At 31.7% G+C, this 62307-nt stretch overlaps 3 protein-coding genes across 3 annotated transcripts; 2 read left to right on the top strand and 1 right to left on the bottom strand.

The window, feature by feature from the left end:
• Positions 1-442: 442 nt before the first annotated feature.
• Positions 443-50695, top strand: LOC115886584. Its single transcript, XM_030905817.1, has 5 exons — positions 443-1003; positions 34894-35035; positions 46326-46462; positions 46900-47092; positions 49603-50695. Exons 1-5 carry the CDS (start codon positions 886-888, stop codon positions 49985-49987), a joined length of 975 nt encoding a protein of 324 aa, XP_030761677.1. The 5' UTR covers positions 443-885; the 3' UTR covers positions 49988-50695.
• A 5132-nt stretch (positions 50696-55827) lies between these two features.
• LOC115886555 (mRNA-decapping enzyme 1B) lies at positions 55828-59532 on the bottom strand. The gene is made up of 3 exons (XM_030905777.1): positions 58898-59532; positions 58456-58836; positions 55828-58278 (listed from the first exon to the last, which is right to left on the bottom strand). The coding sequence occupies exons 1-3, from the start codon at positions 59321-59323 to the stop codon at positions 57793-57795; spliced, it is 1293 nt and encodes a 430-aa protein (XP_030761637.1). The 5' UTR covers positions 59324-59532; the 3' UTR covers positions 55828-57792.
• A 447-nt stretch (positions 59533-59979) lies between these two features.
• Positions 59980-60945, top strand: LOC115886723 (B-cell CLL/lymphoma 7 protein family member B). Its single transcript, XM_030905997.1, has 3 exons — positions 59980-60201; positions 60253-60446; positions 60502-60945. The coding sequence occupies exons 1-3, from the start codon at positions 60113-60115 to the stop codon at positions 60624-60626; spliced, it is 408 nt and encodes a 135-aa protein (XP_030761857.1). The 5' UTR covers positions 59980-60112; the 3' UTR covers positions 60627-60945.
• The last annotated feature ends 1362 nt before the right edge of the window (positions 60946-62307 follow it).

The following is a 62307-nucleotide window of genomic DNA, read 5'->3' on the forward strand; positions in this document are numbered from 1 at the left end:
TTAAAAAATATGTAGGTGGCGCCCCCTACAAGTAGGAGTCATATTGACATCAAAATCAAATTTCCCATGTCAAAAAACTCCTAGACACCAATTTTCATCCATATATTGGCGTTACTTCAGAAATTATTTGGAAATCATCGAAATAAAAATGAAACTTCTACACCCTGTATCTCCAAAAGTAAGCATTTATACGAACTTTTTTACTTATTTTTATCTGCACAAAGTGGAACAGTAGAGATATCCCATAAAATCTACATCTACATTCAAATCCCTAACTATTTCCAGACACTTAAGCTTAAGTATCGATACCTGGCTTACAATAACGATATCGATATTTCTAAGCAGTATCGATATTTTGACCTATCGATATCCTCGGACGTCCCTACCAGGCTCAGTCAGATGCGCTTCTCAGCTAATAGCTATCGTGCAAGTTAAGCGCCAGTTGCCAGTTAGTTCAATTCAAACTTTCGTCTAGTTGAGACGTTCATTTCTCCTGGTTAAAGCGACTTAACTTTACGTAAAATTTTACTACGGTTTTAACAATTTTATTTTGTAAAAATACAACAAGTCATAGTGTTCAAATTAGTGTCTAGTGATACTTTAGCGCAGTTTTAGTGAAGTTTCCTCATAAACTTTGTTAAAAATACTTTTGATCGTGATTAGGAAGATTTTTTTATTAATAGTATACTGTTTTTCGAGTTATAGTGCAGAATTTCGACTATAGTGATACTTTAGAACATTTTAAGTGATTTTTCTTGCAAATATATGGATAGAAACAAGGATTTTTATTGAAAAGAATCAAATTTTGTCGTATTTTGTGCATTTTTCGAGATAATTTTATGAACTTAGTGCAAAATTTGCTCCAATTGAACAACGTGCACCAAAATGATGTTGATTGTTGCTGTTTTGGTGGCGGCGCTATGCTTGGTTTACGCCCAAGAAGATCAGTCATCATCAAGGATCAACAATCCAAGAAGTAAAGTACCCATGGCACAAAATTCTGGTGAGTACCATTATTATTGAATATTTTTAAAAAACTTAACTATACAGGTTGTCCCAATGGTGCAAATGTTGTTTTTTTACTTAATAAATTTTACCATAATATTTATTTTTCAAAAATACTACAATGTTGTTACAATCGGAGGCTATGTAACAATTACAGCTCTCCCTATAATTATAAAAACAGCCCCTCGCATGATAGAGGTATACAGGGTGAGTCAAAATTAGGTGTTTCGGTATTTTAGATTTTTTCCGAATCTAAAATTGTGCTGTCGAAAAAATACGGATATTCATCTTTGAAGTGCGTGCTATTTATTTTTATTTGAGACACGCTGTATAAAACAGAGGCGTTCGTAGCGGGAGACCATCCATGTCTCACTGGATGCTATTAAAAATAGGTATGTTGACAGAAGGCAAATTGACAAAAAAAAGTGAATTCCTGATTCCTCTGCTTATTTTTAGGGATTTCTCCTGTGGAATTTCGCAAATGAATTTGTTAATTTCATTATACGGGGTGTTAATAAATAAAATCTAGACGAATTTAAGTGGCCTGAAGTCTAGTGCAGAACTAGATTCTTCTGATGTTAGACTATCTTCATTCCCGAGAATCTTTGTTAGAAAATTGCTGTTTTATATCTTTTTTGAAACAGCTGTATGTTGATCAAGATAACTTCTGCCTTCTCCAATTTATCTTGTAGTTCTTTTCAAATTTCTACTGACATTTTGATCTGCAGTAAGTACTTTACACTTTCATATTGGATGATACTAATTTCATTCTCGACTTGACTATTTCGGAACAACAGTGTATTGTTTTAATTGGAGTAAAAAATACTATTTTTTTTTTGACCGATCAGTGCAGCGTAAAGCTAGTCCGACTTTACAGGGAGGCACAAAAAGTACATTTTTTACTCCGAATAGAATACCCAATTTTTTTTTCAAAAGTTACAAATTATTGTTTAATCAATTTCAAATGTAAGTAATTATATATCGGGCAACAATATTATGTAGATACACTCGATAAATTTGACACTTAATATCAGTTTAATAATACATACTTATTTATACTTTTGTGCTTAGGAAAAGTACTTCTCTTCTTTGCAGTGGCGCATCTAAAGATTGAGTCTGGGTAGTGTGAATATTCAAAAAAGTACTAAATTTGAATTAAATTTTTGCTGGAAGATATTGTAACTGTGGAAAAAATATATTTGGATTGGTTTGGATATTCTGTTTTAATTTGTATTATTAACTTTTTTGTAACAAGTTTTATCTTATTAATTAATTTCTTTCTGGGAGGGGTAGTTACACCCATTACTCCTCCCGTATATACGCTCCTGTATAGGGCTTCTTTCTCTCTACAATTTCCTGTTTCACAATGTACCGTTTGTGTCCGGGAAGGGTTCATAGTTTCATAATTGTCGATTTTCGAAAGAAATCAGTACATGTATATTATTTCGTATATTTTTCATTATATTGATTTTATGGAAAGCCTGTTCATTAAAATGTTGTATCCTATGTTATAGGCCTTGTTTCTCTCTACAATTTCCTGTTTCACAATGTACCTTTTGTGTCCGGGAAGGGTTCATAGTTTCATAGTTGTCGATTTATCGAAAGAAATCAGTATATGTATATTATTTCGTATATATTTTTCATTATATTGATTTTATGGAAAGCAGTACTGTTCATTAAAATGTTGTATCCTATGTTATAGGCCTTGTTTCTCTCTACAATTTCCGGTCTCACAATGTACCGTTTGTGTCCAGGAAGGGTTCATAGTTTCATAGATGTCGATTTTCGAAAGAAATCAGAATATGTATATTATTTCGTATATATTTTTCATTATATTGATTTTATGGAAAGCACTGTTCATTAAAATACTGTATCCTATGTTATAGGGCTTGTTTCTCTCTACAATTTCCTGTCTCATAATGTACCGTTTGTGTCCGGGAAGGGTTCATAGTTTCATAGATGTCGATTTTTAAAAGAAATCAGAACATGTATATTATTTCGTATGTTTTTCATTTTATTGATTTTATGTTATAGGGCTTATTTCTCTCTACAGTTTCCTGTCTCACAATTATATATACCGTTTGTGTCCAGGAAGGGTTCATAGTTTCATAGTTGTCGATTTTCGAAAGAAATAATTAAAATAAATAATTTTTTTTCTGGGAGGGGTAATTACCCCCATTACCCCTCCCGTATATGCGCCCCTGCTTTTATGCCTAGGAAATCCGATTTAAAGAATGTTTTCTATTAAAACAAAAAAAATCTGATTTAAGTGCATTTGTAGTTTTTATAAATCATAGATACGATCAAAAACAAACATGCTGAATAAAACACTATTAATAAAAGATGTTTCAAAATTGCGCAACTATACGTCTTATATATTTTATGTACATATACGTAATATACACGCAGATTAGATTAGACACTTCGATGTGGCTATCGGCCTGATCCACTGCGCGCTTTTCAGATCTTTGTGGTCCTCTTCTGATCCCTAGGCAGTGTTGCCAGACATTTTCCAGCGAATTTCTTCAACGGAACCCTAAAAACTTTCATATTCCTTCAACTTCACAAAAAATTCTAGATCTTGTGAAAAATCACAAATTTCCTATATTTTACCTATTTTAGAATTAAGAGAACATTTTTAAAAACTTATTTCTGGTAATTTTTGGACAACAAGGTATTTAAATACACTTTTTATTAAAAAATAGAAGGATCAAAAATGCTGTAAAACGAAAAATATACGAAATAATATACATGTACTGATTTCTTTCGAAAATCGACAACTATGAAACTATGAACCCTTCCCGGACACAAACGGTACATTGCGAGACAGGAAATTGTAGAGAGAAACAAGCCCTATAACATAGGATACAACATTTTAATGAACAGTGCTTTCCATAAAATCAATAAAATGAAAAATATAGGAAATAATATACATGTACTGATTTCTTTCGAAAATCGACAACTATGAAACTAAGAACCCTTCCTGGACACAAACGGTACATTGTGAGACAGGAAATTGTAGAGAGAAACAAGCCCTATAACATAGGAGACAACATTTTAATGAACAGTGCTTTCCATAAAATCAATAAAATGAAAAATATACGAAATAATACACATGTTCTGATTTCTTTCGAAAATCGACATTCTTTGAAACTATGAACCCTTCCTGGACACAAACGGTACATTGTGAGACAGGAAATTGTAGAGAGAAACAAGCCCTATAATATAGGATACAACATTTTAATGAACAGTGCTTTCCATAAGATCAATAAAATGAAAAATATACGAAATAATATACATGTAATGATTTCTTTCGAAAATCGACAACTATGAAACTATGAACCCTTCCCGGACACAAACGGTACATTCTGAGACAGGAAATTGTAGAGAGAAACAAGCCCTATAACATAGGATACAACATTTTAATGAACAGTGCTTTCCATAAAATCGATACTCGACAGCAGTATTATAAAATAAAGTATGTTTCAAAAAATTCACTGCTTTCAATGACTGCTTGTACCGAGAATAATTAAACGTGCAAGACGCCATGATCAGATGACTGATTAGATATGTTTTCCGTTTACCTATTTATGTCTTTTCAACATCAAGAACTTTTGGTTTAGTTATGGTATGGGTGTAATAAGACGTGTTAAAAGATAAAAATGTATCTATTAAATTTTTGTTAAATGTTAAAATCTTTCGAATTGCTGACTTTTTGCCTGCAACATTGCTTTAAACTGAGGCATCCTTAATTAAACACCGTTAAAGTGAAAAAAACAGATGTAGGAAAGACAATAAATACTCCTACTACATATTTTAAGAATTTTTATTGTGCAAAACTGCCAGAAACTGGCTTACTGATTGATTGTTACTGATACCAGATTGTTCTATACTATGATAGACATTCTAGAGATTTGTTTGTAAGAATTACAAAGGCACTTAAAATTTTTAAACACCAATATAAGATAAATGAGTTATACGGCCATATAAGAGATTTTAAAATCTATCATTCTCCTTATGCGTTTAGCAAAGTTGGTCGAGGTCAACAAACAACATTTTACAAGAAAGAAATTAATTAGCTGCAAACAGCGAGCAGCGATTTCAATGTGCGTTCTTCTGATAATACATAATAGTAATAATAATAATCACAGTGAGCTCGTGATAATTTTTTATTGAACCACTATTACTACGGCCTATGGCTTTTGAAAAACCACAAAATACAAAAGCAGTGCAAGGCTTATCTGTAGAATATTATCGTCAACTAGTCCAGACATGTCAAAGGCAGATTTGCAGCTCTTGTTTGCCTTTTATCTTCTAGCTTAAGAGACCCTACACCAGAGATATACAAGGGTGGTCCGAACTGTATTCCGGATACTTTGGCAGGATATTCTGCAGATAAAAATAAGTAAAAAAGTTCGTATAAATGTATGTCTTAAAATGCTTAGTTTCGGAGATACAGGGTGTAGAAGTTTCATTTTTATTTCAATTTTTTCCAAATATGTAATTTCTAAAGTAACGTCAATATTTGGATGAAAGTTGGTGTCTGGGAGTTTTTTGACACGAGAAATTTGATTTTGATGTCAATATGACTCATATTTGTAGAGGGCGCCACCTACATGTGTTTTAACTGTTTTGAAGAGTAATAACTTTTCGTCCGTACCTGTATAAAACTACTGAGTAAAAAAATATACATTTTCGTGATTTTTTTACGTAAAAAATCATCAAAATCATATTTCTCATGTCAAAAAAACTTCCAGACACTAATTTTCATCCAAATATTTACGTTACTTCAGAAATTATTTGAAAAAAATCGAAATAAAAACATACATTCATACGAACTTTTCTACTTATTTTTATCTGCAGATTATGCTGCCGAAGTTTCCGGAATAAAGTTCGGACCACCCTGTAGAGTAAAAATGTTCTTATGAACTTCATCATTGTCTAGCTTAGATATACAGGGGAGATCAATAAATAAGAAACCGGTTTAAACCTCCTATAGATTAGATAATTTTCAGATCTACCACAATAGATCTTCGAGAGAAACAAGCCCTATAACATAGGATACAACATTTTAATGAACAGTGCTTTCCATAAAATCAATAAAATGAAAATTATACGAAATAAAATACATGTTCTGATTTCTTTCGAAAATCGACATCTATGAAACTATGAACCCTTCCTGGACACAAACGGTACATTGTGAGACAGGAAATTGTAGAGAGAAACAAGCCCTATAACATAGGATACAACATTTTAATGAACAGTGCTTTTCATAAAATCAATAAAATGAAAAATATACGAAATAATATACATGTTCTGATTTCTTTCGAAAATCGACATCTATGAAATTATGAACCGTTCCTGGACACAAACGGTACATTGTGAGACAGGAAATTGTAGAGAGAAACAAGCCCTATAACATAGGATACAACATTTTAATGAACAGTGCTTTCCATAAAATCAATAAAATGAAAAATATACGAAATAATATACATGTTCTGATTTCTTTCGAAAATCGACATCTATGAAATTATGAACCGTTCCTGGACACAAACGATACATTGTGAGACAGGAAATTCTAGAGAGAAACAAGCCCTATAACATAGGATACAACATTTTAATGAACAGTGCTTTCCATAAAATCAATAAAATGAAAAATATACGAAATAATATACATGTTCTGATTTCTTTCGAAAATCGACATCTATGAAATTATGAACCGTTCCTGGACACAAAAGGTACATTGTGAGACAGGAAATTGTAGAGAGAAACAAGCCCTATAACATAGGATACAACATTTTAATGAACAGAGCTTTCCATAAAATCAATAAAATGAAAAATATACGAAATAATATACATGTTCTGATTTCTTTCGAAAATCGACATCTGTGAAACTATGAACACTTCCTGGACACAAACGGTACATTGTGAGATAGGAAATTGTAGAGAGAAACAAGCCCTATAACATAGGATACAACATTTTAATGAACAGAGCTTTCCATAAAATCAATAAAATGAAAAATATACGAAATAATATACATGTTCTGATTTCTTTCGAAAATCGACATCTGTGAAACTATGATCCCTTCCTGGACACAAACGGTACATTGTGAGACAGGAAATTGTAGATAGAATGACTTAGGATAAAAACTACGTTCAATATAGTTAGTTGAGAACAAGCGATCGAGAATATCGGGTCGTTCTTGTATAATCCAGAGCACTATGACGGAATAAAGGAGTTTATTTGGACATCAGAAGTGGGATCGACCTACTAAAATTACCAGAAAAGTTTTCAAAAGTGCCAATGTGCCATGCTGTGTTCGTTTATAAGTGCTGGAAAATTAGATAGAACCATAAAATAATACGTTTGGCAGTGTCAGTGAATAAAAAGGACGATAGTACCTACAGAAAAATGGGGAAATTGCTGTTATGTTAAAATCCTTTGGAAAAATAACACACTTGCTTCAAAAAATGGGGAAAATGGGGAAACACCAGAACATCTCATCGCTGAGTACTACAACCATTCGTGAGATAAACTTTGGTACGACTGATATCGGAGATGGAGAACAAACCTCCGTAAAACCGTCTCAGATACTGGCTTTTGTCAAAGTCCTGAGACTGCATGATAGTTATAACTCAAGAAAGGCGGACACAAATAATTATTTATAGGACAGCCTGTATAACGATAAAAAGGTTAACTAAAATTAAAAAGAAGCAACTTATGCATGATGCAACATCAGAATATGAAAAGACAGGGGCTCTTAAGTGGATACGAACCGAGATTTAAATAAACGCTGTTATCTTGGGGTGTGACTAATGCTTTGCTAATGCTCAGTACACGATACAACTTTGATCTTTTCCACATTATTTATGTTGAACGGGCTGATAAAATGGATTTAGATTCGAAGTACGTGCGATATTTTGTATATTTGCAGATATTAAATTAATTTTTGAATTGGAGTGTAAATAAATCATCTAACTACTAATTATTTGTTATTTTAATAATATGTTTATAACCATGTTACATTTACTTTTTGATTTTTTAGAAGTATTTAAAACTGTTCAGCCATTGTTAACTGTTACGTCATTATTATTATTTGTCAAATATGAGTTATCGGGTGTGTCTGAGATTAGTTCATATTGTTTAGAAACTTGCGTTCCTATAATATTACCGAAAGAACGAGTTCCGTTTTTTTCGGCATCTTATTCATTTTTTCTTGAACTCTTTCGATCATCTTCAAACTTTTCATTTGACAAATAAATAAAGCTGTTGTTACCAACAGATATTCAGACTGAGGCGACAAACGCCATATCCATTTAAATCCCGAATAACTTACGAAAAGGAATACAAACATTTTCAAAAATGGAAGCAATTAATAAACGAGCGAGAAGAAATAAAGTTTTTAACCTATCCTCGCTGTTAAGTTTGTTGCTATGGAAAAAAATAAAAAATACGTTGATATATTAAATCTTTGCAGACTGTTGTTAATCGCTCCATATAATATCTCCGTCCATACAGAATCATCTCTCTTCTACAGGACGATTAAAATTAAAATGCCATCGTTTCATGACGACGTCCACACAGCATCGCTGAATTCCACGAATCACGGTAGACGCTCGAAGAATGGACTGAAAAAAACTCGCGATGCAACCGGTGGCCCCGGGGGGCAAGGGGGGTCCTCAATTAAAGCCCCCTTTACATTATCCGAGCATCTCCGCTGCGGTCGTTTGTTTTAAGAGAATGTTTTTGTTCTGCCGTCTTTCTTCTTCTTCCTTTTGGGCTCTCTGGCGAACAAGAAAGAGGCTACCAGGTGGTCCGGCTCGGGCCTGGTTCCATGCGGGCCACGGGGCTCCTCTTTTCGATTGTTTATTGGGGGCCCGAATCGTATTTTTCATCGGGACATGGTCAGAGTGATGATATATTTTCGATGTTGAATTTATGGATTTGGTTTGGTTAGGTTGAATGAATTGTTCGAATTATATTAATCAAAAACTGTTAAAATTATTGTGCATTGAAGTTTGACGGTGAATATCTTTTAAACGGTTAATTTAATCGACTAATCATAAAAAAACATTTTTGTAGAGCAATGAATTTCCTACAAAACCATGAGTTGCATCATAATAAGTTTTTTCTACCAATGTCAAAAAAATTATTTCGCACACTGCATGTAAATTATATGGGATTTTGGAATTTTGATTTTTGGAAAATGAAGAACTAAATCATAACAAATTATTTATTTCGAAATATTCAAGAATAAACAATTAACAAATATCAAACTTAACACTAATTCATATTCTAGTTATTTTTCATCATAATAAGTTTTTTCTACCAATGTCAAAAAAATTATTTCGCACACTGCATGTAAATTATATGGGATTTTGGAATTTTGATTTTTGGAAAATGAAGAACTAAATCATAACAAATTATTTATTTCGAAATATTCAAGAATAAACAATTAACAAATATCAAACTTAACACTAATTCATATTCTAGTTATTTTTTACAATATTAGAGAACAACGGCATACGGTCGAATCGGCCTACAAACACGTAAACGTTTACGTACGCATGCGCATTTCTTATATTTTCTATTTTTTATACACGTAAAAGATTCTTTACGTCTACGTATACGTGCCAGGAGCGGCCGACTCGACCGTATGCCGTTGTTCTCTAATAACATTAAAAGATCGCGCACACTATACCTACACGGACCAGTACGGACCAGCACAGCACAAACCTGCATCCTGCATGACGTCGCACACTTTACCGCCACAGACCAGCAACATAAGCGGGAGTTTCGAAAAAAGTACAGTTGTCAAGGCTCAACTACTAGAGCGTGCAACATAGAAGTATTGAAAATGAGTAGTTCAGAGGAAGAAATTATTATTTTAGCCATGTTGTGTGAAGAGGAGGAAGAGAAGGAACCTAAGAAAAAAAGGAAATTTCGGGTTCACCCGATAAATCAAAAGAGAAAGCAATATGGCGAATTTCATCATTTGTTTCCTGAATTAAAAAGATTCGAAGAAAAGTTTTTCCAATATTTTCGAATGTCACAAATCAAATTTAATTATTTTTTTTTGCTATCGACTCCCATATTGCATCTTTTCTTTCTTGGTCTCTATATATAAAATGCTTGGCTCGTATCGCACAGCTCTGAATACTTTTGTACCAGTAAAATAAGCTTTTTTTCATTCATATTTAAAACGATTTAAAGGTTCGAACAAAAATAAACGAAATCTAACCTACATCATGCAACTTGAGCCAGCTAGCGTACTCGAAATACTGACAAACCCTTCAATATTTGCATGTTTGTGGAGGTGTGCTGGTTCGCCGGTGCGCACATTAGGTCGGACCAGCACGACCAGGCATAAATATTGCCGGTATATTTGTCCCTGACCGACACGACCTGTTTTGACGGTCGTGGCTTGTGGCGGTACGTGCTGGTACTGGTCTAGTGTGCTCTACTCTATTAAATAACACGGTCACCTTCACCGGTAGATTTTACTGGTCTGGTCCGTGCCGGTCCGTGTAGGTATAGTGTGCGCGATCTTTAATAGTACAACCAGAACACGAACCAATACTTAATCCCCAACTAGATCATTTTGATTTTGCTTCAGATATGGGGGTTTTGGGACTTGAGACACTATCCAATTTTGATGTCGAGGTACTTGATCCCGGTATTTGACACACTAAAATTTTATTTGATACTAGCGTGTACCAGCGACTGACATTAGGATAATTGTCAAATAATAAGCGACAACATTGCAAAAAACGGCGCAATGTGACCAACATAGCTATAATAAAATTCAGTTTAAACTGATTTTTGCAGCTTTAATTTAAATAAAATATCTGTTACAATCATTTGCTCTGTAAAGTCAAATGAAGAGCTGCTCGGTATCTTAAATTATACAACAAATTTAAACATTTTTGCCAAAATTTCATTTAGCCAGGTTTATAGACTTTAGTGTCAATGTCGATATGATTGATGACGTGCAATAGTAGTAGTAGTAATATAACATTACAATAGATCCAGCAGAGGAGGTTGTTAATTTACCCGGAAGTAACTTACCCCAAAATAGATGACAGTCGGTCAATTCGTTAAGAAACCCGTCACTGGTCGCTCTCATGTCAGCCTCATTACGACTTTAACAAGATTGAGAATCGATCGATTCCGTGGATCTGGCCGTAAAAAAGGTCGCAAATGCGATACTTGAGGGACGAATTTGTCTCACGATTGTGCCAAATTACGCTTCGATTTCGGGCTGACCTGGGACTGTAAAACCGGCAAATTTACTTCTATCCCGAGGTTTCTCGGTGATTTATTTAATAGGAAGTACATTACGGGAGTTGAAAAACTGCCCGCCGCTCCGTATGGGGACAGGATTGTGCATTTTATCGTGAAGGATCGGAAAATTCTACCGGGAGACAGCCGCTTTGCAATTTTCCGGAAATGTCTCAATAAATATCTTCGATCTTTTCAATCAAAAATTGTCTTGTCAATGTGGAAACGCTTATGATGTACCTAAATATGAGAAATTTTATATTGGTAAAACATCGATATATTTAAATGTTCAAACCTTTTTATCATCGTGAACTTTTGAATAAAAAGATTAAAGCTTGATTTTCATGCATCCGTTGTCCGACGATGCATTGATACGATATTAATTTTATTGGTAGAATTTAAAGACTTTGACTGGTGAGAAAATTTAGAAAATAACGCAGTTTTTAAATTTATTGCATTTCTATTTTACTTATACTTTTATTAAGGTTAGATTAAATTTGTCAAAAAAGTGCCAAAACGTCCGTTATCGTATGAACGGGTCCGTGGACGGCCTGCAGCATAGGCCTGAAGTAAAATATTTATGGATAAAAAGTGGCGCGAAAACGCTATGACTAATCAGGGCACCGTCGGACCAAGGTATCGACGTATAACGGATGCATGAAAATCAAGCTTAAGGAAGGAGTATAAAGGTTGATTCTCACTATACCTTCCATATCAGCTCCCTTCCGTTTCCCTTCCTTTTACATAAAATATATCATGTAAATGAATAGGACAATGCACACTATCCGTTCCATTTCCCTTCCGTTCCATATCCTTTCCTTCCGTACATTTTTTGGCGGATGGACTGAAGCGTATAAAAGAACTGTTTTTTCTTTTTTGCACTTAATTAAACCTAAGTAGGTAATATTAGTTTATGGCAATTTATTTGAAGGTAACAAAAATAGTATTTTTATTAAGTTGTAATTTTTGAAATGGAACACCCTGTATATTATTACATTTTTAGTTTCCACGATTAAAATAAAGGTAAATTTGATTAAGGTTCATCATACTGAAACCTTACCGTTTTTGAAATATTTTCAATTTTGTGAAATTGCAGTAAAAATTTTAAGGCTTCATTTCTCCAAGGGTATCAAAGTTTTTAATACTAAATATTTACTGAAGTTTATTTATTGATCAGTTATTGTGTTGCAATAATAAAAATTATACTACCTTATACAGAGTGTCTAAAATTTTATTTTAAATAATTACTAGCTTTAAACGGCAATAACTTGTTTAATTTAAATGGAATACCCTGTATATTTTATGATAATCAGATGCACAATTTAATTGTCTATCAAATTGTATTATACCATTTTTTACCTAGAGCTTCAAGTTTCCGTAGAAAATGCATTTTCTTGTAATTTTAATTCATTTATCAATGTACCCATGGAATACTGACATTTTAGATTATTTTTAAAGATGTACCAAATTTTTAAAGAGTACAGATACTAATATTGTCGATATGGTTTGTTTATTTCATTAAAAAATAAAAAAAAAACTGTTTAAATATTTGTTAAAGAGGACCAATTAATATGATTCCAGTATTCAAACTACATTAATTGACTGTTTGCGTTGATTAATAATAATTGCTCCAAAAACTAAAAAACTGAATTTTTTATGTGTATTAGATAGTGTGGGAAAAAGTAACACCTTAAAAATGATATTTCATTTTTTGACAAATGCTTATTTGTAACAACACAGACATTCGTTTTTATAACTTATTATTATATTAATTTCTGATTCAAATCCACATTTATTTAGAATAATTTATTCACGAACATAATTAAGTATGTAATTAATTAGTATTTGGGCGGAAATAATGGTGGTATATTTAATTAATGGTATACTGTTTTATGAAGATTTTGAATAGTTTTCTTTTTACATACAAATGGGCTAGTAATATTATCATTTTGTTAAAAACGATAATATTACTAGCCTGTACATTTTGTACATTTGTTGCTTTAAAAACAATCTAAAATGTCAATATTCCATGGATATATTGATAAATGAGGTCTAAATTATAAGAAAATGCATTTTTTTACGAAAACTTGAAGGGATAGGTAAAAAGTGGTATAATACAATTTGATAGACAATTAAATTATGCATCTGATTCTCCTAAAATATACAGGGCGTTCCATTTAAATTAAACAAGTTATTGCCGTTTAAAGCTAGTAATTATTTAAAATAAAATTTTATACACTCTGTATAAGGTAGTATAATTTTTATTATTGCAACACAATAACTGATCAATAAATAAACTTCAGTAAATATTTAGTATTAAAAACTTTGATACCCTTGGAGAAATGAAGCCTTAAAATTTTTACTGCAATTTCACAAAATTGAAAATATTTAAAAAACGGTAAGGTTTAAGTGTGATAAACCTTAATAAAATTTACCTTTATTTCAATCGTAGAATCTAAAAATAGAATAATATACAGGGTGTTCCGTTTAAAAAAATACAACTATAGCATTTTTTACTTATTTGGGACACTCTGTATCTTGTAAAATTATTTCTAAATTGTAGCTCTAATAGTCCTTCAACGAACCCAAAACTTAAAATTTGTAAAAATCTAATCGTTTAGCTACAATACTCCGTGTCGTATGTGGTGAACAACCCTGTATTGTAGATTATACATAATTACTGTACAAAATAGACGGACAGACAGACATTTTAATACAAATTTTGTGAAAGTGAGTCAAATTAACTTTGGTTGTAACTATGAAAAAAACGAAACGTTTTAAAAATGTCTTATTTTTACACCATTTGATCCTACCTCACAGATGCCCTATTTCTTGTAAAAAAATCACTCTTTTTCAATATCAGATCAAACAGTAAATTCCCATGAGACCGGACCCATTATTCCATGTCTTCGGCAAACACTCATCAGCAGGTCTCAGACTCGACCAGATGAACAACCATGGGCGTAACGTCGCGCGGGGAAGACACCCAAACAGGGGCAAGGGGGGGTGGAAGAAAAGGTCCAGCCGGTACTGCAGTACCCTGTAATTTCGCAGCGGCGGCCGGAATGTACCCGAGAGACTCTCCGCTCTCTTATTATTTACCTGGTCCCAATCGAGTGGGCCTTGGCCTCGGGCCGATGCCTCGTTAGGCGTAATTAGACAAGAGAAGATCGGCGCACAGTGGCGGGTACACAGAAATATATCAATAAAATAGGATACCGTTGCGATAAAAAAAATAGTACAAGAATTAGTAGTCCCAGATAGAACTCCTGGTCTATAAGGATATTGAGAAGTGGATATCGTCACAATATTACCTTGAATTTGGTAATAATTGGTAGGCATTTTTAAAAAATTACGTGACACTGACACAAGAATTCTGACGACACTGAGTTATCAGTTTGAAAGAAAATATTTTGTTATAGACCAGCAGATTAAATCATATTTTGTTGTACTATTTTTTTATCGCAATGGTACGTAATGATTTAATCATATTAAAATTGACACTAAAGCTTATAAACCTGACTAAATGAAATTTTAGCAAAAATGTTTAAATTTGTTGTACCTATAATTTAAGATCCCGAGCAGCTCTTCATTTTACTTTATAGAGCAAATAATTGTAACAGATATTTTGTTTGGACTAAAGATGCAAAAATTATAGTTTAAAGCGATTTTTATTATTGCCATGTTGGTCACATTGCGCCGCGATCAGCAACTTTGTCATTTATTATTTGACATTTATCATAATGTCAGTCATTATTTTGTATAATATCGTCATAGATAAAAGACTTATACTATTAAATAGATAGGCAACTTATAATACATTTCAATTTTATTATACAAGGGCGCCTCTGGTAGTCGGAGGAAGAAATACTAATGGAAGAGAGGGGTGCGGGGAAGGGGGGTTGTTTTAGTTAATTTAAAATAAATTTAGACATACATGTAAGAACACTTTGTGTGCTTTTAATTAGGTCGAACATATTATAAACGATAAATCAACTTAATTAAAAGCATACAAAGTGTTCTTATGTCGGATATTAATTAAAAAATATATTAAAAAGACTAGAAATAGTATATATTAAGTTGTTACAGTTATAATTTAATCTTTGGCGGTTTTCAGCAAATAGCAGGCAGTTTTACATAATTTTCCTCCCTTTGAAGTGAATTGGAAACGGCTATATGTATAATTTTGGTGTAGGCAAGATTCCCAGTTTGTTTCCGTTTGAGACCTGAAATAATAAAAACAAATTAAATTAGATGTAATCATCTGCTGATCATGCTAATATAACACAACGCGCGTCCTTAATTAACCGTAAAAAAATTAAATAACTGCTCAGCAAGTAGCATTTATTAGCAGTACTAATTTAAAAAATCTATAACTGTAAGTATATGTTTAATTTACTTACCATTGTATCCTTCGGAAACCAGGTGTACAACAATTAAACTCCATGATAAAAAATAATTAAGAGTCTATACAAAACACAAATTGTCCCACCATTTTTAAAAAACATTGTCTAAAACAGAATACTGGCAAAAACTCTGAAGGAATTTAATTTTACAATAATTCGACAAATCAAAACGAAATCAAACCGTAAAATCACAACAAAAGCGTCTCTGAGTGACAGTTAAAAATCAAATTTTATTATTGTCAGATATTGACATTTGCATTGATAATATTGACAGTTTTAATATTTTGCGCCTCTGCATCTTGGAGGAAAAACTATTTTTAATGAACCGTCATTTGCATTTAAGTTTCTCAGCCATGAATATCGTGTTGTTGATGAATCTTTGGAAGTAATTGTCATTTTTTGTCGATTTTCATAGTATTTTTAGTATTTTTTTATATTGCATTTCTTGAAATTGTGTTAAAAATATGCCGAAGCATATAAGCAGTCGAAGCAAAGAGCTTGTAGCTTTCCTGATAAACTATTTTGAACGAGAACGTGACAATAAAGGACCTTTATTACCCTTGACTGCAGTCAGAGAAATAAGTTTGACTGGTAAGCACATTATACCACCTTCAAAGTTATTTCTACTTATTGCGATATTTTATCGCTATAAAGAAAGTAGATCAAATCTGAACATCATCGAATAAAGTAGGTGTAATTGATTCCTCTAAAGCTGCCTGATAGCAGTATTTCTCAGATTAGGCAATAAATTTACAGATAAACTCCTAAAGTTAGGATTTAAACGGTAAGCTGTGATCTGTGAACCATAAACCCATCTTTGGCGATAAATTATTCATGTATCTGTATATGTCTGACGATATACAACGTAAAATAGAAAATTACAAATAAGTTTATTAAAGTTGTCACTAAGAATGCCAACTCAAAAAATTATTTGGTACAATAGCTTGTAAATCCTCTTTAAAAAAAATAAAATACCCAATTCAAGGACAAAATCTGAAATAGAAGACTATTTTCAGTATATTTATCCAAAAAAATAGTTCCATGACATTGAATAATTTTTTTTATAGGTCCTCAAAATTGCTTTAATTTGAAATAAGTTTAAAGCGCCAATTGATGACGTATGAAAAATACGCCCAATCACATTGCACAACCGTGCTCGGGCGCCAGCCAACAACTGGCAACATTGCGATTTGATTTGACCAGCACCACCTCAACTCAAGGCCAATCAACATGATATGGGCAAGGCAAATTTGGCGGCGAAGGCAGCGCATTATTAAATCGTTTACCTGAAAAGCCGGTAGTGGTTTCTCGTTCCGATTGCATATCAGAAATAATTAATTATCTCTAGTTTGTTGTGCTTCTGCAACACGTTTCTTTAGTTGTTAGTGTTCAGTGCATGGTGTGATCAGAAAATTGTGATAAAATAATAGTGTAATAAAAATCCAAACCAGATATTCCACATAGGGAACTTCAAACTTTTGTGCTTGTCCTACTCCTCTATTATTAATTATTTTAAGGTAAGAACTAGAAGTATTTATCAAGATATTACACCTAAATGAGTAAAAAGCCTTCACCGTCAGTCTGCATAGTACTTTATAATGGTTACTTACAATAATCAAAAGATAGGTATTAACACTTTTGTTGTAGCATACCTTTTACATGACCTGTTCCAAATTGTCACGAAAATTATAGAGGGGGTCCCAAGGTTTCTGCTTTTATATTCCCCAAAAATGACGAGCTTCGTAAAAAATGGTTGACAGCTATTAAAAGAGATAATTTCACTCCTACTAGTAGTTCTCGGGTAAGAAGTGCCAAAAAGGCCAAAGGCCAAAGCCTCTGTTCTAGTGAGGATGTAAGCCTCTGTATCCCTAGTGAGGATGTAAAGCCTCTGTATCCCTAGTGAGGATGTAGTTATGGCTACACTGCTTACACTTACCTCACTATAAGTAAAATATTGGAAGAATAATCAAGCTTTTTACATCAAAAAGATCACAGAAAGATATTGACAACATTCACATTTGAAAATATAAATGGCCTGCCTGGATGTAAGTCTTTTTTTAAGTCACAATTGCCCCTCACATGCGTCAGAATTTATTATTAAATCCATCTTGTTCAGAATATCCAATATTTTATTGAAGAACTATGCAAAAAAAAGGAATAACGTTATAAAAAGGTATTTAGTTTTTTTTCTATATAAAATCTTGAAACATATATTATATTTTTTAGTTATCCTCACCTATTATAGTTTAAATTTATTCCCATTTGTGTAATGCTGCAAAACATAGAAAAAATATTCCATATTTTTTGACCCAAGCCAGTGTAGTTTATAATTCCAAGAGCATTTACCAAGGCTTTTACTAAGACAAGTAACTTCCTATACTGTCCATAATAGTATATATTTATCAAACGTGTAGTAAATTCTAAACTATGGTAGGTAAGTGTTTGCAATTGAGTATTTAGTTTATATTGCTATTTTCTGTCATATATTTCTGGTTATTTCTTTTTCCGATGATTTTGTGCACCCCCTATATATGCTACCTCAAGTTTGAATATTTACACACTAGTACACTACCTACCTATTTTCTGAGAAAACAGACCTTTTTATAAAAAGTAACCAACTAATGTTTTCATAAAAGTAATAATACAAAAAATTCCATACTTATGTGGAGAGCTTTAGACTCCCTGTATATTATAAAAATTAGTGAAATATTACGTAATCTAACCCGACATTTGTGTGAAAAATGTCTATTTGGAAATAAAACAGGTTTTAAAATACGCGCCAAATAAAGCACTTCTAACTCCGCCATATTGGAAAAGGTTGAATGGCCTTGTGTGGAGGTGGTGGTGGTGGGTCAGCATGGTTTTTGTTTTTATTTATTTTCTTAAGAACGACTTCAAATTTTTCGAAAGTGAGATAGCAGAAAATTCTAGAATTAATTGCTTTATTTAATTCTGCTTAAAATATAGTGAAAGACCCCATTGTAATACAATAATAACCTGGCAACAAACAAAGTTCTTACCAGCAGCGTTAATACAAATATACCGGAAGATTCATAAATGCGACAAAATAGGACAAAATGTACTAAATTCAGTAAGAAACAAAATTATTATATTATTAATCCAAGGGTTAAAGAAATCGTTGCCTACGCCTCTGTGTTTTATTTCCCAATATGGCGTTTTAATAATATGGTGGCCTGGGTTTTTTTGGAGGATACACCAAATTTATACGACTAATTTTAGAGCAATTTTCGTTCTTTAGTTCTCTGTAATTCTTCGGGCTTTTGTCTTTTTTGGGGTCTCTGATTTGTCTGATGGAACATTTTGGTAGAGTCATTTCCCCAATCTTTATATAAGTATTATTATATCATCCCAAGAAATAATCTGATGTCTGATTCTATTAAATTTTGTTTTCTTAGAATTGATGTTTATAAAATCATAAGTATATGAATTTGCTAAATAAGCGATGTGTCTATACCAGATGGTGAAGAGATATTTTTCATTCATTTGTTAAACTTCTCTATTCCTTAACTATTTTTTTCAAACATTACAAAAGTATTAGTTTTTGCGACGTGATTGACAATATAAAAAAGTCATTTTAACGCCTAGGCAAAAAAGTAAAGCACTTTTACGCCTAAGCATAAAAGTACGAAAATATATTATTAAACTGACATAAGTGTCAAATTTAACGAGCGTAACCATAGTTTCTCGATATACAGTGATTGTTTTGTTTTTGTGATTCTTTTTAAACTTATTTTAAATATATTAAATGAAACAACGTTTTGTAATTTATGGATATTTAGTTTTAATTTTCAAAAATAATTTCTTATTTTTCTTTTAATAAAAAACATAAAAATTACTGTGGACAAAAGTATGGAAAGAAAATGTTATAAAGAAACAAATCCTAAAATCTAATATTTGGTTGTGTAACCTTTGTCCTGAAGGACTGCTTTACATCTTCTTGGCATGGAATCCACAAGGTTTTGACAAATTTCCAAAGGAATGTTCTGCCATTCATCTTGGAGTATCTCCCACAAATCTGTCGCATTGTGAATAGCCCTTAACCGAATTTTCCTTTCTAAATGCTCCCAAAGGTGTTCAATTGGGTTTAAGTCTGGCGACTGAGAAGGCCATTCCAAAACATCCACGTTTGCCTCCAAAAACCAATTTTTTTACCAATCGTGAGGCGTGTTTGGGATCATTGTCCTGCTGGAATCTCCATATTAGGAGCATCTCTTTTTCGGCAAATGGTAACATGGTATTTTGCAGAATGTCCCTGTACATAAAACGATCCATTTTTCCCTCTATCTTTACTAGCGGACCAACCCCAGCTCGAGAAAAGCACCCCCAGATCATAACACTACCGCCACCATGCTTTACTGTTGGCTTCTGGTAATTTGCATCATATCTTTTACCTACTGACCTTCTCACAAATGATCTACCATCAGAACGAAATATTTTAAATTTACTCTCATCACTCCAGAGCACTGTGTTCCAATTTTGAGATGTCCAAATTAAATGGTTTTGAGCAAACCGAATTCTGTTCTTCCGATTTCTTTTTGAGAGCAAAGGTTTTTTAACGGCCACTCTTCCCAGAAGTCCTACCTCACACAAACGTCGTCTCACGGTGCGATCAGTAACATTGATATTAAAATTGTCACAGATTTCCTCTTTTATTTGCCGGGAAGATTTGTGTGGGTCTGCTAGAGAAATCTTTTTAATGGATTTTTCTATAAAAGGGGTAGTTTTTCGGGGACGCCCCGATTTTGGCCGGTTAGTTGTAGCTCCCAATGTTCGATACTTTTTTAAAATTTTCGAAACTGCTCCTTCTGAAATCATTAACGATTTGGCAATTGTACACTGTTTAACACCTCTATTTTTTAACTCTATAACTGTTGCGTAAGTCTTCAGACAAATACTTATTTTTACCCATTTTTAACAATATGTTGCTTGCCTTTGCAATAAAATCAAACTAAACAAATCGATCACAACAGCAAAAATATGAACAAGAAAAAAGCTTTCCATACTTTTGTCCGAAGCGTAAACAAAATATGTTGATAAAAATAAACAATGTAGGTAGAATAAAAAATTATCTTGTGAATATTTGATATATTTATGCGGTTGTTAGCATACGAAAATATTTAAACTGTATTATTTGTTTGAGCGAGATAAAATAGGAAATAAAAAATCTTTCCATACTTTTGTCCGCCACTGTATGTATAATTGCATACAAGGTATGCCTTTTAAATCTTTTTATATTATTTGGAACGTTTATGAAATTGTTGCTAATTTAAAAATAAAGTTAAATAGATGCTAAAATTTAAGAATAAACACATTTCAAGTTGCCTAAAGAATGTTTTTTGGATTTATTTTTTTGCAAATGTTATGGGTTGCGCAGTAGCGAAATACCCCCAACCCCCCAGCCAGACTTAGGATTCTGGGTTCACAAGTTATTAAACTTTATTTTTTTTGTTATTCTAACTTGCCTAAAATATGTTATCTAAATATGTCGCCAGCTCTCCGGCTAACTATTTTACAGTTCGTCTGCTGGATCTGTGTCTATGAAAGGAATGCGAAAAAAAAACATTTAAATAAACAGCAATATATTTTATACGTCGACTTGACGAGTACGTCACCGCAAATCGCTCCGCCCACTCATTTTATTGGCTACTTGCAAATTTGTCGAATTTTTATTGATGGGACGCGTCGTCTAATTTTTTACGAAAAACATCGAGAGAATATCGTTTCCCCTCTCGCGGATACCCCGTAGCCATAGAACGGATAGACGTACTGTATCTACTATTTTTGATAGATATAAGGCAATTTTAACAGTTGCTATGGAAAAAACAAAATTATTTCATTCGATTGAATTGAAACGGTACCAATTTTTATTTATAACAGCTTCGCCTTGGTATGTCTTATAAATAGGCGTCAGAATGGTACCCGGGCAGTACGACACACCACGACGGCAAATACCAGGTAATCAGGACAGATAAGTTTGAAAAATGGTAGCGAAGGTTACCTGAACAGACGCAGACTGGCGCCACGGCCATTATTGGCGCAATTAACATGTTGCGACCGATCTGGAGTGGTTACCATGTCGGCGGCTTTTTTCCGTGTTGTTTTTGTATAGGTACGACCGGACAAACGGTCTAAAAAGTTTGTTTTTCTTTAAACGGGAGCGTCTAGCTGGTTTTTATGTTTGTATAAGTTTAAGAATAATTAATTTAAATTAATTTTATTTTATTTCTTATTGAATTTATACAGGGTCCGAATAAAAACTTGGGCATTTTGTTCCCAAAGTGCAAACCTAAAGTATGTGCGAGAATGTATTTTAGAAAAATATTTTAACTTCTATAGGGTGGCTCAAAAAAGTGTGAGTGGATCGAGATGATTTTTTTTAAATAGAACACCCTGTATTTTATTGCATTTTTGGCTTCCGTTCAGATCACTTTACATAATCCTAAGATATGAGTAAATATATTTCGATAGTTTCAGAGATATTAATAAAGAAATAAAAAATATATATTTTTCAGTGTTTCTTAAAAAAATTATTAAAAATACAAGAACTGTCCTGAAATCAAAACTATATTAGGTATTTATTTTAGATGGTATGTACTTCACTTTGCTATACGTATGGTAATCGTAAATCATACAGGATGTTCAAATTTTTACGCCAAACTTTCTAAATCATACAATAATGTTTCTTCGTTTTTTTTTAAATGGAACACCCTGTATAATATTTTTTCAATAAATGGAGAATTAAAAAATGATCATTTTTTGTATTTAAAGTATTTCAAAAATTTTAACGGTTTCGCAGATATTCGCGGTTTTATCTTTCATATGACATTTTCCAGAGTAAATTTTTATCAAAGCCACTCATTGATTTTTCTCTCGTATTTTATTTTTGAAAGAGCCGTATGTATCTGTGAAACCAATAAAAATTTTGAAATACCTACTTTAAATACAAAAAAATGTTCATTTTTTAATTCTCCATCAAAATTCACTTAGATGGAAGTAACGCTTGTCGTCCTTCTTCAGTTTTTTTTAATATTTCCTCCATTTTGAGCTTAGCTGGACAGATTTAATAGCCAACTAAATGGACTAGATTTTTTTCTTTCATTAAAAAACTTTTTAAAAAGGTTTCCTTCCATGGCAGGCATTGACAAAGATTGTCAATTCGCAAAGCAAATATTTGCTCCTGGCAAATAAAACATATATAAGTAGGTATAAATCTGATCTAAGCATTATTAAAGTACGGTGTTTAAAGTAAGATTATAAGCGGTATTTTTTATGTTTTAAAAATAGATTTTATTTTACTAATTGATAATAACAATAAAAATCTTAAAATCATAATATTTAAAGATAAATTAACGTGAAAAACAGAGTGTGGCAATAGATTCTACACTTTTACCATGGTAGAATAACACGACAGAGTGTTGTGAACATACATTTAATATGGTTATATGTATATGTATATTCGACAAATTGTATAAAATATTATTTTTACCCTTATTCTACGGCTATGCCTAAAGAATTTAAGGTACGAAAAATACCATCAACATTATTATTCTTCTCAGAAAGATGGGTGATGCAAATAAACAGAACCATTACCTTAAGATGAGAAATAAGTGTGCCAGACTTTTTTTCGGGTTTAAAGTGTAACCAGACCATTCCAAATATGTTTAATTATTATACCTGGAAAAACATACTTTAGGCATTCTAAAATTTTTACAGCGTGTTTATTAGATGATATTAAAAAATATGTAAATTAATTGCCAGACGAATTCAATGGGATTTAATACTTGCCAGATGCGAGATAAAGATTTTAAATGAGCGCGACAAAATAGTCTTATGAGTATCTATAAGCGCGAGAAAGTATTTTGGAGTATGTACTTCCAAATTTTCATAAAAAACAATTTTTTTTCGGTTTCATTTCAATTATTTGCAGGCTTTTAATTCAGAGATTATTTTGTTGGGAATTAAGTTACCATGTACAAATATGTATTTATAAATTAAATATTGACGTGCATAGTGTAAATAGTTTAGAATAATTACTGCAAATAAATATTTTAGTAACTACTAATTTCGCTACTAACTACTAAATCACAATGGATAAAAAACATTTAAGTTGTGTAGTTTGAAAAGACCCTGTAGCTCAGAAATGAAGAGGGCTATGAAAATTTTGTTTGCAACATCTTCCGTTTGACGAAAAAGTGGCACAGGTTTGTGCAAACCGCACCCTTCTATCTTCACTAATAACGGAGATACCCTATGATTTCAACCAAAATGGGACACACTGTACAGTGCGAAAAAAATAAGTATTCTGGAATTTTATTAAAGTACCTACCATTGTTAATCTGTCTAAATATATTCAAAAGTAAGTAAAAGTGCTTTACTTTTGTGCTTAGGCGTTAAAATGACTTTTTTATATTGTCAAACAGGTCACAAAAATTAATAATAATATAATATGTCACAAAAGTATAATAATAATTATACTTTTGTGACGTTTGAAAAAAATATATTTTATATTATGCTAATTTTTAAATAATTATTCGTCTTTTTATTCTTTCTGATACAAAACACTTTAATATTGGTAAAAAAGGATCCTTCTCAATGAGAACTTTTTAATAGCATTTAAAAAAACGACCGAAAAATGTAGCGTGCCGAAAATAGACAGCAACATTCTATAAACAGTCGCCGGCTTGAGTGCAATTAAAAAAAAACGGTGTCTCTACTATACCGTCTTTCCTGGAACGATCGAGAGCAAAGTGCATTAGACAAAGAGATCCGACAGGAGGCTCGTTTTAAGGCCCCCTAATTTAACAGAAAGAGAGAGATAAGAAATGCCGGGAGGTGGCGCCAGTCTAGTGACAGTCGCCCCCTTGAACGAAACTGATGGTCTCGTCGAGAGGGCCTAGCTGTCTCAATGGCTCTGGCTAGGGTATTGTATCCGGTGTGTATAAACAGAAAAAAGACAAACAAAACATGTTTTATGAGGGATATTAAACACCTAGGGCCTCGCTACTGTACTAGTACATATTATATCGATTTTTATATCTTAAATTAGCGTGTACCAGCGACTTCGTTCGCGTCGAATTAATCATTTGTAATGGTGATAATAATGCAAAGCAAGAATTTCCATTAACATACAAACTGGATAAAATTTTCTCACATTTATGTCAGCATGAGAAAAAAAAAATATGGCGATATTATTATATAACTTGGTAATATTTGAGGGGTAGTTTCATCTCGTTGGAATTTTACTTTCGAAAAATCCGTTTGCCAAAAATAAGCTTTTTACGTCAAGCAGTTTAAGCAGAATCGTGGTTAAGAAATTACCCAACTTTTTGAAACACCCTGTATGATATTTTAAAAAGTTTCAAAATTTGTCAAAAAACCAAATAAATTATGCTTGTCCAAGCGTTTTCCCGAAAGTCTAACCGTTTTTTAAATAGCAAATATTGTAATATTTGAGGGGCGTTTTCACCCTCCTGGAATTTGAGTTTCGAGAAACCCCTCCTTATCGAACCTCTACACCCCACAGTCAATCCGTTTGCCAAAAATCAGCTTTAAACGTCAAGCAGTTTAAGCAGAATCGTGATTACTCAATGGTCATATTTTATGAAACACCCAGTATAAATTTATAAAAAATCTTAAAATATGTAAAACAACAAAATAAAATATACGTGATTAAGAGTTTTTCCAAAAAACTCACCGGTTTTTAAATGAAAAATATTTTAATATTTGAGGGATAGTTTAGACCCCCTTAGAATTCGAGTTTCGAAAAATCCCTTCTTATCGAACCTCTACACCGTAAAGTCAATCTGTTTTCCAAAAATCAGCTTTTTACGTCAAGCGCTTTAACCCTGCGGACGGGGCGCCCTTGTGTAGCCCATGAGCCGGGGCGCCGGGTCTCTGAGACCCATCGTCAAATATCGCGTTTTTTGGAAAAAAAATTAAAACACTATATTTTAATTGAAAAAATATACTTTAGTTTATTCAAATATTATAATAGGAACATGATTTAAATATACATAGACAAATTTTATCTTGTTCTAAAATTTGTTGCCAAAAAATATACCATTTTCTAAAAACTAGGAAACAGCTGGTAAATAGGTAAACAAAATAAGATTTTCTAGTGAATCATTATAAAAATATTATAGAACAATAGTTTTTATTGATTTATGGCAATTTCTGAGCACTCAGGACACCAAGCTTTCATGTGAGAGAGACAAACAAATTTTTTACATTTTTTGCAAAAATATTTGGTTTTTGAATCCTTTTTGCAAAAAAGCATCTTCTTCTGATACCTGGTTGGATTTCTTCATTTTTCATATTTTCTTGTGTTCCAGCGACATCTTGTCTTCTTTCTTTCACCGACCTTGGCACATTTGTTTCATAGTGCTGGCGTTCCTCTTCTCTCTCTCGCATAATTTTTCGCTAATCCAGAAATATAGTGATTTGTGTTCTCCCCTATAATGTTGAGCATTTCAGTAGTAAAAAATAACGACCAACATTCATCGGGTGTTTTGGCGTTTTTCCCACAGTTTCTGACGCCTGGTAATCGCACAATAATATTTTCCCTTCTCGTTGTTACTGTTTTGTTTGGGCAATGTTTATGCCACCGCGTTGTGCCATCTTTTCCAATGAAAGTTGGAATTCTTGCTAATTTTGCAAGGGGTACATCGTCGTCACTGCTATCAGAACACTCTTGTTCGGATTCGCTATCAGTGCTTCGAGTTTCAACATGATTTTCTTGAAACACCAACTCCTCTTCTTCATCATACGGCTCTTCCTCTGATGCAACTTCCTCCCATAAACGACAAAGTTTTTCTTGCTCTTCTTCATAATAATTAGACATTGCTGCTAAATAAAACAAATCCTATTTATAAAATTTATACAATATAAGTGACATTTACCCTAGCTTACCAAAAAAAAAATATATCCAGCCAGTTGTAGAAAAAATACACTGAGCCGGGGCGCCGGGTCTCACAGACCAAAATCAAAATAATTCAGAAACTAAAATACTTGCTCATCCACGAATTACTGTGCACGTACTGAGTCTAAGCATAAACAGGTAGATAGATCGCCGGGCAATTACGACGATTTTCCGAAAATTGCGGATAGGTTTTCGGAGCGCCGGGTCTCAGAGACTAGGCGCCCCGGCCGGAAGGTTAACCAGGATCGTGATTAATCAATGACCAGATTTTTTGAAACACCCTGTATACATTTTTAAAAGATCTTAAAATATGTAAAAAAACAAAATAAAATATACGTGTTTAAGCGTTTTTTCGGAAACTTGACCGTTTTTTAAATAAAAAATATTGTAATATTTGAGGGGTGGTTTCACCCTCTTGGAATTGGAATTTCGAAAAATCCCTTCTTATCGAACCTCTACACCCTAGAATCAAGCTGTATGCCAAAATTGAGCTTCTTACGTTGAGTGGTTTGAGCAGGATCGTGATTAATCAGTATGTCAGGCACTTAAGGATTTTATATATTGGTATAGATTTATTTTTGTTTCTCAAAATATTTTGATTAAAAGAAAATATGTAAAAATGGGCAACGCTGTGCCGGTCAAGCTTAATCACGTGATTAAAACTTTATTTGATATGAACTATAGTTTGTATAATATCTTGGATACCTTCGTTTTTTCGGTGGTTTTGTATAGCAAAGTTTGTGTTAATTTTAACCAATTTAAAAGATAGAAACAAAGACATTAAGATGAAAAATATTCGAAAATACGACTGGACCCCATTTTTGTCGGTTCGTTTATTCATCAAAGACAGAAAGGCGCCATGGCGCCATTGAAGCAAGAGACGCCATAGCGTCGCCGTCAGACACAAACAACACCCGCTATCTTAGTATTATTGACACATCCTTATACACAGAGAGCGAAAAAAAAACTCTTCTAATACTTACTGTAAAAAAATAGATTCTACAGATAAAAATACATAAATCAAGAAATAGTTCCTTCCATGTTCCTTCCTATGAACATAATAGATGTAAAATATTCAACGGTAATAAAAAGATTTTTAAGATAAGACACGTTTAAAACATATTTTAATTATTACAAAATTAAAACTAGTTATAAACGTATAATTATGTGATAAAAATGTGTGAATGCACACTGCAGTCACCAATTAATTGAATCATATCAATTCTTTCTGATGTAGGATAAGTTTCCATTTTTGGCAAATTTCTAACAATTTTTTTACTTTTACCTGATACAAAATGATAACTAGTTGTTAAAGGTGAACTAATTTGACAGTTTAGAATTTAGAATGAGTGGGAGGGGGGTTAATCACTTCGACCTTACAGATCCAATGTGTCCCCCTTTCTTGAATCATAACTCATCATACAGTCCCAGGGCTTTGACAAAAGCCAGTATCTGGGACGGTTTTATAGAGGGTAGTTCTCCATCTCCAATATCAGTCGTACCAAAATTCATGGCACGAATGGTTGTCGTCTCGGCGCACTCAGTGATGAGGTGTACTGGTGTTACCCCATCTTCCCCACAGAATCTGCATTCGCCGTTTCTTCTTAGTTTCAATCTACTGAGGTGTTCATTGAGGAGACAGTGCCCTGTTAAAAACCCCGTGACAATCCGAAGATTGTTCTTACTCAGACCCAGGAAGGTCTGTGATTTTTCTTGATCATAAGCCCTCAGAAACTTCTTCGAGTGTCTTAGACCATTGCAAGATTTCCATTCCAGGTTGCGGATGGAATCTTCCAAGTTCTTTAGTTCCGCCTTGAGTTGGTTACCACTTGGAAAGCAGAACGGTTCTGGTCCACTTAGTGGAGTGTTCGCTCCTTTCCTAGCTAGATTATTTGCTTTTTCATTGCCTTCTATCCCTTGGTGAGCAGGCACCCAGTGTAGGAGGATTTGTTTTCTTTGCCTAATTTATTCAGCTTCTCTATGCATTCTTTGACCAATTTCGAATTGATTGATACTGAGTTGATCGCCTTTAACGCTGCTTGACTATCAGATAAGATGGCTATTTCTTGTTTCCGATAGTTCCTATCTAAGATAAGTTGTACGCATCTCTCGATAGCGTAGATTTCTGCCTGTAGGATACTAGGGTAAGTGCCCATTGGTTCGGAGTAATTAGCTCTCGGCCCAAACACTCCGATCCCTGTTCCCGTATTGGTGTTGGAAGCATCAGTATACCAAGTTATGGTATGGTCTTTTAACTGCTGGGCAAGCGTTTCGCTCTTCCAATCCTTCTTATTGCTCAATACTACATTGACATGTTTGTCAAAGTTGTGCGTTCTTGGCATATCGTCCACTGGGAGTTGCAGGAGTGGTATTTCCTTTTTGAGGGTGTTCCAAGCCCCTGATCTGACAATTCTCCCAGTACTAATTCCGTTAGTGACCATTCTAATCATTGTCGCATTGGCATATGTGCAGTGGTGTTAGATCTAGAATGACCTCCAATGACAATGTGCAGTGACCAATGACAATGTGCAGTGGTGTTAGATCTAGAATGACCTCCATTGCTGCTGTTGGACAGGTTCTCATGGCTCCTGTGATGCAAACACATGCTAGTCTCTGGACTTTGTTTCTAAATGTGGACTAAGTTCTGGACTTAAATTCTAAATTCTCTAATTTGACAGTTACGTTGAAGTAACGTCAGGGTAACAGCCACCTAGGCAAATAATAAAGATCTACTCAGATCAAGTCATGTAAATGAAAATATCTAAGAAAATCTTTGTTTGAGGGGTAGGCAACCTTAATAGTATTTTGAAGAGACATGAATTCTCCATTGAATATCGGAATAATATACTGGGTGTTCCATTTAAAATAAAAGAGTAACTTGCTTTTAAAGGTGACCAATGTTCAATATTAATTTTGTCTCACCCTGTATATCTTTTTGGGTCAAGTTTTAGTTTGACTTAAAGAACAATAGCTATTTTAATTACATATATCAGGCTATACTAGGTAAATTCAAATTTAGGTAGTTTTTATTGAAATTTAAAATTGGTTCTTCATTTTTAGAAAACGTTAAATATGTCAAAAACCTTACATTTTAATCATATACTTCTCTAATGAAACTAGCCATTATTTTTCTGCTGGAATCCGAAAATCAATTAATATATAGGGTGTTCGATTACAAAAAATACAACTTTGATGTGTAACTTTATTTTGGTGACACTCTGTAATACTCTTTATATTTTCCAAAAATGCTCTAAATTAACCTACATTTGCTCACAGAATTTCATTTCAATATAAACTGTCGTTCTCCTTTTGGAGCATCCGCGTCGTATGAGAGGGATAGGAACTTTTTGTTTTTATTTATCTCTATAATCATCACTGTGTCTTTGATATTACTAGCCCCTTTTTTTAAATACTGAATCTTAGAATTTAAAATTTTACATTTTTGAACCAATAAAAAAACTCTTCTCCTTATCACCAGAGAAAAAATACCCTTTTTAAAGCACTCTAAAATCCATTTTCCGCCTTATCTCGCGCAAAAAACACCCAGACTCGCATCCGAACCCTATCAATCTCGGCATTCCACCTGGTTATACGACTTAAGTGCTTTACCTTGTCTTCGGCGAGCCTTATCGTCTGGCTTCCACGAAGCGGGGCTCCGCTTTATCTGGGGACACCACCAAGTGCGTACCTGGCCGCAGTGGGTCCAATTAGGCCGAACCAGAGATGGTTCCGTGGTACGGGGAGAGATACTGGTGGTATCTTGGTGGTTTTAGCGTTATCTCAAGGCGAAGGAATGGAGTTTTGAAAGGTTTTTGGTCGGGATGATTTAAAATAATTAGGAGAATCAACATGGGAAAGTATAAAAAATGTTCATTCGGAGCCTGCGAATTAGTAGTTTCTATTAGCGTTGAAGTTTGTTCCTATAATTTCAATGTAATCGTTCAGAACGTTAAAAATTAGTGGTAGGAATTTTCAGTTAGTAGAAAAAAGCTCCATTCACAACCTCGCAATTTGGTTTCAATTACACTTTATACTTATAGATACACATATCAGAATAAAAATGCCCCGAAGAAAAGTAATAGAAACAATTTTACAAGACCTGGTGCATCAGTTTCGTATACTATAAAGAAAATTAGAGATAGAACTCAATAAAAACGACTTTTAGCAAAAAACGACCTGTGCTTCTTGTTAATTAACATCAAATAAACAAATTAGAATAAAAATGCCCCGAAGAAAAGTAATAGAAACAATTTTACAAGACCTGGTGCATCAGTTTCGTATACTATAAAGAAAATTAGAGATAGAACTCAATAAAAACGACTTTTAGCAAAAAACGGCATGCGTTTCTTGTTAATTAACATCAAATAAACAAATTAGAATAAAAATGCCCCGAAGAAAAGTAATAGAAACAATTTTACAAGACCTGGTGCATCAGCTTCGTATACTATAAAGAAAATTAGAGATAAAACTCAATAAAACCACTTTTAGCAAAAAAAAAAAAACGGCATGCGTTTCTTGTTAATTAACATCAAATAAACAAATTAGAATAAAAATGCCCCGAAGAAAAGTAATAGAAACAATTTTACAAGACCTGGTGCATCAGCTTCGTATACTATAAAGAAAATTAGAGATAAAACTCAATAAAAACCACTTTTAGCAAAAAACGGCATGCGTTTCTTGATAATTAACATCAAATAAACAAATTAGAATAAAAATGCCCCGAAGAAAAGTAATAGAAACAATTTTACAAGACCTGGTGCATCAGCTTCGTATACTATAAAGAAAATTAGAGTTAAAACTCAATAAAAACCACTTTTAGCAAAAAACGGCATGCGTTTCTTGATAATTAACATCAAATAAACAAATTAGAATAAAAATGCCCCGAAGAAAAGTAATAGAAACAATTTTACAAGACCTGGTGCATCAGCTTCGTATACTATAAAGAAAATTAGAGATAAAACTCAATAAAAACCACTCTTAGCAAAAAACAACAAGTGTTTCTTAATAATTAACATCAGATAAACAAATTAGAATAAAAATGCCCCGAAGAAAAGTAATAGAAACAATTTTACAAGACCTGGAGCATCAGTTTCGTATACTATAAAGAAAATTAAAGATAAAACTCAATAAAAACCACTTTTAGCAAAAAACAACATGTGTTTCTTGATAATTCTCATCAGATAAACAAATTAGAATAAAAATGCCCGAAGAAAAGTAATAGAAACAATTTTACAACACCTGGAGCATCAGTTTCGTACACTATAAAGAAAATTAAAGATAAAACTCAATAAAAACCACTTTTAGCAAAAAAGACATGTGTTTCTTGACAATTACCATCAATTAAACATATTAGAATCGAAATGCCCCGAATAAAAGTAATAGAAACAATTTTACAAGACCTGGTGCATCAGCTTCGTATACTATAAAGAAAATTAAAGATAAAACTCAATAAAAACCACTTTTAGCAAAAAACAACATGTGTTTCTTGATAATTAACATCAAATAAACAAATTAGAATAAAATGCCCCGAAGAAAAGTAATAGAAACAATTTTACAAGACCTGGTGCATCAGCTTCGTATACTATAAAGAAAATTAGAGATAAAACTCAATAAAACCACTTTTAGCAAAAAACGGCATGCGTTTCTTGATAGTTAACATCAAATAAACAAATTAGAATAAAAATGCCCCGAAGAAAAGTAATAGAAACAATTTTACAAGACCTGGTTCATCAGCTTCGTATACTATAAAGAAAATTAGAGATAAAACTCAATAAAAACCACTTTTAGCAAAAACGGCATGCGTTTCTTGATAATTAACATCAAATAAACAAATTAGAATAAAATGCCCCGAAGAAAAGTAATAGAAACAATTTTACAAGACCTGGTGCATCAGCTTCGTATACTATAAAGAAAATTAGAGATAAAACTCAATAAAAACCACTTTTAGCAAAAAACGGCATGCGTTTCTTGATAATTAACATCAAATAAACAAATTAGAATAAAAATGCCACGAAGAAAAGTAATAGAAACAATTTTACAAGACCTGGTGCATCAGCTTCGTATACTATAAAGAAAATTAGAGATAAAACTCAATAAAAACCACTTTTAGCAAAAAACGGCATGCGTTTCTTGATAATTAACATCAAATAAACAAATTAGAATAAAATGCCCCGAAGAAAAGTAATAGAAACAATTTTACAAGACCTGGTGCATCAGCTTCGTATACTATAAAGAAAATTAGAGATAAAACTCAATAAAAACACTTTTAGCAAAAAACGGCATGCGTTTCTTGATAATTAACATCAAATAAACAAATTAGAATAAAAATGCCCCGAAGAAAAGTAATAGAAACAATTTTACAAAACCTGGTGCATCAGCTTCGTATACTATAAAGAAAATTAGAGATAAAACTCAATAAAAACCACTTTTAGCAAAAAACGGCATGCGTTTCTTGATAGTTAACATCAAATAAACAAATTAGAATAAAAATGCCCCGAAGAAAAGTAATAGAAACAATTTTACAAGACCTGGTTCATCAGCTTCGTATACTATAAAGAAAATTAGAGATAAAACTCAATAAAAACCACTTTTAGCAAAAAACGGCATGCGTTTCTTGATAATTAACATCAAATAAACAAATTAGAATAAAAATGCCCCGAAGAAAAGTAATAGAAACAATTTTACAAGACCTGGTGCATCAGCTTCGTATACTATAAAGAAAATTAGAGATAAAACTCAATAAAAACCACTTTTAGCAAAAAACGGCATGCGTTTCTTGATAATTAACATCAAATAAACAAATTAGAATAAAAAATGCCACGAAGAAAAGTAATAGAAACAATTTTACAAGACCTGGTGCATCAGCTTCGTATACTATAAAGAAAATTAGAGATAAAACTCAATAAAACCACTTTTAGCAAAAAACGGCATGCGTTTCTTGATAATTAACATCAAATAAACAAATTAGAATAAAAATGCCCCGAAGAAAAGTAATAGAAACAATTTTACAAGACCTGGTGCATCAGCTTCGTATACTATAAAGAAAATTAGAGATAAAACTCAATAAAACCACTTTTTAGCAAAAACGGCATGCGTTTCTTGATAATTAACATCAAATAAACAAATTAGAATAAAATGCCCCGAAGAAAAGTAATAGAAACAATTTTACAAGACCTGGTGCATCAGCTTCGTATACTATAAAGAAAATTAGAGATAAAACTCAATAAAAACCACTTTTTAGCAAAAACGGCATGCGTTTCTTGATAATTAACATCAAATAAACAAATTAGAATAAAAATGCCCCGAAGAAAAGTAATAGAAACAATTTTACAAGACCTGGTGCATCAGCTTCGTATACTATAAAGAAAATTAGAGATAAAACTCAATAAAAACCACTTTTAGCAAAAAAACGGCATGCGTTTCTTGATAATTAACATCAAATAAACAAATTAGAATAAAAATGCCACGAAGAAAAGTAATAGAAACAATTTTACAAGACCTGGTGCATCAGCTTCTGTATACTATAAAGAAAATTAGAGATAAAACTCAATAAAACCACTTTTAGCAAAAAACGGCATGCGTTTCTTGATAATTAACATCAAATAAACAAATTAGAATAAAAATGCCCCGAAGAAAAGTAATAGAAACAATTTTACAAGACCTGGTGCATCAGCTTCGTATACTATAAAGAAAATTAGAGATAAAACTCAATAAAAACCACTTTTAGCAAAAAACGGCATGCGTTTCTTGATAATTAACATCAAATAAACAAATGAGAATAAAAATGCCATGAAGTAAATTAATAATAATTGCTTCAACCTGAAAGGTACCATCATGGTACTCTCCACAGAGACCGAGTCCCCACCAGCGGCGCTTGTTTATTTAAGTCGATTAATTATGAATTATGACCAGCATTTTTTAGGGCCGAGAAAATTACCAGAAAGAAGAGATTGATAATAAGGTGGTACCTACGGTAGGCAGCGGAGAAACAACGAGCCTGTTCTAGATCAGCATTCTTTGTTGGGACGTACCTATAATGAAATTAAAAAAAAAACTAGAAAGCAAAATAATATATAGTTCGAGAATGATTGGCTAGATTTTAGTTAAAATGTTAATTTTAAAAAGTCAAAAAAAATCTAAAGCCTGTTCTACACGTAAAGTTTTAACGGCTCTTTCTTGTTGTTGCGGCTTAAACCAAATTTTCATGATTTATCAATATGCTTTATTCATTAGTTTAATAAACTTTTTGCTTTTTTTTTCAGAAAATCTTCGGTGTTTTTGCAACCTACCACGATGCGTAGCTACAGGGTACCTTTGCAAGTCAGACATGGGCGGCTGTTTCTCCAATTTTGTTGACTTCAAGAAGTCAGCAGGTCATCATGGATGCATAGAGTTTCTCACTGCGTAAGTATCAAATAAAATATCTATACAGGCAAAAATCGTGAATTTCTAAAATTTTCTCGATTTATTTTTGTTATTTAAATTTATTTAAGCCCATATTTGTTAACAGTATCTGGCTGTAGCTTTTTCTGGTGCATTCAAAACATTCTAAACTAATAATTCCTGGTAGAATAACGAGACCCAGGTCGATATGTTGAGGAAGAAAATCAAGAAAACTGCAGGCAGTAAATGCCAGCGGCATGAAGCGGTCATAAAATATCGTATATTATTAATAAACTGCGTGCATTCAACGGTAAGCGTTAAGTTGACACGGCAACGCTTAACGAGTTCGGAATGTTAATAAGCGAAAAAACGACGACAGTAAATAAGAATTGACAGGTGAATGTGAATCGCTCTTCGAAAAAGATATTCAGTCCTGTTAAATCCTCCAAAGAATTATTTTTTTCAGTAAAATTATTTTTGGCAAAAAAATTGTAAGCGATGTATGTCTCTGTATAAATACGACAAATTCAACTCTCATAATGGTGTCCCAGGCTGAGCGTTCATGAAGTTTCTTGAGAACTACAATATCTAGATCGGAGATTTTTTGCCACATTACTGTTTCACAACGAGATCTATCCAATGCCGTGTCTAATAGAACAGCCATGGGGCGAGATTTATGACGTCACGCTAGTTAGATACTACGGATTAATAAATATGTTGTAGAATACATGGAAAACATAATTATTCCTCAGATTTTTGGTTTGTATTTTAAAAATGATATAGTTTACATGAAGTATACATAATATACAGTTAATAACTACAACATATATACCTATTTATAGTAATAAATACTTTGGCAAATAATCTATGAACCATACAAATGCAGCAAATGTTTTACAATATACAAATAATGTATTAGATAAGATATTGGGTAAAATGTAAATATATTTTAAATTTTGGGCTTTGAAAATCGATCTAATTTAACAAAAAAACATTCAATATCTACTAATAGTGATGTATTATTATTTGCCTTCACAGAATTTATATGTATATTTTGCAAGTATCAATGTTCGAAAAATTATATTTACAAATAATACAATATCATCTAAAAAAAGGCGTCAGCGATGGCTATGAAATGAAGATCGCTTGCATTTTATATGTAAAATTATTCTAAAATTTTTGATTTTCTTGGGATTTTTAGGTTCGGGAAAAACGCTGATTTAAGTTTTCATTTGGGTTTTCATTATTTTTATTTGGTTTAAAAAAACGTTTTGGCTAACTATAGCCAAAATCATCAGTGTTGTGTCATATGAAAAAAAATAGTGTCGAATATAATCCAAAAAATTACATATAAAATATTCACACCACATAATGCTTACTGCAATTAATAAACTAATATAAACTTATCAAAAGATGACCACATATTTTTTAGAATTATTATTCTTAACACTAAAACTATCTACATTGACTATGGAGTACGCAGTAAACCTTATGTGGTGCGTGGTGTGAATATTTTATATGTAATTTTTTGGATTATATTCGACACTATTTTTTTCATATGAAACAACACTGATGAAGGCTATAATGTTAGCCAAAACGTTTTTTTTTAAACCAAATAAAAATAATGAAAAACCAAATGAAAACTTAATCGGCGTTTTTCCCGAACCTAAATCCCAAGAAAATGAAAAAATTTAGAATATTTAGAAACAAGGTTCAAGAATATCAAATTTTCCAAGATTGTAAAATTCTAGTTAATTATTTTATGTGTACAATTATTTAGGGAATGTCATCGATGTTCATTTCCAAGCCAACTAGACGCCGATTTTTTTCGATGATACGGTATAATTCTTACATAAAATATAAATAACATTCGACCAATTAAAACAAAGAAATATGAATTTCTTAGTATTTTTAGTAACACCTTTATTCTTAAAACTTAATTTTGTATTGCAAATATACCAATTTTATTGTTATTTTATTCATATTGTATTCAGCCATCACTTAAATATTTGATATTAATTTGGTATTATAAATAATCAACACTATTCAGTAAAAATTACTGAACAAATATATGTTATGCTTTACATACATTAATTATCAAACAAAAACACATTCTTCTTTTAAACTTTATCATTCTTGTCTTTACAAAAATCTTTTTTAATTTTGAACTCAAAATAATAATCTTTTTCATGATCTTTAATACACATATTCTTTATTTTTCCCTAGATCATAATACCTACTTACGTGTTTGAATCTATCGAAGTTGAACCAACAACACTTGGAGTGGAGATTCCACAATAAGAATAAAATTAACATAATTGTTCAGTTTTCTTTAATACCATCCTGGGAGAATATTATTTTTAAATTTATTAAAGATATTTTCAATAGAATTGTCTTGATTTATAACTCGTACCCACTTTTCTTGCTCTTCCGGATACTTTAAGCTGCCTAGTATAACTATCCTTTCCACCAGGAACACAACAAAGATGAGGCATAGCACCAAAAACACACTCCACTTAAGCTTTATTGATATTATAAGCACACACAAAAATCACGATAAATAAAAAATTTATGGGCACTTTTAGGTTAAAGCACTTAATAAAACGTGTAATATTTCGTGTTTTTTTATGAGAAACAGAGTGACCATCATAGTGACCATATATCTGGTAGTACTTTATGTCACTTAAACACCAAAATAATTAGTTTTTTTGCATTACAATAACAAATAATACCAAAAATCAACCGACAAAATATGAATACAGAATCTAACTCAATACTCAATATCTAAGTATGTACAGCTGATGAAGTAAACAAAAGTCCGCCCGTAGGCTGATCTTTTATAGAGGGCTATAAATAGAGGGCATTGATCTATCGATTAAAATTATTTTCAATATGGCGGCACTTCCGGATATAGCGGAAGTTAACAGCAACTTTCTCATTTTAAATGGGTTGTCAAACTGCCTGTCAAAAAAATCCGTATAGCCTAAACGATAAATTTAGCGATTGCCACAGCTACTGTGGCGTAAAGAGAAAACACGTGGCTATCTATTTCAAAAATTAAATTGTTCGAATGTCATATAACATTGGCCGTAGCTGTCATGAAATTGAGCGATTCAAAAATTATCATAAATATTTTTTTTAAATGGAACCACTTTTTTATTTCACCAGTGAAAAGGTTTTTCAATTCATTACTTTTTCATTATACATGTTTCTATACCTAAAATAAATCGTTTTTAAGTTGTTTAAGATTTAGTTTGAAAGCGTAATTTTTTCTAGCTTTAAAAACTCGTAATACAAAAGTAAAGTGTCAAAACGAATGACACAGAGCTTCCACCTGAATCAATTTTCTGCATTATTTTTATGGGTATTTCTAATCGATTTGCATACAAGTAAATGACGCATAATAGAGTCTAGACTGTCCTCTAGGTACGCCCGTCTATATGATTAAAAATTCGAACAGTAGTGGGAAATGTGAGCGTCATCAGAGGGTGGTCGCTTGCCGATGGAATAGTAAAATATGTAAAAACGCATATATTGTGTGACCATGGACGTCCTTACAAATGTGTTCTGCTCGATTATATTCGCATTGTTTATTGTATTTCGGCGCCTGGTTTTTTTATTAGGCGCCACATCCTTTATTATGATCCGTTTCGTGCATATTAATAGGCGCGCCTTTTTTATTCTCGGCTATGTGCTGTAACAAATGGTAGGGGAACGTCGTCTTATATCGGACCCTTCTATATGAATTTTTAAAATAGCTCAACCTAAGACGTTTATGGATGTAAAGCACCAGATGGCGGGGCGTACTTCACAGTCTTTTACTAGAGAAAAATATTTTTTGTTACTCTGAATTTTGGAGCGGCCAATAAAAACAGAGAAAATAAAAATCGATAATTTTTGGACTGAGCCAATTGGTTACTAATCGACCAGATACTTATTGTCTATTAGATATGCTATGAAAGCTGGTAATTATACAATTCGACCATTGTAAATACCCGACAAATTCCGCAAGGCCGACGAGGTCGATGTTTTTCACTGATAAGAAAAAAAAATGTTTGTTTAGATCATTTTCGAGATATTTTTTCTAGTAGTGGGAACTATCGAATGAATACTATCGAAACATTCGATAGTTGCAATTCATTCGAATAATTCGATAGTTAGTAAGAAAACATTCGTTGAAAACTATTCGAATAAAAATTATCGAATAGATCCGTCATCTGCCTTGAAATATTGTATTCTAGTAATTCGGCAGCAAAAACCATTCATTTATAAAATCATTCATTTATGAAATTCATTTATTCGTCAGGATCGATTATAATAAAATATTAACTGAATTTTAGTTGTCGCCCGGCGACGTAGGTTTCTTTCCGAGAAACCCGACAGCGGTCGGTGGCAATGCTATGAAAGAAGCCGGCATCTTTGATTTTTTGCCGAGTCAGATATAGATAACGACACATTATTTTTTTTATTGAGGTGCTAGTATTTACACAGAAAATACATTATGAAGGGCGCTGTTGCCATATTTTGGTATTAGTTGATATTAGCAAAGAATATTATTGTTTGGCTTTAGTTAGTTAGGGATAGTATGTCTATATATTCTGCATTTTTTTTATTAATATTCTGTTGTTACACTGCAATAATACTTGTTATTTTGGATGTAGAGGAAAATGATTTTTAATGTTTTTAAGCAAAGACTGGTTTAATAAATAATAATAACAGTAATAATTTGTTATACCTATTAACAACATAATTTAAAATTATTTAATATAAATATTTTTTTTTAAGTAGTAGCAAAATATAAACAACAAATTAGATGTCAAAATTATTTATATTAGATGCTATTTAAAAATAATATAGTCTCTAAATTTTTTGTGTGTGGCAACGTTGGTTTATTAAATAATAATAATTACAGAACTAATTTGTTATATTAACAACAAATTTTAAAATCATGAAATATAAACATTTATTAATTTTCTAAGCAAGCAGTGTAATGGAAGGAAAATATAAATAAAAAATTAGAAATCAAAATTATTTATATTAGGTGCTTTATATTACTATTTAAAAATTATATTTACTTTTACTGGCATTTACTTTAAAAAATAAATGAAATATTTCTTCGCAAAAACTACATGTAAGAGAATTAGCATAAACAAAATACAAACATCGTTAACTTTTTTTTTAAATTGGCACGTGTAAAACTTTCATTTTAATTTTCTCACCCCATAGTTTGAGTTCGATAACCATTTACTTAACCACATTACTTTAATATGATTATTAAGTTCAACTAATTCATATTATTAAAACATCTAAAATACAAATATGTACTTTTAAAATTAATTTAAGTTCATCTCATCTCTCTTAAAAATTGCTACTTCTCAAAATTTCCCATTAAAAAATAGACCATATACCATATAAAATTAAATAATTGAAAGATCGGACTACGGAAAACCACACAACTTTTCGGAAAAATTTTGACCACCTGCACATGCACACAATCGTCAATAAATAAAATTAAAAAATAACTACTATTTTAGTATTTTAACTATTTTAGTAAACGCAAAAATAGCACAGTATTTATACGGTGAAGTTATAAAAATTTGGAAGAACTAATAATGCACTGACGCATACAAAAATCAAACGAATACTAAATTTCATTTATCAAAAGCATTCGATAGTCGTGGCTCAACGATAACCATTTAGTCGCACGGCGAGGTTGTCACATATGCTTTAGTATACAAATGCATGAATGATTTTATTCGAATAAAACCATTCGATAGTTGAAATCATTCATTCATTAACCATTCGATAGTCTAATTCATTCGATAGTTCCCATCGCTAATTTTTTCTTTCTGAATGCACATTTTAAAGTATTTTATATTCTTTGTCCGCTTGATCTATTATACTGGTCGCACGTATCGAAGTTTTATTTCTTGTAGTTTTAAAATATTTTCTTGTTTCTTTGTAGTTGTAATGTAAAATTAGATTAATTTATTAAGTTTGATTATAATGTTTAGTGTAGACTACCAGAAGAAATTTAGTAGTGTTTTTATATTTTATTTTGAAGTTAGGTAGTAGGTGAAGGGGTAATTTGGTTAATTTTTCTTTATGTTTGATTAATTAATAAATTTGATAATTTGTTTAGTGTAGAATACAAGAACTAGTTTGTGTAGTGTTGTAAGAGATTATATTCATTTATTTTGTAGTTGAGTAGAAGGTGAAGGTATTTGGGTATTTTTTTCTTTTTGTTTTTCTTCTAATAAAGGACCACAATATATCTCAAAAGGAACAGACTGATAACCACCTCAAAAATCGAATCTCTAGATACTGTCCTGTTGTGCACCCGGCTCCCCGGCTCTTTTTGAAAGTAACCGAATATGTCGGGCCCGCGTTTATTTTAGGCCTCCTTCACCCGTCTCTAACGGGATTTGCCGCTGACTCGTGTGAGAATTTCCAAAAGACCATCAACAACGACTGTTCTACGCCTTAAACTTGTAGTAGGGGAGCTCAAGACACTTATTCACATCTATTCATCAATTAAAATATTGGACCGATTTATGCAATCATTTCGTGTGAATCCATTACCCTCTAAACGGTAGGGACGTATTTTGAAATTTATGCACAAGTGATAAAATACGCTATTCGATTACATTTCATTCTTCTGATGTTAGACTATAATATTATCTTCATTCCCGAGAATCTACAATAGTTTCAGAAAATATGCTGTTTTATATCTTTTTGAAACAGCTGTATGATGATCAAGATAACTCCTGCCTTCTCCAATTTATCTTCTAGTCCATTCCAAATTCTTACCGACATTTTGATCTGACAGTACTTTACACTTTGACATTAGATAATACCCTTGTATATGAGTTTTTAAAGTAGCTCAACCTAAGACGTTTATGGATGTAAAGCACCAGATGGTGGGGCGTATTTCACGGTTTTTTACTAGAGAAAAATATTTTTTGTTACTCTGAATTTTGAAGCGACCAATAAAAACAGAGAAAATAAAAATCGATAATTTTCGGACTGTGCCAATTGGTTACTAATCGACCAGATACTTTTTATCTATTAGATATGCTATAAAAGCTTGTAATTATACAATTCGACCATTGTAAATACCCGACAAATTTCGCAAGGCCGACGAGGCCGATGCTTTTCACTGACAAGAAAAAAAAATGTTTGTTTAGATCATTTTCGAGATATTTTTTCTTTCTGAATGCACATTTTTAAAGTATTTAATATTCTTTGTCCGCTTGATCTATTATACTGGTTGCACGTATCGAAGTTCTGTTTCTTTTAGTTTTAAAAAATGTTCTTATTTCTTTGTAGTTGTAGTGGTTGTAGTGTAAAATTAGATTAATTTTATTAAGTTTAATTATAATGTTTAGTATAGAATATCAGAAATAGTTTAGTAGTGTTTTTATAGTTTATTATTTTGTAGTTAAGTAGTAGATGAAGGGATAATTTGGTTATTTTTTCTTTTTGTTTGATTAATTAGTAAGTTTGATAATTTTTTCAGTGTAGAATACAAGTAGTTGTGTAGTGTTTTTATAAGAGATTAGATTAGTTTATTTTGTAGATGAGTAGTAGGTGAAGTGAAGGTATTTGGGTATTTTTTCTTTTTGTTTTTCTTCTAATTGTAGTAATTCTATTAAGTATTGTGATAGATACACTATATCTTCCTTCAACTTCGTTGAAAAGTGCGTTATCATATAATTTTGTTTTTTTGGTAGTAGAATATACGAAAAAAAAATCTGATCAAATTTATTTTAAAATAAATTAATCGAGTCTTATTAATCAAATTAATCTAGTCAAATAATAATAATAGTTACTTTCTAAATACTATACAGGGTGAGTTTCCTACGATGTTCGCTATGGGTATCTCGGAAACTACTGGAGACAGAGAGTCGGTTAAATGGGGAAAGAATTGCAGTTTTGTGGAGTCATAAATATGCGCCTTTCGGATTTTTCGGAGAAGTTCAAGGCTTACTAGATATTTCGCAAAAAACAAATTTTGGCTATTTTAAAACTTGCCTCTAATTCCATTATAATCTACCGTATGATCGAATAAAAACGGCGTCAACGATGGCTATGAAATGAAGATCGCTGTCTATGTAAAATTATATGGGAAATATCATCGATCGTCATTTCATAGCCATCGCTGATGCCGTTTTTATTCGATCATACGGTATTTTAGATAAAAAGTTTTCAGATAAAAGTTGTAGATAATCACATACCTAATGAGTTTGTGTTTTCTTTTTTTTTCTAAAGCCTGTCATTTTTGACATACGACACAAACATTATGTTTTTTTAAATGGAAACCATAGTTGGCCATGACTTCATAAAAAGCGCCATTTTTTAAGCCTGTCAGCGATATAGGTATAATATGTTTTTTTCGAAAAATTACAAGTTGTAGCCAATTCTTTTCTTTCTTGGCAAATTTTCATACCAATAATACCATTCCAATTAGTTGGCATGAAAAATGTAAAAAGTTTTATGTTTTCAAAAAAAAATATCGTAAAATTCATAAAGCACTCGATTTAGAATAAAATAATCTAAGAATGAAATTATTCTTTTATAAACCTGCATTAAATCAAATTAAAATAGGTATGTAACTTTTTTTAATATTAATTAACAGCATTAGCATTATCATAAATTATTATAAATAATGTACCAACATATCGAAATAATAATTTCTTTGTTAATACGGTTTAGAATTCTTAAAATAACAGGCAAAATAATCCACAATTTACAATAAAAGTTTCGTTTAAATTTCTTAATAATCAGCTGATCACTATTAAAGTTCGCAGAAACCCGGGGCTATATTATTACATTACTCTGAGGAAAATATCGAAAATAATCGATATTTTTTGACTCCGCCCCGAAAGGTTCACGATTTGTCCTCCAGTTGGCAGCACATTTTGTCTAGTTCCTTGTCTAGTTGTAGGGTCCAGAGGCAGTCCCCATATAGTCGGTTGGGCAACTTTAAGAATATATAAACAAGGATAATACTAGTAGTGGGAACTATCGAATGAAGTTCACCTCATCTCTCGTAAAAATTGTTACTTCTCAAAATTTCCCATTAAAAAAATAGACCATATACCGTATAAAATTAAATAATTGAAAGATCGGAAAATCACACAAATTTTCGGAAAAATTTTGACCACCTGCACACGTACACAATCGTCAATTTAAAAAAAAAACACTACTATTTTAGTATTTTAAATATTTTAATAAACGCAAAAATAGCACAGTATTTAGAAGGCAAGTTATAAAAATTTGGAAGGACTAATAATGCACTGACGCAGACAAAAATCAAACAACTACTAAATTTCATTTATCAAAAGCATTCGATAGTTGTGGCTTAACGATAATCATTTAGTCGCACGGCGAGGTGGTCACATATGCTTTAGTATACAAATGAATGAATGATTTTATTCGAATGAAACCATTCGATAGTTGAAATCATTCATTCAGTAACCATTAGATAGTCTAATTCATTCGATAGTTCCCATCGCTAGATAATACTAATTTCATTCTCGACTTAAGACTATTTCCGAACAATAGTGTTTGTTCGGAATTGTTTTATTAGGAGTAAAAATTATACTTTTCTTGACGAAAATGTACGTTTGACGTACCAGCGTAAAGCAATTTGTACAGGGTACAATGTTTCTCCCCCTATGTTATTCCCTTAAAATCCTCGTTTCGGACCGCCTACTACATTGCTCAATTGCCTCGTAACTTTTAACTTTTCAATTCTTGCATTCGATTAAAGCCGCCAGCATCTAACACCGAGTGTTCCCATACCGGCGGCTGTAAAATATTAACAAGATTTTCTCAAACGATCGCTATAATCGTTTAATTAGTGGCCATTTTTCTTTTCGGATGGTCATTTCGAATTTTTCGATGGTTTTCCCACAGTTAAAACGGTGAAGCGACTTTCACTCGAATCGTGTAATAAACTGTCATAAATAACGCTGTAGTTGTTGCGAAACTTTTCCGATTTCTGGTTATGTATGCATTGCAGTTACTAGTTCGTAGTTTATTAGATATATGGATTTTCTATTAAAGCACTGGGTGCCTGCTCACCAAGGGATAGAAGGCAATGAAAAAGCAAATAATCTAGCTAGGAAAGGAGCGAACACTCCACTAACTGGACCAGAACCGTTCTGCTTTCCAAGTGGTAACCAACTCAAGGCGGAACTCAAGAACTTGGAAGATTCCATCCGCAACCTAGAATGGAAATCTTGCAATGGTCTAGGACACTCGAAGAAGTTTCTGAGGGCTTATGATCAAGAAAAATCACAGATCTTCCTGGGTCTGAGTAAGAACAATCTTCGGATTGTCACGGGGTTTTTAACAGGACACTGTCTCCTCAATGAACACCTCAGTAGATTGAAACTAAGAAGAAACGACGAATGTAGATTCTGTGGGGAAGATGGTGAAACACCAGTACACCTCATCACTGAGTGCGCCGAGACGACAACCATTCGTGCCATGAATTTTGGTACGACTGATATTGGAAATGGAGAACTACCCTCTATAAAACCGTCCCAGATACTGGCTTTTGTCAAAGCCCTGGGACTGTATGATGAGTTATGATTCAAGAAAGGGGGACACAATGGATCTGTAAGGTCGAAGTGATTAACCCCCCTCCCACTCATTCTAAATTCTAAAAAAATTCTATTAAAGCATTAACTATTAAATTAAACAATTTCAAACGTTGCAAAAATACTTCTATGACGTTGAATTTTGTGCCGGGAAGTATATTTATAATATTTGTGTAAGATACTACCAATATCAAATCAAATATTTGAACTTATTTAAGAAACATTCTGTATATTCCAAGCCTTATAATAATTCGTATCTGCAGCCGTGCGGCGTGCCCCGCTAAAATACCGCTTTAATATGATTAAATTCAGAACCGGTTGGAAATATTTCCGAGCCACAGCGCGTACTTCGTATAATAAATAAAACAAAAATCAGATCGCTCTTATTTATGTTACTAAATTAATTAGGGACTTGTCGAGGAAACGGTCGGCTCGCAACAACGGCAAACTGGTCTAGGAAACGCCCAGCGCGCACTTAACGACCCATAGCTAAGCAAAAAAGAAGGAAATCTGTAAAGTATATACGCCATATTAGCTCTAAGAACCAGGAAAGCACATCCGTTATTTCAGAAAAGACAGAAAATTAAAAATATCCCGGTATTTGCGCTTTTTTAATTCACTAATTGATATTATGCAACCAGTTAAACATACCAGGATGTATTACTAGTTGCCTACATTACATTAAGATTTTTATTTTGCAGACCCGATAGAAATATTTGCCTGTTGAAGCAAGAATATCCAGCGGCTGAAGTTAAACCACTCCTAAATTGCTGTTCCAGTGATTTATGCAACCACGTAGACAGTCCGGTAGCGAAGAATATACCGAACAACACTTTCGGTAAGTTTACAACGATATAAACACGTATTAGAGTGCCTTAATTTTAATTGAAGATTAAATATATTAAAAAATAACAGCACGTCACTGGAATAGACTGTCTCAGTCTGACGTCACATTAATGGGCGGAGCTTAGAAACCGACACGTCATATATTGTCGAATTCTCGCATTTCGTAAATTACTGCATATTCTTTTTAGTAATTGTCATTGTCATTTGATTTGGGGTTATGATTTTATTGACGGACATCGATCAATGGTAAAATTAAAAATGTATTGTTGCTGTCAAACAAAGTTCAATTTTTTTTATTCCAAAAATGCCCCAAAAATTTAATCAAAATTAATAAATTAATAATCTAAAATAAAATAATTCATTTGCAAATATGTACTTTGAACAAGAAATTATTTATAATAAATTTAACTATTATGGTTTTATTTATAGCAGAGGAAGACTCGGTGGGTAAACAACAACAAAACAATCAAGAACAGATGATGTACACGGACACAAACATATGGTTCAGAGTTGCCACAATAGCAGTACCGATTTGTGGAGCAATCATACTGTTCGTTTTGATCGCCTTGGCTGTGAAAATACTCAAAAACGAAAACAGAAACTCACTTCAAAATAAACTCAGGTAAGATACTAACCATTTTTTTGAGTTTACAAAAATTAAGTTAGTTATACTGTTACGAATTATTAGACTTATTTGTTTATTTATATTTTTGATAAATGTTTTGACTACGCCTATGGTGCGTATTTAGGTGGTATCATACTAATTAATTATAAAAAAAACGTATTAAAATGTTAACAAAAGGTACAAAAGTAATATCGACGTACATATATACATTTCAAGTACATACAGGGTGTCCCAGAAATAAGTGCAAGTATTTTAACTGTTAATATAATTCAACCCCAGAAACACACGAGTTTTTTTCCGAATTTTTTTTTTCAAAATTCGGAATTTTTTGAAAAATTTTTTTTAGTTTTTAGTTAAAAAATATAATATCTTGATAATGTGGCAACATAGATAGTAGAATAAATTTACAAGAAAGGAAATCCAGAAAAGATCCAGTGGTTCTCAAAATTTTAGCAACAAGTCATTTTTTTGGAAATTTTCAAAGTAAAATAACTCCGTTATTTTGGACTTATTTGAAAAACGATAAAGAGAAAATGTTTCTTTTATCGAGGTCTACCACCCCTTAAAATTACTTGCACTTATTTCTGGGACACCCTGTATAATATCAAAAAAAAATTATCAAATTCAATAAAAAAACGCTAAAAAGGTCGAGTGGACTCTTTTTATCGTTGCGGCTTTTGCACTTGAAAGCTGAACAAATCACAATTATTGTAATAAAGTTTATACAAAGCTCACTACACATAACAAACTATTAATAAAAAATCGGTAAAAAAACTTTTAAGTTAAACAGTTTTATCTTATGTGCACTGAAAACTAGAAAATAATAATAACAATTAGGTATTTTGAACTTCTAGTTCAGAAATATTTTAGTACTAGGCAGAATAGATTTTAGGCATATTAGACTAAAATAAAAACGTGGGGCCCCTCTGAAATCCTACCTATGGCAAAGCATATCTTTATACTTTGGTAGATCATGAGCTGGGCGTTCGCTGGTGAAGCCGCCACGGCTGGTTATTGATTGTCAAAATCTCCAGTTACGATTATAGTAAGTCGATGCAATCCACACTTAGTATAGAAGAAAGTATTACAGCAATAATTAATGGGCCCCACGTTTTTATTTTAGTCTAATATGCCTAAAAGCTATTCTGCCTAGTACTAAAATATTTCTGAACTAGAAGTTCAAAATACCTAATTGTTATTATTATTTTCTAGTTTTCAGTGCACATAAGATAAAACCGTTTAACTTAAATGTTTTTTTTATCGATTTTTTATTTTCTAGTTTTTAGTATTTAACGGAAATGCCTACCGAATATTCCTCATTCTATTTAATTCATTTAGTGCATCATTATTACATGGTTTTTTACCTGATAATTTATTACAATCTGACGCTCAGGTGTTTCTGACGCTAACAACTCTCTCGGTCTGTCGCGTCCTGATGCTAGCCTAGACTCATGACGCTCAGGTGTTTCTGACGCTAACAACTCTCTTTGTCTCTCTCGTTGTGATGCCAGCCTAGACTCATGACGCTCAGGTGTTTCTGCCGCTAACAACTCTCTCTGTCTGTCACGTGATGCTAGCCTGGACTCATGACGCTCAGGTGTTTCTGACTCTACCAGCTGCCTTTGTCTCTCACGTTGTGCTATTAACCTGGCATCATGTTACTCAGGTGTTTCTGTTGCTAACCGTTCTCTTCGTTTCTGTAGTCGACTATAGGTTTCATTTTCGCTTTCTTTTGCACGTTTCGTTCTATACTTTTCTTTCGCCTTTTCGAGCCTTCTTTTTCGTTGTGTAGCAGTTTCGTTTTTATTTTTGTTTGTTTTTTTATTTATTGTTTCCATGTTGTTCCCACGAGTAATGGACATTTTAACGGTCGACCCTACCAGAGGTCCAGTAGAGGGGCAAGGCTATAATATACAACAAGAGGCGCCCAATCTTGAGGGGAAAACGCTTGCGACATTACATTTTTAGCCACCCTAATGCCATACAGTCCTCAGCACGTTTTAACCTATTACCTTAACTTGGGTGGTAAAGCTACCGCTAACTACGTAGGTACATCTAATCACTTATTTTTTTTTTAACTGTCCTTCTAACGTCACACAATCTTGGACACAACTGTTCTGGACACGACTACTCATGCCCTCACCTAATACGCCATTTTGTAACGACGTCCATCTTAGATTTACAATGTTATTGATATTACTATATTGTATTGTCATCGGAACTAAAGGTGTGTACCAAATTTCAGATCAATCTGACAACAGGAAGGTACTTAAATTTCAATTTCTAATTTTGACCCAAATAAACAAACAAATAAATAAATACCGTACGGGTCGAGCTAAATAAAACCGTTTAAAAATCGCCAAAATTGTCCCTGCCTGGGCTCAGCTCCTTTATTTGGCACCAAAAAAATGGCGTTCTATAACATCACAGTAGTCCTTGTATTCATTATTCGTTGAATTGTAACTTCTGTTTATCAATAAAAATGACATTTCCCTGTTTCTTTACAGCGGTGGCATGTACGGAGTGATGCTGACTAAGCGCAAAGACAGAGGTACTTCCAAACAGAGCCAGTACCCTTCTAGGAACCCGCTCTACAGCCAAGCCTTCCACGACAGCAGACAAGAAGACCTACGCAACGAGGCTCCGGTACAGGTTCCTCTGTTAATCGTCAAAAATGAAATCAAGACCAGTAGAAGACCCCCTGGTCCAGTAAATGAAAGTACCAAAAACGACACAAACTCCAAATTGGACAAAGAATCGCGGCAAATTAATTCGTCGAATAACATCGTTCTAGTAATAGAAAAAGAAAGGTTGGACTATGAAACTAGTCATAATATAGTCGAAAACAGCAAAGAAAAATGTTGTGGTACCGAAAAAGAGTTTTTAGCGTAAAAACTTGGTTAATCGATCTTAATTTTAGTAATCTCAGACTTACAGTTAGTCTCGTTATGTCAGAAATACAAAAAACTGATCGTATCGTCATGAATAAATATATAAAAAACATCGGGAAATATCTAGCTCTATTTTGTTAAGGATTATTTGGGGTAAATGTTAATTTTTGGCAAGTTTTTACGTAAATTTTCACTAAATGACATTTTTTTTCACTATCCTACCGACTGCGCCATTTAAATTTAACTTCTTCACATGGAAAAAACACGGAGCGATTAACAATGATTGTTGTTGCTAAAAAACACAAAGAACAAAGAAAAAAAACTATTTAAAATATCTAAATACAAATATTCAAAACACTTTAGTTTTTTTCAACAGATACCTTTATTAAAAACCGTTAAGTTCTGTTAAAATGACATTATGTCAAGATAAACGGTAAAATCAAAAAACCTCAAACATTTTGTATGATTATTCTTTAAAATCAAAGAACGATAGCCATACTAACCTCTCCAGATGTTTTAGGAATACATTTATTTTATATTTGACTGTATTAAAAAAACCTCTTTTATTTTAGCGTTGTAACAATCTACTCTGTGCCGTGTGTCATAGGTTTATGTCTGTTTTTATGTCCGTTGGGCAAATCTGTTTATTACTAGCGATGGGAACTATCGATTGAATTAGACTATCGAATGGTTACTGAATGAATGATTTCAACTATCGAATGGTTTTATTCGAATAAAATCATTCATTCATTTGTATACTAAAGCATATGTGACAACCTCGCCGTGCGACTAAATGGTTATCGTTGAGCCACGACTATCGAATGTTTTTGATAAATGAAATTTAGTATTCGTTTGATTTTTGTGTGCGTCAGTGCATTATTAGTTCTTCCAAATTTTTATAACTTCGCCTTATAAATACTGTGCTATTTTTGCGGTTATTAAAATATTTAAAATACTAAAATAGTAGTTTTTTTAATTGACGATTGTGTGCGTGTGCAGGTGGTCAAAATTTTTCCGAAAGTTTGCGTGATTTTCCGTAGCCCGATCTTTCAATTATTTAATTTTATATGGTATATGGTCTATTTTTTAATGGAAAATTTTGAGAAGTAGCAATTTTTATGAGAGATGAGATGAACTTACAATTAATTTTAAAAATACATATTTGTATTTTAGATGTTTTAATAATATGAATTAGTTGAACTTAATAATTATATTAATTAATGTGGTTGTAGAGAAAATTAAATTAAAAGTTTTACACGTGCCAATTTAAAAAAAAAGTTAACGATGTTTGTATTTTGTTTATGCTAATTCTCTTACATGTAGTTTTTTGCGAAGAAATATTTCATTTATTTTTTAATAAGTAAATACCAGTAAAAGTAAATATTATTATTATTAAATAGTAATATAAAGTACCGAATATAAATAATTTTGATTTCTAATTTTTATTTATATTTTCCTTGCATTACACTGCACGCTTAGAAAATTAATAAATGTTTATATTTCATGATTTTAAAATTTGTTGTTAATATAACAAATTAGTTCTGTAATTATTATTATTTAATAAACCAACGTTGCCACAAAAAATTGAGAGACTATATTATTTTTAAATAGGATCTAATATAAATAATTTTGACATCAAATTTGTTGTTTATATTTTGCTACTACTTAAAAAAATGTTTATATTAAATGATTTCAAATTTTGTTGTTAATAGGTATAACAAATTATTACTGTTATTATTATTTATTAAACCAATCTTTGCTTAAACACATTAAAAATAATTTTCCTACATCCAAAATAACAAGTATTATTGCAGTGTAACAACAGAATATTAATAAAAAAATATAAAATATATAGACATACTATCCCTAACTAACTAAAGCCAAACAATAATATTCTTTAATACCGAGACTAATACCAATATATGGCAACAGCGCCCTTCATAATGTATTTTCTGTGTAAATACTAGCACCTCAATAAAAAAATAATGTGTCCTTATCTTTATCTGACTCCACAAAAAATCAAAGATGCCGGCTTCTTTCATAGCATTGCCACCGACCGGGTTTTTCGGAAAGAAACCTACGTCGCCGGGCGACAACTAAAATCCAGTTAATATTTTATTATAATCGATCCTGACGAATAAATGAATTTTCTAAATGAATGAATTTTATAAATGAATGGTTTTTGCTGCCGAATTACTAGAATACAATATTTCAAGGCAGATGACTCATCTATTCGATAATTTTTATTCGAATAGTTTTCAACGAATGTTTTTTTACTAGCTATCGAATTATTCGAATGAATTGCAACTATCGAATGTTTCGATAGTATTCATTCGATAGTTCCCACTACTATTTATTACTAAATCGCTGCCTACAAGTTGGTCTCAATCAATCAAGTTACCGACTCGTTCAATCATTGTTGGTTGCTCCGTACAACTGAAGAGCCTCTCTGAACAAAATAGAGCTAAATTTAAAGCAAAATATACTTTCCTGACGGTTTTATTTATGTATAAAATTAAGGTATCTCGAAGGTGCTTTCAATAAAAAGATAGGAAACTTAAAATTTTCGTACAAACGAATATTTTTTCTTCTTAGTTATTACTGTATTTAATTTAATTGCAAGATGAAAAGGTTACGCGTCCACTCAAACTGATTCTTGTATATAAATGCGTTACCAAAGAATAATAAATATAAATAGAGTTTTTATAAACGAAAATGGTGCTACTTGAAGTGATTATTATTATACAGGGTGGTTCGAACTGTATTCCGGTAACTTTGGCAGCATATTCTGCAGATAAAAGTAAGTAAAAAAGTTTGTATAAATGTATGTCCTAAAATGCTTAGTTTAGGAGATACAGAGTGTAGAAGTGTCATTTTTATTTCGATTTTTTCCAAATAACTTCTGAAGTAACGTCAATATTTACTGTACCTGTTACCTGTAGTAAAAAAATATACATTTACGACATTTTCTACGTAAAAAAGATCCCTTGGTAAAAATCGCTACGAGTAATGGTTCTCGAGATATTTGGAATCAAAATTATCTATACCTGATATCAAAATCAAATTTCTCATGTCAAATAACTCATAATGTAGCTACTTCAGAAATTATTTGGAAAAAAACCGAAATAAAAATGAAACTTCTACACCCTGTATCTCCAAAACTAAGCATTTCAGGACATACATTTATACGAACTTTTTTACTTATTTTTATCTGCAGAATATGCTGCCTAAGTCCGGAATACAGTTCGGAACACCCTGTATAGTTATCATAATAAAAAAGATTGAATGAAAAAATTGAAGTACTTAAATCCGTCATATTAATAGCGACAAATCCTTCATGTGACAGTAGTATACAGGGTGAGCCTTAAAAAAGTGCACTTAACGTGACGTTTTCGTTTATAAAATTAAGACTGTATAAAGACTGCATTGCATTTTACACTAATAACTAAATTGGTGGTTATCTAATTCCTAAAATGTTTCCAATTATCTCATTTTCAAATACCCAAAAATAATTTTTTTCTTTACTTAATCTATTAAGAGAAAAATTGTGCAATAATTTTGTATAGCGTAATTTTTTCTAAAATAAATGTATAGTCTCAATCCACCAGAACTAATATAGATTTACTATATGTGATCAATAAATATTTGCAGATGTATTGTATATCTGTTCCTCATATTTGTATTGTAAATATTAGGTTAGGTACTTAAAAAATATTTTTTAAAGCTATTTTTTGCTTATTTATTTGTCTATATTACTACTCCTGATAATAACGTGTAAGATTTGTATAGACTGTAAAATATTGTTTATTATATATGTTGTTCCGTTTAATGGACCAATCACCGATAAAACAATTTTTAAACAGTCGTCAGGTGTTTATTAACAATGGGTCGTTAAAAAATAAATCTGCTCAGTATGGGCGAACCAGCAACAAAAAAAAACACCGGCTTTCGGAAGGGCCTAGTCTCGAAAACACACAGGTACGTTCAACACACAAAAAATCGATTGGAATGCCCTTTCTAAATTTACAATATAAAAAATAGTTCAACCAATCGAAAACACCACAAATTTTATTTGACAATTTAGAATAGACATGTGTACATAACACGAAATATATTTAGAGTATAAAACTATATAAAAGGTTTAGTAAATAAATATCTGGTAATATCTAATTAGAAATGGTTTAAACGGTGTACAACTGAAAAAAAAAACAGATATTTGTCTGTATAAATACATGACAGTTAAAATTTTAGGTTGGTAAACAACTGGAATGACGTTTCTTAAATTAATACCAACCTAAATTGCTGTTTTAGTTGTTTTAAATAGAGCTACCAAGTTAACTAAATTTAAAGGTGTTTTTTTTTAAAGTTAAGTCTCAAATTTGAATAAAACCTAATATTTTTACCACTAATTTTAAGTAAAAATCTCTAAAATTGACAACACTGGTTTTATATCTGTTTTTTTTTCATTTATTCATTTACGACATTTTCTACGTAAAAAAGATCCCTTGGTAAAAATCGCTACGAGTAATGGTTCTCGAGATATTTGGAATCAAAATTATCTATACCTGACATCAAAATCAAATTTCTCATGTCAAATAACTCATAATGTAGCTACTTCAGAAATTATTTGGAAAAAAACCGAAATAAAAATGAAACTTCTACACCCTGTATCTCCAAAACTAAGCATTTCAGGACATACATTTATACGAACTTTTTTACTTATTTTTATCTGCAGAATATGCTGCCTAAGTCCGGAATACAGTTCGGAACACCCTGTATAGTTATCATAATAAAAAAGATTGAATGAAAAAAATTGAAATTCTTAAATCCCGTCATAGTAATAGCGACAAATCCTTCATGTGACAGTAGTATACAGGGTGAGCCTTAAAAAAGTGCACTTAACGTGACGTTTTCGTTTATAAAATTAAGACTGTATAAAGACTGCATTTTTGTTTACACTAATAACTAAATTGGTGGTTATCTAATTCCTAAAATGTTTTCAATTATCTCATTTTTCTGGAAATACCCAAGAAATAATTTTTCTTTACTTAATCCTATTAAGAAAAATTGTGCAATAATTTTTGTATAGCGTAATTTTTTTTCTAAAATAAATGTATAGTCTCAATCCACCAGAACTAATATAAGGTACTATATGTGATCAATAAATATTTGCAGATGTATTGTATATCTGTTCCTCATATTTGTATTGTAAATATTAGGTTAGGTACTTAAAAAAATATTTTTTAAAGCTATTTTTTGCTTATTTATTTGTCTATATTACTACTCCTGATAATAACGTGTAAGATTTGTATAGACTACTTAATAAAATATTGTTTATTATATATGTTGTTTCCGTTTTAATGGACCAATCACCAAATAAAACAATTTTAAACAGTCGTCAGGTGTTTATTAACAATGGGTCGTTAAAAAATAAATCTGCTCAGTATGGGCGAACCAGCAACAAAAAAACACCGGCTTTCGGAAGGGCCTAGTCTCGAGAAACACACAGTACGTTCAACACACAAAAAAATCGATTGGAATGCCCTTTTTCTAAATTTACAATATAAAAAATAGTTCAACCAATCGAAAACACCACAAATTTTATTTGACAATTTAGAATAGACATGTGTACATAACACGAAATATATTTAGAGTATAAAACTATATAAAAGGTTTAGTAAATAAATATCTGGTAATATCTAATTAGAAATGGTTTAAACGGTGTACAACTGAAAAAAAAACAGATATTTGTCTGTATAAATACATGACAGTTAAAATTTTAGGTTGGTAAACAACTGGAATGACGTTTCTTAAATTAATACCAACCTAAATTGCTGTTTTAGTTGTTTTAAATAGAGCTACCAAGTTAACTAAATTTAAAGGTGTTTTTTTTTTAAGTTAAGTCTCAAATTTGAATAAAACCTAATATTTTTACCACTAATTTTAAGTAAAAATCTCTAAAATTGACAACACTGGTTTTATATCTGTTTTTTTTTCAGTTGTACTGTATGATCACAGCCAGCCTATCTTTTTTTACCTAGAAACAATACACAAACAAACAAAAAACTCGATTCGGTTAAAAACACACATTTTTTACATAAAGAAAATAAAAATATTTATTCTAATTAAATATTACCAGAGATTTTTTAATTTCTATTTGATATTTATTTGTCGAAAAAAAAACGCGAAAATTTTCTTTTTCTTTTAAGAATCCTATAAGTTTTTTTAATTTAATATTCTTCAAAAAACGTATAGTAAAACATTTTATATATACATAGTATAAAAAAATGTATTTTTTTAGGAAAACATACATCCCAAAAAAATTATAGAAGATATTTTAAAGTGCTTCTATGTCATGTAGCAAAACTAAATAAAAAAATTGAAACCTATCAGGTTTACTGATATTGATTGACTATATTAAAGCACAGACCAAACATAATTAAATTTAATTAAAAAAAAAAACAGCTTGGGTACTAAAAAATCTCAATATGATGCTTGATACAACACAACAGTATGTATATTATTATACAGTATACTAACCAACTCATTTGACAGTTAGAAGCAAAACTAATCAACTAAAATTGGGTTCAGAGTGCTTTTTGCCCTATTTATCACTCTGATTCTTCATTGTAATGCTTAATATAACATAATATCATGCATTGAAGAACTAGATATATTTTTCAGAGCGCATTTTACACTATTTTTTTAAATAGTTTGCTCAGAGCGTTTTTTCACTATTTATCACTCTGATTCGCAATTCGAAAAAATAACGCATGAAAAAATATCACGTGTATGTGTTATAAAGTAACATAATCAAAATTGAACAACTAAATAGTTTGTTCAGAGTGGTTTTTTTCACTATTTATCACTGTGGTTCTTCATTGAAGTTAAAAATTATACCACAATATCACGTATATGTGTCATAAAGAAACATAATCAAAGAAGAAGAATTAAATATTTTGTTCAGAGCGTTTTTTTTCAATTATTTACCACTCTGAGCTTTCACTGGTTAAAAAAATTTAACGCCCAAAACAAAATATTTTGGTACAAATTAAATATATTACTTGAAATTATTATATTTGCGCTATTTGAAAATTAACAGCAAAACTCAATGTTCAGAGCGTTTTTTTTGTTATTTGTCACTCTGATTCTTCATTAGAGTTAAAAAAATATAATACACAACATTATGTATATTCTAAAGTAACATAATCAAAATTTCAAAACCAAGTATTTTGTTCAGAGCGTCTTTTAAACTATTTATCACTCTGAGCCGTAGTTAAGTTAAAGCCAGTTGAAAAACCTATTTAAAGCTCAAAACAAGATATTTTAGTACAAATATATTATTTGAAATTATATTTTTGCTCTATTTGAGAATTACATGCAAAAATCAAGGTTCAGAGTGTTTTTTTTTTCATATTTATCACTCTGATTCTTCATTGGGTTAAAAAAATATAACACAGTATCATGTTTATGTGTTTTAAAGTAATATACTCAAAATTTAACACTAATCTTGTTCAGAGCGTTTTTTTCAACTATTTATCACTCTGAGCCTTCAATAGGTTCAAAAAATGTAAAGCTTAAAAAACAAGAGATTTCAGTACATGCTTTTTTATATGATTTGAAATTATATTTGGTCTATAAAAATCAATTATCACAAAAATTCGAACCTACTACGTAAAACAACTATCTTTAAAAATTTCACTATAGTTCAGTTCTTGTTGAAGTTAACATCGAAAAATATTTAACTTTCGTCGCTACTAAACAAAAAATTAATAAAAATAAATAATAACTTACAAGACTATATCTTTATAGATCTCCTGCGTCTTTTGACTTGTCCACTTTTTCCAGAATCGAATTTGTATAAGCTTGGTGAATTTGTTTGATAAAATCTTCATTATTTTTCAAAAGGTATATCAAAGCTTGGGCTAGTTGTTTTTCAGTTAACATTTCAACAGGCTCCATTTTGGCTGGGGATTTTTCTTTTGACACATTAGGCGAGGTGAACATCATGGGTGTCATCAACAAAGGTCTGTTATCGAAAAACTTCAACAACTCTTTGGAACTCAACGAATTATTAGCGGATTTATCAGACTGTTGTGACTCTACAGACTGTTTTCCTTTAAGCAATTTATAGATATTATCTTTGTTGTTGTTATCGAACATACTAACAGAATGTTGTAACGACTCGTTAGGAAGGGCTTTAGGCTGGTTTTGTTGCATCAGAAATGCTAAAGGTGAGCAGGACACGTTCTGATTTGACGGCGAAACGTGAGAAACATTAGGACCGTTTATCTGAAAGAAAAAATCATAAAAATATAACACACTAACATGTATGTGTGTTACAAAGTAACATAATTTCATATTTGAAGAACTTATTTTATTCAGAGCATTTTTTTTTCAAATCTGAACCTTCAGCAAAGATATGCACGCCACTGTGTCTTTTATTACAACATAACCTGTGAAGTTTACCTCAAAATTATCTAACGGCACATGAGTTCCACTGGTTCCTGGTATATTTATCGGTACACTCCTCCTATTAGTACCATCTGCTTCTATTCTGATCCCCGAGCAATGCTCTTGAGGCGTCACAGACCGCTGTTGCTTTTCTATATGCTCAACGCTATGTGCTGGATTGGACATGAGTCGATGCAACACATTTTCGCTGCTAGCTGGTGTTTTTTGGGTGGTGTTGTTAGTGCTGGCCTTTGCAAAAAAGTCCATTACACTTTTTGATGTGACATCAGGAACTCTGGGGGTTGATGAGACAGGCACTGAGTCCTGCTTCGTTGGGGTTTTGTTGAAAGTTTCCTGCGCTTTGGACAGCATACTGAATATGTCAATGCTTCCTTGCTGCATAAAGGAGAGTTTATTTAGTTAAACTAACTAAAATTGATATTAGTTGAGTACTTACTCCATTCTGCCGCCTATCCAGGCGATGTATCCCTTCCTCCGCGTTAGTTTTCTCCATGAGGGACTTGATAAGATCAGCAACTTGTATGCACTCGTCTCTATTAAAAAACCAGATGCCAAATATTTTACTTTTAGAATTCCTATACAGTAAGAAAGGTAGTTGCATCTGATAGTCGAAATCTCTTACAATAGGCTCGATAAAATTCTCTTTATTCAGCCTATTTAGGATCATAACACTGTGGTACGGCTCCCCATTTCTACTGTAGAGAAATAGGGCGCCTTCCTTGTCGGTTTTTTCCCACTCGTTGCGGGCGATATTGAATTTGTACAGGGCGACCTGCGTTGCGGTGGCCAGAATGTTTTTAACATATGGATCTACTCGTTTAATCGAATTTACACTTGCACGCAACTCTATCGGATCCGCCATGCTGGATTAAAACGTAAAAAACACAAAAAATACTAACACTGTCTAAAAGAAAACCCGACAAATACCTTACAATAATATTTATCTAAATTTTAGTCTTAAGAATTATCGTTTATTCGTTAATAGATCCACAGTTTTCACAGGAAAATAGTAAAATTTTTCCGAGGAATTTCAAACATAGACAGATTACATTTATACCAACATGATGGCGAAAAAGAAAAAATAAATATACATAGTTTAAAAACGTAATATTAAACGGTATTTTACCTTAAAATTATCTCAACGTCTAGATCTTTTTTACGGTAACAGAATTTCGTAATAAACTATTCTTTTTGCAATAAAAAAATGGCTTCTTTTTCCAAATTCTGGATCACCAAAACAGCTGACAAAATGGGTATTTATTTTTTTCAGGTTGGTGTAAAATTTTAAGCTAACCTAACTTTTTCAAATGTCGTAACGTGGTCGTAACTACAAATCCGCCTAACGTGACTTTTACAACATTTTCTATTTTAAGTTTACATCCAAAATATAGCAAATTTTACAATGTTTATGATAGTAAACGATTATAGATTTATAATTTAATTAATATTTATTTAATTAGCGTATTTGTTTGCATTCTAAAGACAGGAAAATTACTCTAAATAAACAAACTTCTCGCGGAACATTAGCCAGTACTATTTTATAAAATGAAAGTTGATATGTGGATGTTTACATTTTAAATATATTTTTCTTTAAAATTTGTGAAATAAATTACGTAAAATTAAGTATATTCGATAGAAAAAAGCCATTATCATGTCTCGGTCTATCAGGGCTGAGACTCGAAGCAGAGCCAAAGATGATATTAAGAAAGTAATGAACGTTATTGATAAAGTCAGACATTGGTAGGTAAAATTTCGTTTTTAAACTGTATTATACAGTTTCTATCTCTTTAGGGAGAAAAAATGGGTAACAATAGGCGACACGACCATGAAAATATACAAATGGGTTCCGGTAACGAGCAGCGAAACCAAAAAAATTAAACACCGAGAGAATAAGGAGAATTTTGCACGGAAAGGTCTAACTGCGCCGGCTTTAGACACCTCAAATTCGAATTCCAACTTCAGTTTAGCTGAAGACTCCAATACTTGTGAGTTCTATAAGCCTAGGATTCTTTTTATTTGGTTTAAACGGTCCTTTTGTAGGTTTTTCAACTGTGAGCGACTCACAGGGTCCGACAGATTTTTCATCGACTCACATGACATTCTCGGATGATTCGAACTCGCAAGGAAGTGAACAATTATCAGTCAAACGGCTGAAAACTGACTGAGTATACTTTATATACCTATTTCTTTTTAACTTTGAGGATATCAGAGTCCTTTGACTATGTATATTTAGGGGGATATAAGTATTATTAATTTATACATCAATTTTGTGTACATATTATTTGATGTTTCGTAAGTATAACTGAAGTAATGTATACTTTGGTTATTATATTTGAGATGTGGAAGGATTTTGTATGTATTATATTAATATTAGCGCTATTAGATAGAAATAAAACTAAATCATTTTAATATAATAATTTTAATGACTGAAATTCCAATGACCACTATATATAAATTACAAATAAAGAAACAATACATTACCTACAAAGAAGCGACCTTGATTTTTTCCAAAAAAAATATTCGATAACTTCTTTATTTCATTCTTAATAAGGAACTTGTTTATTTTTAACTATATACATGTTTCATTCAGACTTTAAATATTATTACTTAAAATAAAACTATTCTGAGGCAATAATAAATATTTACTACGGTATGATCGAAAAAAAAACGGCGTCAGGGATGGCTATGAAACGAAGATCGCTGTAATTTCTCAGCCAACTGGACGCCGTTTTTTTTTCGATCATACGGTACCTAGGTATATCATGACAAGAAGTACATTTAAAACAACTTTTTTTCTCTTAATTTTAAAGAAAAAAATCCAAAAATTAATACATATAGTACAGGGATAAAATTGGCTAGAAACTATTTTGAATATTCTTCTTGTCATGAAAAAAATTAATCTAAAATAATACCACTCTCCCTATGAGAGCTCGTTTTTTAAAAACATTTCAAATTGTTAAAAACAAACTTGAAATCAAGCTTTTTTTCTGAGAAAATTTTATATAATACAAGAAAAATATTGCTTCTTTTTGTTATATATGTTTATTGGCAAAGCTAATATATTAATTATAACAATACCTGAACAATTATTTGATGGTAATTATTTTATAAAAAAAAACGTCACAGTATCCCGTGAAATGACAATGGACGAAAATTTCTTATTGCAAAGGTTACTATGACACCTTTTTTCAAGCGTATGGTACGAAGGGGTAATTTATGCATTTTTTTAATGTATATCGCTCAGATATTGTTATATAACTTCTGGGAGGTCAATGCAAACAAAGATTATGGTTATAAATAAAAAACAACTTTTTAGACAATATGTATTGTCATATTATATGAAAACAATTTTTTTTTTGTAAGGAAAATAAAGCTTGGAAAATTTTGAGAAAGATATGGCATATAGTTAAGGATAATTTTGACAACTTTGACAGTTGTATGCGTCAGAAAAACGGTATATAATCACTGTAAAATAATACAATATGATCGAAAAAAAAAACAGCATCAGCGATGGCTATGAAATGAAGATCGCCGTCATTTTAAATGTGAAATTATATGGGGAATGTCATCGATCGTCGTTTCCAAGTCAACTGGATGCCGTTTTTTTCGACCATACGGTACTTCTTTTATAATAAAAAATAAAATTTTATGTACATTAAAAATGCTATGGTATGATCAGAAATAAATACATTGAAACAGGTCACGTAATTCTAGAATCAGCTCTGTTTTAATTTATGAAACTCTTTAAATAATCAAAGGAAATAAAAAAATTAAATAAGAAAAAGCATTTCAAAAAAATGTTTTTGTTTATAAACTTTAAAAAATACTGTTTCATAAGGAATAAAC

The sequence above is a fragment of the Sitophilus oryzae genome, unplaced genomic scaffold (assembly GCF_002938485.1).
Source record: "Sitophilus oryzae breed Bouriz unplaced genomic scaffold, Soryzae_2.0 scaffold_494_pilon_pilon, whole genome shotgun sequence".
In the NCBI taxonomy this organism is placed as follows: Eukaryota; Metazoa; Arthropoda; class Insecta; order Coleoptera; family Curculionidae; genus Sitophilus; species Sitophilus oryzae.

Coding starts and splice junctions, on each gene's coding strand:
- LOC115886584 (XM_030905817.1), top strand. CDS start 886: ATGATGTTGATTGTTGCTGTTTTGGTGGCGGCGCTATGCTTGGTTTAC. Junction 46,463..46,899: donor TATACCGAACAACACTTTCG/GTAAGTTTACAA, acceptor TTTTATTTATAG/CAGAGGAAGACTCGGTGGGT. Junction 47,093..49,602: donor TCACTTCAAAATAAACTCAG/GTAAGATACTAA, acceptor GTTTCTTTACAG/CGGTGGCATGTACGGAGTGA.
- LOC115886723 (XM_030905997.1), top strand. CDS start 60,113: ATGTCTCGGTCTATCAGGGCTGAGACTCGAAGCAGAGCCAAAGATGAT. Junction 60,202..60,252: donor ATTGATAAAGTCAGACATTG/GTAGGTAAAATT, acceptor CTATCTCTTTAG/GGAGAAAAAATGGGTAACAA. Junction 60,447..60,501: donor AGCTGAAGACTCCAATACTT/GTGAGTTCTATA, acceptor GTCCTTTTGTAG/GTTTTTCAACTGTGAGCGAC.
- LOC115886555 (XM_030905777.1), bottom strand. CDS start 59,323: ATGGCGGATCCGATAGAGTTGCGTGCAAGTGTAAATTCGATTAAACGA. Junction 58,837..58,897: donor TGGATAGGCGGCAGAATGGA/GTAAGTACTCAA, acceptor TCCTTTATGCAG/CAAGGAAGCATTGACATATT. Junction 58,279..58,455: donor TGCCGTTAGATAATTTTGAG/GTAAACTTCACA, acceptor TTTTTCTTTCAG/ATAAACGGTCCTAATGTTTC.